The sequence below is a fragment of the Saimiri boliviensis genome, chromosome 6 (assembly GCF_048565385.1).
Source record: "Saimiri boliviensis isolate mSaiBol1 chromosome 6, mSaiBol1.pri, whole genome shotgun sequence".
Lineage (NCBI taxonomy): Eukaryota > Metazoa > Chordata > Mammalia > Primates > Cebidae > Saimiri > Saimiri boliviensis.
In genome coordinates this window covers 26,392,057-26,464,145 of record NC_133454.1, presented here as the reverse complement: position 1 = coordinate 26,464,145, position 72,089 = coordinate 26,392,057, and positions in this window count along the sequence as shown.

Here is a 72,089-nt window from a genome sequence, read left to right as displayed (position 1 = left end):
ACAAGAGACATAGGCAGGCTCCCAGCTGGGCTGTTTACCTGCTGAAAATCCACCTCTTACAATCCCACTTACGGAAATGGCTTCCATTTGTCAGAAAGGGCAACTTTGTAAGGTAAATTACATCGGAATAATCACTTTTTAAAATAAACCTAATAAGGTTCCATTTTTACCTTAAAAATGAGGATCGTGGCCGGGCGCGGTGGCTCAAGCCTGTAATCCCAGCACTTTGGGAGGCCGAGGAGGGTGGATCACGAGGTCAAGAGATCGAGACCATCCTGGCCAACATGGTGAAACCCTGTCTCTACTAAAAATACAAAACATTAGCTGGGCATGGTGGTGCGTGCCTGTAATCCCAGCTACTTAGGAGGCTGAGGCAGGAGAATTGCCTGAACCCAGGAGGCGGAGGTTGCTGTGAGCCGAGATCGTGCCATTGCACTCCAGCCTGGGTGACAAGAGCGAAACTCCGCCTCAAAAAAAAAAAAAAAAAAAAAAAAGAGGATCGTGATGGCTGGTCTGCCTTACAGGAAAATTGTTAAACTCAATAATGATTATGACAGTTATAATAATGATAATGCTGCTGGTGGTGGTAATGTTGGTTATGGTGATAATAGTGAGGATAATGATCTTGCTAAGGATGTATGCTGGTATTGGTTATGATGATGATGTTGGTTAGAAGGATATGTTGGTGATATTGGTGAGGATGATGATGTTGGGAATATGGTGAGGTTGGTACTGGTGATGATGTTGGTAACGGTGATGATGAAATGTTTGTGATGGTGATGAGAGTGATGGTGATAATGCAGGGGACAGTGACAATGTTGGTGAGAAGGATATGCTGGTGATGGTGATGATGTTGGTGAGAAGGATACGCTGGTGATGGCGATATTGGTGAGGATGATGATGTTGGAATGGTGATCATGTTGGTAATGGTCATGATGAAATGTTCGTGATGGTGATGAGTGTGATGGTGATAATGCAGGGGATAGTGACAATGTTGGTGAGGATGATGATGTCGGAATGGTGACAATGTTGGTAATGGTCGTGATGAAATGCTCAGGATGGTGATGAAAGTGATGGTGATAATGCTGGGGAGAGTGGTGATGTTGGTGAGGATGGTGATGTTGAAATGGTGACAGTGTTGGTAATGGTCATGATGAAATGTTCGGGATGGTGATGAAAGTGATGGTGATAATGCTGGGGATAGTGACAATGTTGGTGAGAAGGATATGCTGGTGGTGGTGATATTGGTGAGGATGATGATGTTGATACTGGTGATCATGTTGGTAATGGTCATGATGAAATGTTCAGAATGGTGATGAGAGTGATGGTGATGATGCCGGGGATAGTGATGGTGTTGGAGAGGATGGTGATGTTGCGAATGTGATTATGTTCATGAGGATAATGATCACAGCGACAGTGCATTGGTGACAACACCATTTATGGGGAGATACGCAGCGATAAGGGCTACAAGAAGCTGTCTGAAAGCACTATTTTATTTAGTCCCCACAACAAGACTAAAAAGCAGGTATTAACGTCTCACTATCTCAGACAGTAGGTGCAGAGGATCTGAGCAGTGTGCCCAAAGTCACCTTGCAGCTGGGGTGACGGCAAGTGCAAGGCAAGTATGTTGTGTGAGAACAATCGAAACAGAAAGGTCCCAGTGGATGTGATGTCCTCCAGGTGGGTCATGTGAAGCACATAGGAAGCTCCGACTGCTAGCTGGTCTACCTGCCTCATCCTGCGCTGAATGTCTTCAGAATAACTGGTCCTTCTAGGGACAGAAAGAGAGTAGCCCAGGCCCTGGATAGCTGTGGCTTCCCTCCTACGTCAGCCTCTTGCATTTAGGATGCCTTGGCTCCTGACAGTGAAGACAGTGCAGAAAGTGACAAAGCTCAGCAGAAGCCCCTGGCAGAGTTCAGGAGCCCTCCATGAGTTCTGACTGCACAGTATTGTTGCTATTGGTCAACATGTTGCCTCTGTCCCCAGATGGAGAGCTCTGCAAAGCTGGCAGTGGTTTATTTACCATTGAAGCCCACTGAGTGCATAGCAACTCACTCAGGCTCAGGGTAGCACTCAGAAGAGAGGGGTGGAGTTGTCTTCCAGAGAAGCCCGGCTGCCCTCGACCTTGTCATGTGGTGGAGATGAAGGTTTCGAATAGGCTTCTATGAAAATGGAAGGAATTTTGCTTTGCTAACAGGAGGGGCTGCAGGATCTCAGGCCCTGCACTCTTCTGGATAAGGTGATTCCTAGAAATCCAGCTGACTGGCTGGTGCCCCCTTGACACCTCAAGAAGCTATGCCAGAGTCTTGTGCCTCCTCTGTGCCTCCCCTGGTGAATGGGGCTGATGACTTCCTTTGCCACATGGAAACACTGGGCTAGGCAGTCTGATAAAGGATAAGGGGTGAGACTCAGGGGCTCTAATTTTCGTTTTCAATAATTGCTCCAGCTTCTCACTCACTGCCTTCTCTTTGTTGCCTTCAGAGTGGTTCCCGAGTTGCATGCCATGGTGTCTGCTGGAGCCCAAGCTCCAGCAACAACCTTGTTCACCAAAGGGCCTTCTTCCTTCAGTTCTTTGAACACTCCTGTGGCTGCGTGGACAAGGCCTGAGGCCAGTGGTCACCAGCTATGCTTGTAGGTTCTTCCCCATGGCCCAAGTCCACCATGCCTCCCCATCAAGGCTCAACCCCCTTGGCTTCATTGTGCAAATTGAGTGGGGCCCTTATATGAAGTGAAACAAAAAATAAAATCATAAGCCCCCCCAGTTGACTGAATGGACTCTCTCTAGGCCAAGGGAAACCTGAACAACTGAATTCCCAGCCACGACGTCAAGTGCAGTTGGACACGCCTTGTTATGCCCTTGCAAAGTATAGGCACAACTGACCAGTATTAACATTGAGAGATCCTAAGTCTGACTAAACAGAGGCTTTGTGGCAGTGAGACACCAACTTCCAACCCGATTCTGGTATAGCATCCTATGTCAGCTAGCAGACACTAGAGGAAATGAAATAAAAATATTTTACTCTGAGATGGATTTCTTTTATATGTTTTGAAATGGCCCTGCAAAGCTGTCTTTTGTGGAAGAAATTTGCACCTGTAGAGAATCTCCATTCACGCAGCCAGGCCTCCTTTTCCAGGCATTTCCCAGATCTCAGAGAGATTAACTAGAGCCTCACACCTCTAAAGTCTGAAAGAGACATTTGCCACCTATTCTCTCTGAAGGCTGTCACCTCGCGGTTTCATCTCCATAACAATAACATTGGCCTCCGCTACCCCCTTATTTTAGCTCAAGCATTCCTTCCTACGACTTCAAGTCTTTAGACAGTTTCACTCTTTCAACCAGTTGCCAATCAGAAAATCTTTAAATCCGTCTATTACACGTAGGCACCTCTCTTCAAGATATCCTGCCTTTTTAGGCTGAACCAATGTACACTTTCCACAGATCATAGATTGATTTATAATTTTACCTACAATTTCTGTCACGCTAAAATGTATAACCCCCTTGGGTTACAGTTTGGTGCGCTCTGAGCATACTTTCTCAGGACCTCTTGAGACTATACCTTGGGCCACGGCCACTCACAGTGGCTTGGAATAAGCCTGTTTATATTTTACAAAGTTTGCTTTTTTCCATTAACAAGAGTGAAGGCCCCATCTCTATTTGATCATTTTAGTCTTTTTAGTTTTTTTTTTTTTTTATCTCTACCCACTAAGAGGCAAATAAAAAAATTTCTACATTACTGTATCTATAATTTAGTGTATACTTTAAAAGATGATAATTTATGAAATAAATGCTCTATAAAGCTAAATTTTAATACACTTAAAATGATGGAAAGTGGGCTTATTGGAAAATTCTTATTCCATTTGATTATCTAAATTTTCTTATGTCTCAAGAATAGGGATGTATATTTCCTACAGTAACCACAAAATAAAATGGTTGGGGAGACCATCCAGTGCAAATTAAATAAGTGTGTTAAAAGCTTTCTGGTCTCTTCCAGTTAAATGATCCTCATGGGAGTGACGTGAAAGCCCCAGTCTAACGGCAAAGTATGAAAGATGGGGGGTAGAGTCTGAAAGGACCTTGATTCGTGGTCCATGTCTCCCTCCTTGACCCGCCCTGTCCTCAGCAAACCCTGAACGTGATTTCTGTGCAGCACTGGCATTCCCGGGGCCACCACCTGCCCACCTCCCCTGAGCCACCCTCTGCTCAGCCACAAGAGCTAGGCTCCCTGGCCGCAGAGAGCATCCTGGGCAGGCCGAGTGGGGGACCAGCAAGCCAAGTAGAAGGCTGTGTTCCTTCTGACAGGCAAGGAAAGGGCTTCAGAAAATTGCCTGGTAAGAAACATCAGCCCCAGGGCTGAGGCAGAAGGAAGGTGTCAGCAGCTCTTGCTGCGTCCGGGTCCTGGAGACAGAGAGCCCAGCAGCTCCCAGCATCCCCGTGCAAAGCGTCCACAGAGGCCCCTGCAGAAGAAAGAGGCTGGAGAGCCCCGTGGGGCCTTCCCCATTCTGTCTGCATTTCATCTTCACAAGTGGGCGTCAGCATGTCAGTTTGAACAACCAGAGCAGGGAGAAACGGAAGGAGAGCTCTCGTATGGAGAGAGGCAGGGCACCATTCAACTTGGAGTTCTCACTTTCCTTTGCTGTTTCTGTTTTTGTTTTTGTTTCTATTTATTTATTTATTTTTTCCAAACAGACCAGGCCACTAGGCACAATCGTGCGGCCTGCAGATTGTGGGGAGGTGGGGAGTGGAACGGGCCTCAGCTCAGACCTCCTGGGGGTCATCCACCCCTAGTCTCACGAAAACCTTGGCCTGGGGCTTTGGGCCCACACCCTGCTATCTCAGAAGTCACAGTGAAGCAGTTCAGCAGGACTGGTTTCACGAGATACAGGTCACAAAGACACCGCTGACGAAACCGGAGGCAGTGAAGAAGCTAGCCAAAACAGTATACAGTCTACAAAGAGCTGATAGTTTCTAAATGCCATGGCAATAACTGGAAGCCACCCCATGTGGTCTGAAAGAGACAAGAAGCCTCAGTCCCAGGAATTGCTCACTCCTTTCCCAGAAAATTCATGAAAAACTCACCCTTGTTTAGTACATGATCGAGAAATAATCATGAAAATAGCCAATCAGCAGCCCTCAGGGCTGCCCTGACTATGCAGTCACCACACGTTTATTTCTTTACTTTCTTTCTTTTTTCTTTTTTTTTTTTGAGACGGAGTTTTGCTCTTGTTACCCAGGCTGGAGTGCAATGGCGCGATCTTGGCTCACCGCAACCTCCGCCTCCTGGGTTCAGGCAATTCTCCTGCCTCAGCCTCCTAAGTAGCTGGGATTACAGGCACGTGCCACCATGCCCAGCTAATTTTTTTGTGTGTGTTTTTAGTAGAGACGGGGTTTCACCCTGTTGACAGGGATGGTCTTGATCTCTTGACCTCGTGATCCACCCGCCTCGGCCTCCCAAAGAGCTGGGATTACAGGCTTGAGCCACCGCGTCCGGCCTTATTTCTTTACTTTCTTAATAAACCTGCTTTCACTTTACTCTGTCAGCTCACTCTTGAATTTCTTCCTGTGTGAAGCCAAGAACCCACACAGCCTCTCAGGCCATATCCTGATTACGGGGTTCACACTGTGACAGGAAAACCAAAGGCATGTTCCCGGGACTTCTTCAGGACAGGCCTTCACATGGCCAAAGAGGAGCTACAGAGACAGGAAAACCTCAGAAGATGCTTTTCAAACAGAAAGGCAGAAGGAGAGGAAACACAACAGCGATGTGCAATTGAGTCATTGAATCTCTTTGCAAACTAATGAATAAACCAGCCCTGACAACCTTTCTCAACTGCCTTTGACATAGTTATCACGCTTCATATATTTATTGTCATGTCTTGTCATGTCTGGCTTCTGCAAACTGGATGAGTTGCAGTCTTGAGGATTTGTTTAACTGCAAGTTAGCTAAACTACGATTAGCTGGGAAGTTAGCCTTTTTATTTGTTTACTTTTACTGCTGTATTTTCCCACAGGAAAAAAAATAAACTTAGAAATTTATTCGTATGGGTTGTCTTTATTTTTTTTAATGTTTTTTCTGTCCTCTGCAGAGAAAAAAGGAAAGAGTGTATTTTCTGAGAGATGACGCTCTTAGATAGTGGGAATGAGGGTACAGCTGATAGAGCTTGGGGCTTCTGGAAATCTCCTTTCTTCTGAGACCAGTGTGCTGCCTGCGTCCCTGGTTGGCCAGACCGATCTGAAAGATGCCCATCTCATCACTGAGGGAACATGAGCATGCAGGACTGGGCCAGGGTGTGGTCTGGAGCAGCAGGTGGGGTTCAGACTAAAGTCACATGCAAAGTAACAGCCACTCCACAATAGGGTTGGGGGAGCCCCAAGCAGGGCCTGGGTGGGAGTGGTTTGCTGAGGGTGCCGTGGTGAATGGGGCAGGCCAGCTTCCTGGCTCTAGGTTCCCAGTGAAGAGTAACATCCTGGCACTGGGGAGGGGTGGAGGGGCCAGGATGTGGAGTCGGGAGCAACTGTCCCTGTTCGAAGAGCTCCTGACACTTGTCAGGTACCTCTCTGGGTACTGGCTTTCTGAATCTATAAAATGGTCTCAGAATTCCTGCTCAGGGGGCTGTCAGGTTAATTTATGCACATGAGGTCAGACTATGAAATGTTTCCTCATTTCCACACACAGGAGATAATTCTCACTGACACTGACACCTGAGTGTCTCAATGTGAAAGTGTCCATGTTGAGGACTAAGGCAGCCACGTGGGAGATCTAGAAGTGGGTCCTCAGCTCCTCGGGCAACTGCAACCCTGGACACCAGCCTGACCATGGCACCAGGAACCCCTGAGCCAGAACCTGGATTCTGGCCTGCAGAAGCTGTGGGATAAGAAATGTGTGTTGTTTTTAGCTGCCACATATTTTTACACCGGCGTCAATAATTAATGATGGGAAATGACAATAAAATTTCAGACATTTTGGTTTCTGCCTGCTCCTGACTCAACAGCTCAGATGGCCTAGTCTGCTCAGCAACAGCCCAGCCTGGAATCAGCTGGTTCCTGACCTCAGTCACTGAGTGACCTCTCGAGTAATATGGTTTAGCTCAGTGTCCCCACCCAAATCTCATCTCAAATTGTAATCTCCATGGGTCTGAGGAGGGACCTGAGACCTGTTTGTTTAAAAGTGTGTGGCAGGCAGGGCGTGGTGGCTCACACTTGTAATGCCAGCACTTTGGGAGGCCGAGCGGGTGGATCACGAGGCCAAGAGATCGAGACCACCCTGGTCAACATGGTGAAACCCCGTCTCAACTAAAAATATTAAAAATTAGCTGGGCTTGGTGGCGCATGCCTGTAGTCTCAGCTAATGGGGAGGCTGAGGCACAAGAATTGCTTGAATCCAGGAGGCGGAGGTTGCAGTGAGCCGAGATTGCGCCGCTGCACTCCAACCTGGGTAACAAGAAGGAAACTCCATCAAAAAAAACAAAAGTGTATGGCACTTTCCCGGGCTCTCTCTCCCTCTCTCCCCTACCACAGTGTGAGACGTGCCTTCTTTCCCTTAGCCTTCCACCACGACTGTAAGTTTCCTGAGGCCTCCCCAGTCATGCAGAACTGTGAGCCAATTAAACTTCTGTAAAAATTACCCAGTGTTGGGCAATTCTTTATAGCAATGTGAAAATGGACTAATCCAGGGAGCATGGCCCACGTAGGGTGAAGGAGAGCAGGAGAGGAGTCTAGTTAGCCCCAGAAACTGTCTTGCTCTGTGAATGTGGCTGTGAAATGGTAAGACATGAGCTAGCAGAGGAGGTCTGCACAGGCCTCCCAGCAAGACGGGGGATAGGTGGCTATCTAGTGAGCCCTGTCTCAGACTCAGACACTAGCACTCTCTCCAGCTGCCCTGGGGTTGAGACCTCCAGGAAAGAGGCTCCTCAGGGGCGCCTTCAGATGGGCACCATTCTGGGGACTCAAAGCCTGTACTGGGAGCACAGGGGTAGCTTCTGAGAGCATCTGGCCTCAGCCTGCCCTTCCCAGTGGTCAGGGTGACCTTGCGTCTCAGTTCCAGAGAGGGCCAAGGCTCATCTTTAATGCTAGGAAAACTCCAGCAGGGAGGAGAATATTCTTCCAGACAGAAGGTCCCTTCCTTCAGTGCCACACCTAGCCTTTGACACCTTGGGCCCTGCCCTCAGCAGGGAGACTTCTGTGCTCAGTGATTGCAGGGTCACCTCAGAGGCACCTCTGGCTCATGAGATTCAAGAACTGATTTGATGTGTGCTGCTCCTACTCCAGGAAGACATCCAAAAGATTGTCAGCTTTTCTTTTAAACCTTCAAATTATAACATACTGGATTATGCATCCGTTTTGATAGAAAATAGAGCTACTTGCCCACACATCCTAAGTGATAACCCCCAATGGTTCCAAAATAATCTCTTACACGTGTTTTGCTGTTAAGGCAATACTCAGTCTAAACTGCATGTGAAACTCATCTGGGAGCCCTAAAATATGTGGGTAGTACAGCTCCACCTCTGGAGAATCTGACTTAATTATCTGTCCTGGATAAAAGAGTAAATAGTGTAGTGAGCACTATTAAATTGTTATTATGTGCCCACCTCACACTCATCAAACCTATCAGGAGAGCCCATGACTCGAATACTGGTTACATCTCCAGCCAAGTGATCTTGCTGAAACCCCTGAGAATGGGACTTATGTGGCCAGATGACCAACCACAGGCCTGTAGGGAGAGGTAATAACCCATTAATGACTTTGGAAGGTGTCACCACCTGCCTGGCTAATGAAGGAAGCTATTTTTATTCCTCTTGATTGCAAAGCTTTTGCCTGGTGTCATTATTACATGCATATTGTTTTCTATTATCCACACTAAATTAGTGCAATTATAGGTCTACCAAATGCGTCTGGAAATGAACAGGCATAAATTTCATTAGAATATGGGAAACACTGCTCTCTGTCTATATCTGAATAAATCCTTCATTAAACAAAGAAGGGTAGGGGGATATCAGGGATGTTTTTTATAGATGGAAAAGAAAAGAGAAAAAGAAGGGGCTGCTGGTAATGGTGGAAGAAACCACCGAAAAAAGAAAGAGATGATAAGAGCCTTTCGGGTCCTTTGCCTGTGTTTTAAAAATAGTGCCTTTCTGTAGCTGAATACATGTGTGGTGGTCTGGTTCTGTAGCGAACAGGAGTCTGACAGTCTTCTTTCATTTTGTCTTGTTTTCTATGATGTTACTGGTCACGGTTGGCAATGATTCTGCTGGTGTAATCCCATCTACATTCCTCTCTGTTTTTTGAGATGGTGGATTAAGCTTATGTTTCACATTTATCCTAGTCTTCTTATGAAATAGTCACTTGGTAACACCTTTAGTGTTCTGTTCCAAATATATGTTTTCATTTATTGCATGATGAATAGGCTAAGAATTTTCCAAGTCTTTAACTTCCAGTTTCTTTTAGTTTAACAATTGCACCTTCAATGCATTTGTCCCCTCTCGCATTTCACTCTAAGAAGTCAGAAGGAGCCAAGCTACTCCTTCAACACTTTGCTTAGAAATGTCCTCAGCTAAACATCTAATTTCATTGCTCATGAGTTCCACCTTGCACAGACACAAGTAAGACAAGCACTTCACCACTTGTAATAGGATCATCTTTCTTCACTGTCCAAGGCCATGTTCATTTTCACTGGAGCCCTCATTAGTGTGGCTGCTGTTGTCCACGTCCTACCAGCATCTGGTTCGTGATTACTTTGGTACTCACTAAGAAGACAGATGATTTTTCTATAGCTCTCTTTATTTTTTCCTAACTGAACCTCCACCAGAATTACCTTTAAGAGTGTGTTCACAACAACTTAGACTTTTTTTTTTAGCATGCACCACAGCCCTTCTGGCCTCTGTGCGTTACTCAGCTCCCAAATGCTTCCACATGCTTAGGAATTTTCCGGTATTTGTTATAGCCAATGCCCCACTTTGGTAGCAGTTTCCTGTCTTCCCATCACAGTGAGGGTGGCTGTTCTGGACACAGCCAGCATCAGACACAGGGACAGAGAAATGCGAAGAGCATCCACAGGGCCCACAGCTGGCTGAGAGGCCCAGGCCCCAGAACATGATCTGTGATGAAGCCACAGTGGCTTTGCTGACTCTCACCCTTACCTCCTAGAATCTCTAGGAGCTCAGAATGCTCGGCAGTCAGCATCACAGAGGAGCAGTGCTGGTGTCTCATCTCATCTCATCAACTCTCATTTTACACTTTGGGGAGCTGAGGCCCAGAGAAGCCTAGGGACAGGCCAAAGCCACCAAGGCCCTAGTAGGAGGGCTGCCCTGAGTGGGGATCTCTGTGCATCGGGACTCTTGTCTCACCCCTCTTGCAGTTCAGGAGGCCTGATCTGGGGCTCCTTCCTTGTGCTTCTATCCCACCTTCACCTGAAAAATTGTGCTGAGCCAAAGGTAGAGTTCTGCCTCCTTTGGAGCTGAAGACCCAAAGAAGGACTGACTAAGCTTTACCTCAAAACTATTCAGCAAGCCCTTACAGGAGTCCCCAGGAGGTGCCAGATTCCAATGGGAAGGCTGCGGGCTTAGGAGACAAACACGTGGCTTAAACCCCCAGCTCTGCAACCAACTGGCAGCATGGTCTGGGATGACAGTAAGTTAGCAACTTATCTCAGCCTCAGATTTATCATGTACAGAACTTAGACATGATGCCTACTTGGAGAACGGAGATGATAAACCACATAACCAATCAATCACTCAATCAATTAATCAATCTTTTTTTCATAAAGCAAACTACAAGCAATTGTTTTACATAAAACCTGTCACTGCTCCTTTCCGTTGAGGGGAGACAGAGAATTTGTGGAGAAAATTTAACATCCAAGTCTCATCATTCAAGGATGCATGAGACTCAGGGCCCCAAGACAAGGTGCCGAGCAGAAGGACCAGAGAGGTAACCATCCCTGAGAAGCTGGAAGAAAGGAAGGCTGGGCAGGAAGTGCCCCATCTGGGTTGGGGGAGAGAGAGGAATCCTGCAGACAGGGGAACAGAAGGCAAGTTAGAGAAACCCAAAAGAGGGAGACAATGGGTGTGTGCCCCTCCTACCCCTTTCTCAGGGCACTGCCCCAGCACTGATAAGGCTGTAGGTTGGGTTCATACTTGGGCCTGACATTTGTTGAGCACATGACCTTGGCAAAGCAATTTACCTTCTCTGAGCCCCTGTGTCCTCATAACTGTGAAATATGATACATACACATAGAGTTGGCGAGAGGGCTGCGAGAATGCAGGCAGAGGCCTGGACCCCTGCCCACACCAGGCACCCAGATACCCTGTGCGAGGACCCTGCCCATCACTTCCATCAGCCTCAACTCACTGGCACCACAGGCACCCTGGGAATCCTTGGTGCTTGTGTCTAGTTCACTTTCCTTACTGTACAGCTGGAGACACAGGTGCCAGAAGGTAAGGTGCAGAGTCCAAAGCCAGCCAGGGTGAGGTGCTGTGTCCTAGGGAGGAGCTCTAGGAGGGGGCCCTGGGCTCCCAAGCTCCCAGCAGAGCTGTTTCTCTGCCCTGGCTCACAGAAGCATGAGAACGCTGCTCGTGCTAACCTTTCTTCAGCTGTCTGGTTCTGGGTCACCTTAGCACACTCCCACCCATCCTCACACCACATACTCAGACAGAGATGAGGTGGGCCTCAGCCAGGGAGCACCCTCTAAAAGTGTCCAGAGCAGAGGTGGGTGGTGGGAGCGGTGGTGTTTCTAACAATGGCAGCACCTCTGCAAACGGCTCTTCCTCTGTCAGGCTGCCCAGTGCAGTGCCATCTGCTGCGTGGTGCCAACTCTTTAATTAACTTCTCCAGAAACAGCCCGATGTGACTTTTATTTTTCTACTCAAAGAACAATTCTTGGGAATCTGTGCAATTTGCAATTAGCTTCCATTATGGATAAGAATTACCTATTAAAACTCAATCAGCAACAAGGCAAAGGGGGGCAGTGATACAACCGATCAGCTCCCAGGGCTGCAGGCCACTGCGGGCTGAGCCCCTAGTGGCAGGTGTAACAGGGAGTGGGCGAGAGCAGAAGGGCTCTGGCTGGGTACAAGGCAGAGGAGCGGGGGCCTCTGAGGGAGCCTGAGGGACCTAACAGGGGTACACTTCAGGCTCCAGTTTCTGATACAGACCTGGAAAAGTGCTCTGACCTGCTGGGCTCCTAAGGAGCGAGGCACTGTGAGAAGCAGCCCTGCAGTGGCTGCAGCTGCCCGCTTTTCCAGCTCCCCTCCCCTTGCTGTCTTTATCTTTAGCAGCATGAAATCTGGCTTTCCCTCCATGCACGGGAAGAAAGCTGGCAGATATTTTTTGGGAAATAATGACTGCTCATTAAGGTACAGTCTGCTTTTATCTCAGTCCTCTAATCCTCCCTGTGAGAGTTTCCTGCTTGCCCCTGAGTCCCACAGAGTCCACAAAGAGGCTGAGCAGGATCTTGACTAGCTCAGGTCAGAAGTTTCTGCTAATAATATTAATAGGCACTGCTCTGAGTGTTTACTTCTCCCAGTTAACCAGTCACACAACAATTCTCTAAAGCATGTGTTACAATTAAGCCTGTTTGATAGAGGATCAAAAGGAGGCTCAAAAGGCTGAGTGATTACCTGATGCCACTCACCTAGCAAAAGCCTGAGCTGCGAGCAAACCCAAGCCTGATTTCAAAGCCACAGTGCCATGGTCCTCATCCTGGCATGTGAATATCCTGGGGCACGGGTTAAAAATTGAGCCGACCTGCTTTGTAGACCCTCAACAGAGAGCAGCACTCTGTCAGGATGATGCCTCCCTGGTTTCAAAAAGGCTCCTGCTCACCTGAATCTGGATTAAGGTGGAGATTCCAGACCCCTCGTTTCCATTAGGTTAATTACTGACGGCACATACAGAAAGTGAAACCCCACTTTTTACAGGAAAGACTTTTCTCCACAAATAAAACAAAACAAAATGAAGATCGCAATTGTATCCACCTGTACTTGTCATATATTACCCATTCTAAAATAAGGCAGATGAATGATCTGGAATCCTTTTAGATTCCTTTGTCTTGAATGTATTTTAATTAAGTCATTCACCGAACAATTATTAAGCATCTATTGTATGACAGCTACCTGGTGAGGCCAAGGAACAGAGTGGTTTCTTCTCCTGGATAAAAAAGACAGTCACTTAAGCAACAATGACGTCAGAGATTCAAAGGCTATCATAGGAATACCACTTACTTTTGTATATTGGCCTCGTATGAAACAATTTTGCTAAACTCACTTATTATTTGAAGCTTCCTGTAGGACTTTTAAAGTTTACAAAATAGACAATTGTATTCCCTGTAAACGGACCCTGATTCCTGAATTCCTTCACACTCTGTATGGCTATGTGCCCGCCTGGCCTCTTGCCCTCGCTAGGACTTCTGGTAGAAGGAAGTGGACAGGAGTAATGAGAGGCGACATTCCTGCATTGTTCCTGATATTACAGGGAAAAAAAATCAGACTCTCATCATTCAATCTGATGTAAGTAATGGTAGTTTTCTCATTATTATTATTATTAATAGATTTTATTTTTTAGAGCAGTTTTAGCTCTGGAGAAAAATTGAGTGACAAGTAGACTTCCGATTCGTCACCTGTCCTGTGCAATGTCCTCCATTATGAACATCTAGAATTAGGTGGTATATTTGTTACAATCAAAAAGCCAATATTGTCATATTATTCTGAATTAAAATGTATAGATTACATTAGGATTCAAACTGTGTTGTATATTCTATGGATTTTGGCTAATATAAATGTGTAATGGCCACTTGTCATTAGCAGATCCTACAGAATATTTTCACTGCCCTAAAAGTCCACTGAGTTCTGCCTATTCATCCCATTCTCCCTCCTCCTGAACCTCTGGGAATCACTGACATCCATACTACATTTATATATTTTCCTATTGTAAAATGTCATAGAGTTGAAAAACCGTGTGCATTCTTCTCAGCTTGGATTTTGAAATTTAACAATATGTTTTAAGATGGCTCCATGTAGTTTTATGACTTGATAGCTCGTTTTCAAAAAATCACTGAATAATACTCCATTGTCTGAAGGTACCAGACATCGTTTATGCATTCACCCATTGAAGGGCATCTTGATTTCTGTCATGTTTTGGCAATTATGAAGAAGTTCCTATAAACCTTATTGTGAAGGGTTTTTTTTCAAAAAAAAATAGTTTTTATTTTATTTGGGTAAACACCAAAAAGTGTGACTGTAAGCTGACATAGTAAGAGGATGTTTCATTCTTAAAAGAACTGTCCAACTGTCTTCCAAAGTGGCTGTACCATCTTACACTCCCAACAGCAATGAGTAGACTTCCTGTTGCTTCACAGCCACACCAGGCTGTGGTTCTGTCAGTTGCCTGATTTCACCCAGTCTGACAGGTGTGTTGTGCTATATCACTGCTGTTTTAATTCACAGTTCACTAACGACAAACGATGTTGAGTTTTTTTCACGTGCTGATCTGCCATCTGCGTATCTTTGCTGAGGTATCTTTTCAGATCTTTCGCTTACTCTTTATTTGGGTTGTTGGTTTTCCTGTAGTTAAATTTTAAGAGTTTTCTGGATGTTTCGGACACAAGTCCTTCATCAGACATGTCTTACGCATGCTGTATTTCACTCTGTCGCTTTTTGTTTTTTTTCGTTCTCTTTCGTGGAGCAGAAGTTTTTAAGTTGTTGGTTTTGTTGATTCAATTATTTTCTTGCTGTGAGGATGAGAGTGATGATTTCCAACCTCTTTACCTGCCAGACCAAAAACCAAAGTCTTTAGCTATAAGTTTCTTACGGTTGTCCTTAACTAAATTAAGGAATTTTCCATTTTTAATTTGCTTGCAAGAATTTACCATGACGGGATATTTAATAATGTTGAATGCTTTTCTATATCTATATGGTAACCATACAAGTTTTCAATTTTTTTTTAATTAATGTGTTAACAAGGTAAATTATATTAACTGATTATATAATTACATTAACTGATTTTTAAATGTTAAACCAGCCTTTCTTTCATGGGATGAAATCTACTTGGTTGAATTCTACTTGGTTGAGTCCCTGCATCAGAGTAACAAGATTTTCTTGAAGTATTAACCGATTCCTTAATAAAGGCTATAAAGTTTATAAAAAGCTTATGGAAGTTACATCTTGTGGTCAATATTTAAATTTTATAGGTTGTTTATAAAATTTTAAAAAGCAAATTTTATTGGCTTCATGCTGTTTATATTAGGCCTTGTTGTTTGGAAAATTAAGTCTCCTCTCTCAAAAAATAAATGTTTCTGTCTTTTTGCAAAATCCTTGAGTCATCACTTTGGTCAAATGAATGACTTATTTTACAATGACCTGTGATATCAAGTATTTTAAACCTTTGATATTTGACAAACTTTCCAAAATCAAATTATGTTCCCTGAAGTTCAAAAAATAATATCATTTGGTTTGTCTGTTATAAAAATTATATAAGAAGCATTGTCAAATATGAAATGGTGTTTGATTTTCTTTGGGCTGGATTTATATAAATATGTTATTGGTATGTGTTCCAAAATTATGAAAAACTTCTATAATTCTGATACGATGTACTGTACATCATCAGTAATAATTGCAATCATTATGTTAAATTATTGTGTGCCACAGAGATAACAAATTTCCTCGTCAATCATATCCTCGTATATTGACTATGGCTTTCCTCAAACTTTTTGTGATCCACAGACAATTGCCACCTTATTTTGGTCCTCTTTAGGAGCTGTTTTTATAAACAGCTATAAAACTGTAATAGAGGCTCTTGAACGCAAGTGTCTGATAAGTGTGGAGATTGTGACATTGGAACAGAAGAACAACTTTCAAGACTCATGGAGAGCTGAAATGGTTATGAAGATCAGGCAGAACAGGAATTAACTTCATGGACTAACCTAATAGAAGATTGAGGTAACATTTTTGACTTTTTACTTAAAACATTGCTAATCTTTTGTTTCATTTTTTTCAGTCAACAAAACTTTCCTTTTAAGCTACTGACATCTTTTAACAGTTTAGTGTACTCCTATGAATACAATTTTTGGCACATTTGTTTCTCTCTACCTGATTTCTTCAGAATTTGGAAACTGTTTGAGTATTCTTAACTTACGGCAATACAGTTATTTGCGTAAGTGCAGTAAGAATCTGTTTTCATTTGTTACAGGACACAGTTGGAGAAACTGGTTATTTTACCAAGACTTTGAGTGGAATGGTGTGCTTTCCTTTAAGGAATCCAACTTATGGATCCAGCAAAAGCTCCTTGGGAAAACCGGTTTCATACTTTGTCTATACATTCCCTGTACAGGGTGTGTGACCTGTAGTTAGAAAAGGTGTCACTTCTGGCAGGCCTGGGAGCCCCAAGTCTATCTTGGGACCTTAAGAAAAGAGGATCATCCTACTCATAGGCATTTGATGGTACCAATCCATAGTGGGGCTCAGCTTTTAAAAAGTCTTACCTGAGATTCCTTCTATGGAACAAAGTTACATCAAAGTCAATTTAAAAGCCCGTTTATGAAATATTCTTGCTGTACTGTGGACAAATAATCAAGCCAAGTGTAATAAAGCAAATCAGTCCTACCATGATTTGTTGTCAGTGAAAATGGGAAACTGGAGAAAGAAAAATTACGTTTCAAAAATTATAGTACACCTGTTTTTAGATTCTAGTCTTGCCTACTATTTTTTCATTTTAACTATTTTCTATCATTTGAACCAAATTCTAATTTTTCTTGGTCACAGGTCTTCAGGATAAGGTTTTCAAGTTTGTATTCCTTTGTTCCCCCATTTTTTCTAATTTGGAGTTACTGAAAACCAAGCTGTGCTTTCGTAAAGCCCTGCAAACTGAAACTAGATAACTTAAACTTCAGAAGAACATAACAGCAACCAATTTACACACAGAAGCCACTTTCATCCCTGCCCACTGATGTATGGACTCCAGAGTAACAGGCCTATATTGATTTTTCTAGATTGTTCTTTTGTTTGTTGTTGTTTCTCTCTCTTCTTCTATCTTCTCTTCACAGGACATGAGACTTGCCACCAGCTAAAAATGAGCTTTTGGGCTGGGTGCAGTGGCTCATGCCTCTAATCCCAACATTTGGGAGGCCAAGGCGGGCAGATCACCTGAGGTCAGGAGTTCGAGACCAGCCTGGCCAACATGGCCAAACCCTATTTCTACTAAAAATACAAAAATCAGCCAGGCGTAGTGGTGGGTCCCTGTAATTCCAGCTACTCCGGAGGCTGAGGCAGGAGAATCACTTGAACGTTGGAGGCAGAGGTTGCAGTGAACTGAGATCGCAGCATTGCACTCCAGCCTGGGCAACAAGAATGAAACTCCATCTCAAAAACAAATAAAGAAATACATAATTCTTTTAAAAATGAGCTTTTCTAATAACCTGGGACTACCCATCTAAGAATAAGTCATCCTAGTCGTGAGAGATCAGGCAAAACCTGAGATCAGAGACTCATTTCCTTTGAAAATGCTTTCTCTAAAAATTTTGAAAAGAAAAATGGGGAGAGCAATGTAAAAGGGAAATAAATCTTGGGGCCCAAATCACTAAGCCAGAGGGAAAAACTCAAGCTGGAAACTGCTTTCCCCATTTGAGCTATCCACGTCTCTGCTGGAAAGGGCTCCTGCAATACTTGCAGGAACCTGGGAATACAGGGTTCAGTATGCCGAGAATATGGAGCAGGGGTTAAATTACTTGCTCCAGATCCTTGCAGGTAAGAGGTTTTCTTAATTGGCTGCTCTTTAGTCCTCTCTTCAAGGCAATTTTCCAGTACCTCCCTGCAAAGATGTGATATAATTAGGTCATCAGATATCAACTGTGCATTCACACACAGGCCTTCTGGTCATGACGGTTTTGGATTCTGCCTAGTTCATATGAAGAAGGAGATCCAGGCATTTGATATCAACTTCCCCTTTGACTATCAAACTGCATTTCAATAGAAGAAAAGGCTGACCAACTGGTGCCTCCTGTTTCACCTTCCTGTAGGTGGCCAGCTTGGTCTTCAGGAAAGTCTCCAGAAGGCACTATTTTTACTTAAAACAAGATCAAACCAGAAACCTTTTCACATGTGAGTCCTAAAACTGTAAACCAGAACCTTTTCATATGTGATTCCTGAAACTGTAAATGGAAACCCTTCTCATAGGTGATTTCTAAAGCTATACACCTAAGATACTTCTTCACGGGAAATATCTAAAGTATAAGCCTATATAAAGGCAGACCCTTCCTTTGTTAGACGAGCTGAATTTGGGCAGATCATTTCCTCAGCTCCCGGCTATATAAACCCTTTCCTTTCCCATTCGGTGTTTGGGAGCTCTGTTTCTCGCGGCCAATCCTGCTATACATGGACATCAATCTGGTCCTGGAAACCTCACCAACGACCCTTGCTCTCACTTAAAGTTGGAAGAGCAGACAGGTGCTGAGAGCATCTGGCACACACCCAGGCTCTGAGTGCCACCTGCAGAGCTGGGAGACTCTCCCCAGCGTTTTCAGGCTGACTCGATGGACATCCTATACATACATATTGACTAATGTCTCATATCTCCCTAAAATGTGTAAAATCAACCTGTCCCCCAACCACTGTAGACACACGTCACCAGGACCAACTGAGGCTGTGTCACAGGCACGCATCCTCAACCTTGACAAAACAAACTTTCTAAATTAACCCAGTCCTGTCTCAGAATTTTAGGGTTTACAGACACAATCTGTTGTTTTGCTATATGTGTACATTGTAGAAAGAGTAAATCAAGTTAATTAACATATCCATCACCTGACCTACTTATGTTTTTGTGGTGAGAACATTTAAAATGCACTCTTTCAGCCATTATTAAATGTCTAATACATTATTAACCATGGTCAACATGCAGTGCAATAAATCTCTAAAATTTATACCTCCTGTCTTTCTGGAACTTGATACCCTTTGACCAACATTTCTTCTTCACCCATCCCCTGGCAACCACCATTCCACTCTCTGCCTCCATGAGATCATTTCTTTGATTCACATCTGTGTGAGATCATGCAGCATTTTTCTTTCTGTGCCTGGCTTAATGCATTTCACAAACTCCATGCCATTATAGCCATTCTAACAGGTGTGAAGTGATGCTGTGGTTTTAATTTGCATTTCCCTGATGACTAGCAATGTGGAGCACAGACAAAGACTTTCAGAGGCTTGAAAAGGGAAGGAGTTCCTGCTGTGGCTTACTGGATTTTCATGAAACACCTCCAGGCTAGTTTCTCTGGGATGTAACAAGGTGAGCACATTTGCCTCTCCCTGTCATCATCTCTGTGTGACAACCCTACTCATTCTTGCGGCTGCTTTGAGTTACAGATGCCCTGCAGGGCTCCTCCCTTCATAAAGTTCATTCATAAAAATCAGCTTCAGTCTCAGCAGAATAGCCCCTCTCTTCACTAGCTGGAGGGAAGCTGCCATGGTGAGGTTAGAATTCTGATGCCAGCCAGGTTGGTGTTCCTAGAGACAGAGACAGCTGTCACAGGAGCCAGGCAGGTCCCTCCCAGCCTTACCTGCCAAACCTGCACACCCCAGTGACTCCACCCTCCTGCCCACACCTCACGAGGGCTCCCAGTGCCTGCCCCTCTCCCAGATGAGCTGCCCATGCCTCTGCTGGAAAGGCTTCCTATAAAACTTGGGGAAACCTGGGAATACAGAGTACAGTATGCCCAAAATATGGAGTAGTGGTTAAATTCCTTTCTCTACAGGGGCGTGGGTTTTCTTAATTGACAGCTCCTTTAGTCCTCTCTTCAAGACAATTTTCCAGTACATCCCTGCAAAGATGTGATATAATTAGGCCATCAGATGCTAAGTATGCATTTACACACAGGCCTTCTGGTCATGGTTTTAGATGCTGCCTAGTTCATAGACTTCAATCTGGTTCTAGAGACCTCAACAACAAGCCTTGCCCTCACTTGAGGTTAGAAGAGCAAGTAGGTGCTGAGAGCATCTTGGACACATCCAGGCTCTGAGTGCCAGCTGCAGAGCTGGGGGACTCTCCCCAGTCCCCATGTGGAAAGCAGCAGAAAGGTTCTTCCCAATAAAGCCACAGGCCCCTCTGGGATGAAACTATTGTCTTGGCCTAAGAATTATTGATCACTCTTCCAGTTTGGGCACCAGCAGTGGAGAGACAATGTCAGCTTACCCCATACAGAACTATAACACCTCCTGAGAGAGCAATTAGGAGCAGACGTAGCCTCTAGATTGTACATGAACTTCCCTGAAAAGTATCAAACACCAGGCATAGTGGCTCATGTCTGTAATCCCAGCACTTTAGGAGGCTGAGGTGAGGAGATCTCTTAAGCTCAGCAGTTCAAGGCCAGCCCAGGCAACAGGGTGAAACCCCATCTCTACAAAAAGTATAAAAATTAGGTGAGTGTGCTGGTGCACACCTGCAGTCCCAGCTACTTGGGAGGCTGAAGTGAGATGATCACTTCAGTCTATTATGTTGAGGCTGCAGTGAGCAATGATCCCACCACTGCACTCCAGCCTGGGTGACAGAGTGAGACTGTGTCTCAAAAAAAAAAAAGAAAGAAAGAGACAGAAAGAAAGAAAGAAAGAGGGAGAGAGAAAGAAAGAAAGAAAGAAGAAAGAAAGAAAAGAGAGAGAGAGAAAGAGAAAGAAAAAGAAAGAAAGAAAAGAAGAAAGAAAAAGAGAAAGAAAGAAAGAAAGAAAGAAAGAAAGAAAGAAAAAGAAAGAAAGAAAGAAAGAAAAGTGTCAAAACAGTCTCATTTGGGTAATTTTGCCAAAAGGTTGTGTCTCTCTGGCAAGAAAGAGGAGGCAAAAGCATGTGCCTAGGTGTAATGATGGAAAAAGACAATTTCTGTCAAAATATATTTCAAGCGGTTTCTTCTGAGCCAGAATCAGTGAATGCAGCCTAGGATTACTCAATATCAAGAGGTCCTGAGAGAATGTGCCTGAAGTGGTCAGGTTACAGTTTGCTTTATACATTTCAGGAGACCAGGAATTGCATGTAAAATCATAAATAAATATATGGAAATCATAAATAAATATATGGAAGGTATACATTGGTTCATCCCAAAAAGTCAGGACATCTCCTAGTGGGGTGGAGTGGCTGCACTTACATGTCATAGGTGGGTTTTAGAGATTCCTTAGTGGACAATTGGTTGAGAGAGTTAAGCTTTGTCATATAGGTTTGATGGAGGTAGGAAAGAATATCTGAGTTAAGACAAGGCAGTTGTGGGGCCGAGGTTCTTGCTACATAGATGAAGCCTCATAGGTGGTGTTCCTCAGAGAGAATAGACGGTGAACGGCTCTGCTCAGACCTTAAAAGGTGTCAGGCTCTCTCCTCGATCCAGAAAAGGTATGAAAAGGGAGGCCTGGCTGCAGGAATGGAAATTCTCTACAGATACAAGTTTCCCCCACAAAAGACTGTTTGCAGGGCCATTTCAAAATATATCAAAAATACATTTTGGAATAAAACGTTTTTATGACCTTCATAGTCGGCTGTCATGTGATGCTATACCAGAGTCAGACTGGATATAAGTCATGTTGTACAAGATTAATACAAATCTGCCTACCGAGATTTTATGCACTGTAGGGCATGACTCCCCAGACCCCTTAGATAGGAATTTGAGCCAGAAGAAAAAAAAGTTAGAGTTTAGTTCTGTCCATGAAAAGAGCTGAAATTTGAAATATTTGAAGAGGTTTATTCTGAGCAAAATATGAGTTACCAATGACCTCTGACACAGCCCCGGGAGATCCTAAGAATGTATGCCCAAGAAAGTTGGGCTGCAGCATGGTTTCTACACACTTGAGGGAGACATGAGACATTAGTCAACACATGTAAGATGTACATGGGTCCATCTGGAAAGCTGAGGCAACTGAAAAGGAAGGGAGCAGCTTCCAGATCACAGGCTGATTCAAAGACTTTCCAATTGGTAGTTGGTTATTAACTAGAGACCCAGAATCAATAGAAAGGAATGTCTGTGTTGCCATAAGAAGTTGCAGAGACCAAGGTTTTCTCATGCAGATGAAACCTCCAGGTAGCAGGCTTCAGAGAGACTAGACTGTAAATGTTTCTTATCAGACTTAGAGTCTGTTCTATTAGTCTTAAGGTCTTGCATTGATATTGATACTGGTCAGCTGGGCCTGAATTCCAAAAGGGAGGAGGTTATAACAAGGCGTGTCTGACACCCAATTCCCACCATGGCCTGAACTAATTTTTCAGGTTAACTTTGGAGTGCCCTTGGCTGAAGGGACGATCCATTAGTTGATTTGGGGGTTTATAATTTTTGTTTGTTTGTTTTTTGGTTTACAGTCTTTGGGCTGTAACCAGAACCACCTAAGATGGGGCTCTCTGAGTCCTTTAAAAAACTACCTTGTCTATGTGGGCAGTAAACCCAATGGTGTTGAGGAAGAATCCCTTGTGCTCCTTGGGCTCGGTGGGCTGGGGAGGGAACAGCTGAGGATAAGTGAGAATTTGACAGAGGCGCTGGAACCAGAGAGACTCCATCTTGAAAAGGGGTGGGAAAAATCAGGCTGAGACCTGCTGGGCTGCACTCCCAGGAGGTTAGGCATTATTAGTTACAAAATGGTTGTAGCCAAGGGAACAAGTTAATGTTTACTGAAGAGATCCAGGGCTTCACAGACCCAGGAAATGTCCTGATTTCCTGAGAGCTTAAGAGCGGAAGTACTCTTAGCTTACAAATAAGTTTCTCTTTAAAGATAATAATATATTTTCCTTTGGAAGACAGTATGTACACAAGATAAACAATGCTTTGTCACAAGCTCTCATAGTGGAGCACATTGTCCCTGATCCATGATTTCTGCTTTACTCTCTTATGAATAAACAGGCATTGCACCTGAGGCAGACGTGTTCCTCCTCTTGCCTTTGGGAACAACCTTCTCTGCCTACAGAGTAGCCATTTTTTAATTCACTTACTTTCTTAGTAAATTTACTTGACCACTACTCTGTGGACTCACCCTGAATTCTTCCTCTCTTAGGGTCTGGATTGGGACTCCTTTCCAGTAACAAACTGATGGGTGGACAGATGGTGTCTGCCATGCAGCCTGTGCTGAGCCAGGCTTAGGGGAAAGGGGCAGAATCCCACAGTGGACCCCCACTGAACTCTTAGTCTGGAAGAGTCGTAGCCACACAGGGGGGTATGGCCATGTGGTTGGGGGGGTACTTTGGGACAGGAGTGGGCTGAAGGGAGAGGTTCCAGAGGTGTGGCCTGCAGGAGAAATGCAAGACCTCCCATAGAATTAGCAAGTGGCCTGGTGTGCCTCAAGGGGTGGGATTCTAGTCCTCAGAATGGGGATGTGTGCCCTACAGCAGCCTTGGGACAGAGCTCAAGAAGGAGGCTCACCTGAGCAGCTGTGGCTCCTGAAGACGCTCATTGTTTCTTCCCAAATGAGACACACAGAAGTTTTATTTTCATTGAATTTTAATGGATTCTTGACTATGTTAATCTGGGGCAAAGGGTGAGAGACAAAACAAGAACACACTTTTTAAGGGGCCTATGGACCTCAAGCATGGAAATAAAGGAAGCTCCTGAGTTTCTTCAAAGGAAATTCCAGGCAACCAGCTAGCCCCAAGAAGTAAATAGGTGACTTGTTAAACAAGAAGGTAATGGTAGGCTAAAACGAGAGCTAAAGAAGTTAGAGTCCCAGAGATGTTATCCTTCACTATAGAAACCAAAGGTAATCTCCTAGCATATGTTCCTGATTGTGATTCAGAGGCCTGGACCCCCACGGAAGAACCCCACAGAATGGATCCACCCGCACACCCCAGGTAAAGGGGAAATGAAGTCTAAACTACCACCCTTGGTTCTAAGTTTCTTCCTGACGGACTTAAAGAAAGTCACTCCCCATAACCAGTTAACATTCTTCTACTGACCCCAAATGTTTAAACAAAGCTTCTCTACCTTAACCAACTGCAAATCAGAAGATCCTTGAATCTACCGATGACCTGTGTGCCCCCACTTCAAAATATCTTATCCTTTTAGGGCAAAACCAATGTGTAACTTCAGTGTATTGATTTGTGATTTTGCCTGTAGCTTCTGCTTTCCTGAAATGTACTCCTGGTTTTAAAATCCCTTACCTACAAGCCACTGGAGAGTTTGGGTCTTACGCAGTAGCTGCCCAGATTCTCCCTGCTCGGTGCCCTGCAATAAACGCCTTTCTTTCTATCCCTGCAAAGACCTCGGTGTAGGTATCTGGTTTTACTGTACTGGGTGAGGGGACCCGAGTTTAATTCTATAGCAGAAGCCCTAGGCATTCTCAGGCAGCCAGGGAAGGAGGCAGCTGCTGATTCTTCCCCAGTCTCTGAGGAGCATCAATCTTGTAGGAAGGGTATCCAGCAGTAGCAGCAGCACCTTCTGACCGACTCCGTAGGGTCAGCCCCAGGGCCCCCCAGGACCTGCCCAGCCCAGAGACCAGCCTGCAAGCCACAGTCTTTCTTCTTGCAGTGGAGTGTGTGTGCATGTGCACACGTGTGCAAGTGTGTGCGTGCGTGCAGCAAGCCTGTGTGTATGTGCATGCCTGTACCTGTGTGCACAAATTCATTCTGGACCACTTCTTCTTTCCATCTCTTCTGCCCATCCCCAGGCACTGGCCTGTATGGCATGGGGAAAGCGGCCATGAAATGTAGTAGGTAACTACCCCTTCCCATCCCCACTCTTTCACATCCACTGTCCTGTTATCTCAGGACTGGCATTTGAGCCTGGGGATACACAAATCCAATGCTTTAAAAGTCAGCTTCAGAAGGTGAGGAGGCGATTCCCTTCCTCCTGGGTGTGGCTGCTAGAAATCTCTGGAAACAGATGTGCTCAGAGTCCTGAAGAAGACAGGGCAGGGCCTGGAGCCCCAGACACAGAGGGGTCCTGGATCACTGTTTCATGCTGGAGGTGCTGGTCTCAAGATGGCCTCACCTTCAACTCAGTGAAAGGGTCACACACGTGGCCCCAACCTTCTTCCTCTCCTTTCCCTTAGTCTGTAGCCTTGAGAGCTAAGCGCTCTCCCAGCCTTTCATCAGCCACTGCTGTGTGCACACGCGACAGTGTGAGGGGTAGAAGGCGTGTGAGTTACTGGTGGTGAATCCGGACGAGATTGTAGCAACCTCAAGTCTTGCCTCCTCAGAAGAAAGAATTCAGCTCAGGCGCGTAAGGCAGAAGAGACTGAGGTAAGTTTTAGAACAGAAGTGGAAGTTCATTAAAAATCTTTAGAGCAGGAAAGAAAGGAGAGTACACTTGGAAGAGACCCACGTGGGCACTGAGAAGGCCAAGGGAAGCCTTCAGCCTTCATCCTCGGACTCCACATGCTGGCCATCCAGTGCCTGGCATGCGTTTCCCATGATCCTCCTTACGCCGGGGAAGTGAGCGTGCGCAGAGTGTTCAGGCAGTTGTGCGCAGGCGCGTCCAGGACCTTCTTCCCTTTTCCGGCGGAGTGCTCCTGGAAGGTCGTGCGCCACCATGTTGTCTCTTAATGCCTGGCCTCGCTTGCCCAGTATCTGAGATTTTATTACCAAATGCAGATGTTTTTATCTGTTTGGGAAGTTGCTTTTCCCTGGTGCTTGCGTTCAGTCAACACTTTAGTGTGACAGCTGTGGACCATCAAGAGATTGTCTCTCCCTGACACCAGCTGCCAAATTATCAGTTTTAGAGAGGCATTGTGATAATCGCTGAACCACCGCCTGATGATCACCTGACATTTCTGGCGGGTGGGGGGAGAGCCCTCTCCTGCCCAACTTATGCCTGTCTAAACTACCTATAATAATGGTGTTTATAGATTTTTCCACCACGTTTGTTCTCTCATGTCTATTCTACAGGAAAAAAAAAATATAGCCATTATCTAAACTATAAGACAATAAAAAATACATAAAGTCAGCTCTTCATCATTCATTCAGTGAATACTATTGAGCACTATGCTTTACCAGACACCAGGAATGCAGCAGCCACAATGCCTGCCCTTAGGAAGCTGACATTCTAGTGAGAGACGCAGACACTAAACAGGTTAGTGTGACATTACCAAACATGGCACATGCCTATAAAGAAACAAATAAGGTTCTGGAAGACAGAAGATGTCAGGGTATCTCCTAAATCCTTTTCCATACCCATAGCCTTGAAATCAAGTGTTTTTCAATGGGCTATTTTAGTGATTTATAAATCTTGGCTGAACAACAGAACCGTCTATGACCGTCTATGGAGTTTTTATTTTTCGGTACTGCAGAAATCTATACCTCATCTGATCTCCCGAATCAGAACTCTCACCAAGGATCTATATATTTCCAAGCTCTGCAGATCTTGAGACACGCAAGGTTGGGGACCACTGGCCCATGTTGGAGGCCAGGCACACATGCCTTCTGTTTTTCTGTGGTGAAAATAGAGATGAGCTCAACACTTCTGACCTTGCGTGCCTTTCAGATGGCTCCATGTTATCACCTCCTCGGCCTGTTCAGCCTTGAACTGTGGGGTTCTTGCATGCATGGCCATGGCTCTTGCATCCTACAGTGCTTTGGTGGACTGAGAGGGAGCAGCAAAGGCGCTTCCTAACTGACCCTGCTGTGCAGGAGGGAGGCACCGTGCGAGGAAGCTTTGAGTGGACACATGCAGTATATTGTTCTATTTTGGAATCGTGTGTGAAGATGTGTGTGTGAATGTGCACCTGTGTATGTGTGCATGTGGATCTTTGCTCGTGTACACATGTGTATGTATGATGGTGCTATCAGTCTCTGTGTGTGTACATGCCTGTGTGTGTCTGAGCATGTGTGTATGTGTGTCTCTGCATGTACATGTGAACAACTGTGTGTCTGTGTGTGCATATTAACGAATTTAATATATTTTTAAGGCAAAAATTAATTTTTTAAAGCAAAACGATTTATTAAAGCAAAATTTAATTGACTTTGACTACAAATATTGTCAAAGAAAGACCATTTTATTTCATGGTAAATTTTATAAGTAGTAGAAACGTGAACACTTACTTTTTTAAATTAATAGACTAGTTTTAGAGCAGTTTTAAGCTTACAAAAAATTGAGAAGGGAGTACACAGAGTTGCTAAGCATGCCTCTCCTCCAGTTTCTCTATTGTCAATGTCTTGCATTAGTGTGGCACATTTGCTAAAATTAGCAAAAATTAACAATACATTATGTGAACTAAAATCTATAATCTACATTGTTAGGGTTCAGTCTTTGCGTTGTGCACTCTAAGAGTTCTGAGAAATTCATAATGCCACATATCCACCACCGTGTCCCACAGCATAGTTCTACTGCCATCTAAATCCCTTACTTCACCGATGTATCCCTTCTCTCCAAACACTCTTAGTTTTAAGAAAGGAAACTCTGTTGATTGAAGAACTGCTCTAGGATTGGTTGCATCTGTCTTTGTTCAAGCACAGCTGCAGTGAAATGTGAATGTTGACTATTCAATTGCCTTTCTGCCTGAAACTTCACGGAGTTGGAAGATAGTTTCACTTTATGCAAATGAAAGTCAAATAGAGAAAGGGAGAGTGGTCAGAGTGGTAATTGGAGGCACTGAGGAGGCAGCTAGATGTGTCATCCCTGATACACTAAAAGAATGCCCATCGATGATAGACTGGACAGGGAAAATGTGGTACATATACACCATGGAATATTACGCAGCCATCAAAAACGATGAGTTCACGTCCTTTGTAGGGACATGGATGAACCTGGAAACCATCATTCTCAGCAAACTGACACAAGAGCAGAAAATTAAACACCACATGTTATCACTCATAGGCGGGTGTTGAACAATGAGAACACATGGACACAGGGAGGGGAGCACTACACACTGGGGTCCGTTGGGGGGAAATGGGGGAGGGACGGGGAGGTGGGGAGGTGGGAAGAGATAGCGTGGGGAGAAATGACAGATACAGGTGAGGGGAAGGAAGGCAGCAAACCACACTGCCATGTGTGTACCTATGCAACAATCTTGCACGTTCATCACATATACCCCAAAACCTAAAATGCAATTTAAAAAAAAGAAAAAAAAAGAATATAGTTCGAGGTCTTTTGGGACTGAGGGAAATTGCTTATAAAAGAATTTCGCATCAAAAGCACTTTACATCAGTCTACCCTTGGGCTCTATCTAGGCTCCCGAGAGGTTGTTACTCCCCAGATAACCTTCCAGGTTAATTTGCACTTTCCGTTACTTTCCCTAGTTCCCTTACTCTGCAACCCAGATCCAAGTTCAAGATTGTTAGAAACCATTGTACTGGAGTTCGGATTTTGTATTTATTGTTATCATGATCTAAGTTTCCCGAACAATTAGTAACTAGAGAAAAACTGTCCAATTATTTTTTGAAAATTAGTGATCACTGCATAGCATCAACTGTATGATCCTATTCTCTGTTTTCCACACCCAACAATAACTTAGCTTTAGAGACTACTGTTAACTCCTCCTGCAGTTAACTTCACCTGCGAGGAAGTCCTTAGGTGCTGCTTCCCAATTCCCAGCCCAGGGTGGACGGCAGGCTCCAGTGTCCTGATGTAGAAGTGTGCATGTGGGTTTTCACTGCAGGCCCTCCCTGCACACCACAATGAGGCCATGTCCCTGGGGCTGTCCCTGCACAATTCTCACAGCTATGGGCATGTGCAGAGGGTCTGGGACCTCCCAGGAGGTGGCAGGAAGCAGCGAGGACCAGGGCCCACTCAGGAGACAGGGCATTGACTGAGAAGAGACTTCCAAAGAGGCGGGTTTAGGTCTTGGGAATCAGGGTGTCTGGAGAAAAATGGATCTGGGAGCAGAAATCCTGTTGAAATCTCCTAGGGTGTGTCTCTGGCTTCAGAGAATAAAAGCTGCAGCCCTGGGTAGCCTCTTCTCCCACTGTCCCCACCCAGGACAGCAGCCAGGGCAGGTTTTGTCAAGAAAGAGATGGGCACAGGAAAGTCCTGGCCATGGACTGGATCCAGGTGCAGGGCAGCCTTCAAGCTGTCCCTGTGGAGTCTGGGATGTGAGAAGGAGGGAGAGGAGCAGGCCAGCAGACCTGGACCAGGGAACGGGAACAAGCTTCAGTGCAGACTCTGCACAACCAAGGTTCAGAGAGGCTGGTGCTCAGAGGGGCCTGGAATTCAGGCTTCTGACCCTCCCTATACTCTTCCCTCCATTGCTCCATTCCAGGGACTTCTCACAGGCCATAGACTATGGCTTTTGCATGGCAGGCACCTTCTGGTGTAGGGGAAGGTGAGGTGCCTGCCTGAAGAATATCCCTCTCTGATACGCTTTTCCTCATCCTCCCACCTGCACCTTCCGAGCTTCTGAAAGTGTAGGGCAGATGCCAAAATGACTATGTGGAGTCAAAAAGACTAATACAAGTTTTCCATTAATTTGTATGTGACTTTGGACAAAGAGCCAGTTTCTTTATCTAGCAAATGGGACATTTCCCCCTCTCCCAACTACCCTACACAGGATCTCTAGATATCTTATAAGAAAACAAAACTAGGTTTTAAACTGTAGTGTGCCATTTGTATGCATATTATTATTACTCTGATTGTTAGAAGGTGAGCTGAGGTTAACTGTGTAGAAGAGAAAACACTAGTCTAAAAATGCACATTCACAGATTTTAGTCAAAGTGCTGTCACTTACCAGCTTTTCTAAGTCTTAATTCCGTAATTTTAAAAATTGGCTTGTCAGGAGTGAAGGCAGTGAAACAGTAGACTGGAAACTTCTAACCTTTGTTCCCCATGGAAATATTAGGAAAACAACTAGAGATGATAAAATCTTTATAGGAGCCCTGAAACAAATCCAGCATCTACAGCAACTAAGAAAACATCAAGTCAAGAGAAAGTTACATTTAAGCCAACAGAAAATGCTGTGAAATTTATATTCACCCTCGCTCTACCCCTCCTCGGCATCTTGCAGCACAATTCCCAGTTTCCTCCCTCGGGCTGGAAGAAAAAGAGTAGCACTAATCTATAATATTCTACTCTGTATGTGACTGCCCAAAGGACTGGTTTCTCTTTTGCCTTGCTGGGAGTTCAGGTGGAGAATGGTGCCATGGCTTGGATCTCAGGCTGCTGGAAGCCTTGTAAAGCAATGGCAGACACCAAGGCACGGGAGAGCTAAAGGGGAAGTTGCAGACTATGGACACCTAGGCCAAAGGAACATAAGCAGAGAAATACAATAGGACATCTCAGGCCTGAGCCTGAGAGAAGCTGAGTGAGGGTCATTAAGACATGTAAAAGAAGCTGTTTATATGGGAGCAATTGAGGAAAGAAAAAGAGGAAAAGCATACACACACATACAGGCCCAGGCAAGACACATGCCCAGAAAATACCTAAAAAGAACTTAAGGCTTTATCCCAGGCTGATCCAGATTATGATATGTTTTACTAATTAGCAAAAGTCTGCCACACCAGTCTTCAAAGACTGAGAGAGGCATCTGTTTCTTTAAATGCCTAGTTTTAAACAAAAGATTACAAGGCATACAAAGAAACAGGGAAACATCACCTATTTGCAAAAACAAAATAAGTTTTCAGAAACTCTCTTGGAAGAAACACACACATCAGACTTACTAGATAAAAAAATTAATAACACTTAAATATGCTTAAAAGAGTTAAAGGAGAACACAAATGAAGAATTAAAGAAAATTAGAAGAGCAATATATAAAGATACATAAAAATGATAAGAAAATAACCAAAATTATTTTTAAAAAAGCAAACAGAAATTCTAGAGCTGAAAAATACAGTAATCAAATTGGAAAATATACTAGAACTGTTCAAGAGCAGATTCAAAAAGTCAAAAGAAGGAATCGGTGAACTTGAAGGCAGGTCATTTAAGTTATGAGTCTGAGGAACAACAGCAACAAAAAATAAAGCAAAAGGAGCTCGCTCAGGGACTTAAAAGGCACTGACAAGTGAACCAATATATGCATTACAGAAGTCTCAGAAGAGATATTGAGAGAGAAAGACAGAGATTTTTTTTTTTAATAAAAATGGTTGAAAATTTCCCGAGAAATACTTGAATCTACCAATTCATGAAGCTCAATGAGTCCAAATAGAATGACCACAAGAGACCCACACTGAGTCATATTATAGTTAAATTGCCTAAAATCAAGTAAAATAAACAGTCTTGAAAGGAGCAAGAGGAAAGTGACTGGCCGTGTAAAAGGGACGCCCTAGAAGATGATCAGTGAATTTCTCAGTGGGAACTTTATAGGCCAGAAGACAGTCAGAGGACATATTTAGAATGCTGAGAATACAAATGAGGAAACTCTCAACTAAGAATTGTATATCTAAAAAAAAAACAAAAACAAAAACAAAAAACAAAAATACTCCTTCAAAAATGGTGGCACAATAAAGACATTCCCAAAAACACAAATTCTGGAACGTGTATTACCACAAGACCTACCGTACAGCAAATTTTAAAGTGAGTCCTTCAAATCTAAGCAAAAGTGCCCCAAAGAGTAACCGGAAGCCCTGGCATATAAAAATAATGGTTTCTGATCAATCGCATGTGTGAGCAAATATACACACATACACATATACCATATTTTGGTTTGTGATTCCATATTTATGTTGTGATAAACCAATCACAAAAGTTCAAATAACATATAAGTTTACCTATATGAGGTACCTAGAGTGGTCATGCTTATAGAGGCCAAAAGTAGAATGGTAGTTGTCAGGGTCTGGATTAGGGCAATAAAGAGTGTTTAATGAGGGCAAGGTTTCAGTTAATGGAAAAGTTTTGGAGATGGAAGATGGTGATATTTGGACAACTGTGTGGATGTACTTAATGCCACTGAACATTGCACTTAAAAATGGTTAAAATCATAAATGTTATGTTATGCATATGTTACATATACACAAAATACATACATGCAATATATACAATAAAATAATAATTTTATAATAATTTTCCAATGCATGCAATACATATTTTTTGAGATGGGACCTTGTTATATTGGTCAAGCTGATCTCAAACTCCTGGGCTCGAGTTACTCTCCCACCTCAGGATCCTAAGTAGCTGCAATTACAGGCATATATACAATTTTTTAGTGGGCATACTTCAGAGAACATGTTCCTATGGTTTACTGCCAGCAAGAAAGATGATAAATAAGTAAATAATGAAAACGTTGGGCCAGTTTCAAATAGTAATATGTGCTGTGAAAATATCTAAATAGGAGCCAGGTACCATGGCTTGTGTCCATAGGTTCACCTACTTGGGGGGCTGAAGCAGGAGGATCCCCTGAGCACAGGAGTTCAAGGATATCATGAGCTATTCACACCTGTGAATAGCCAATGCACTCTAGCCTATGCAACATAGCAAGACCCCAACTCAAAAGAAAAGAAGAAAAGAGAAAGATAATATAGATCTAAGAGTATAAAGAGAGAGAGACCGGGGTGGGCAGAAACGCTGGGTTCTGACTCGTGTTGTTGGAGGCCTTTCTGAGAGGGTGATTTTCCAGCCTGAGTGATAGGAAGCAGCCCTGTGGGGAGACTCCAGGCAGAGAAACATCCCTGAGACGTTGAAAGAGGCCAAGGATGTGTGTGCTGAGGCACGGTGAGGTGTGGAGGTGAACCGGGTGACTCAGGAGACTGGCTCTCTCGGGCCCTGTAGAACGTGTTCAGTGTGCACTGGAGTCATGCAATCTGATGCACACTTCGGAAAGCTGCTCTGCTCTCTGAGAGAATAATAAATCTTTATTTCAGAGGGAAGAAAGGAAGCTAGACAAGAGGTTGCCTCCTTGTCCGGGCAAGAGATGATGGTGTGCTGAAGGGCACTGGTCACAATGGAGACAGACTGGGACGATGGTTGGAATAGGAAAAGACTTAGAAGGTAGAATTCAGGAGAATCTCTTATGGGCCAGACCAGTGTCTCCAGGGAAAGAGAAGAACCATGGATGACTCCTAGGATGTTAGTGTCGGGAATAAGCATGGAATGATGCCATTTACAAAAATAAGGAAGATGGGCGAAACAGTTTTGGATGTGTAAATTCAACATTTTTTTTTTTTATCTTCTCAATTTGAGATGCTTGCAGAGGTGGTAGAGGCAGATAGACAAATGAACCTAGAGTCCAGGAGTGAAGTCAGGGCTGAAGCTACAGATGTGGCCATTATTGTGCAAAAGGAACACTTCCCAGAGAGAAGGGGCAGAGAAGGGGAAGTTTGTAAGAAACTGAAAGAACTACAGTTGGAGAGTGTGGGATTCCAGAATCCTGGAGAGAAAGTCATTTCAAGCAGGAAAGAGATGAACAGTGCTGAGGTGTGAAATAATGCTGACTCCTGTGAGGTAGTATTCAAATGTCAACCACAAGGGGCTCCTTGAAATGGAAACTGAGTGGCTGGCACAGGCAGGAAGGAGCTCCAGAGAGCGAGAAGCTCTTCAGAACTCCAGGAGAAGATGCTCAGCTAAGTTCAGGTATTATCAGGGTCAGAAGTCCAGGACAGTGTCTATAATCCAGTGGCTGAACCATGAACCTGCTCTTCTCTTCTTACAAAATGATGGGACTCTTCCCGCTTCTACCCAGGATTCAGAGGCCTGGGGAGATAACTCTAGGGAGAGAGTGCTTCCTCTCTCCCCAGGGCTTTGAGGATGGGATGTCTTAGCTGAGCCAGGGAGGCCAAGGTCTGGAAGCCCCTGGGAGACCGCTTATTCTTCCTCCAGGATGGCCATTTCTCCATAACAGCCCAGAAGAGAAAACTCTGGGCCCGTGCGAGAAGCATCTCCAGGCCCGTGTGCACTGTGGCAAGTGGCAAGATTAGCCAGTGGGGCTCAGGTTTCTCTGTTACTCTGACTTCCAAGGCAAGCTCATACTGCCTTTCTCCTCAATTCCGGGTAAAGCAATCATTGTCTGTTGGTGGGAAGGAACTGCCTCTTTTCAAACAAGTTAAAGTGGGGCAGGGAGAACAGAAAAGACGATTTTGGCCCTGGTAGGATCTGAAACATGAATTGATCAATATAATGAAAAAACAGAGAGCAAAGGTGGAAGACGATTGAGTGATGTTTGGACATGTCAGCTTTCTCTGCATTCCCAGCAGGGGCCGTGTGTCCTGGTAGGTGCAGCCTTGAAGCCATCTTGTAAATGATGTTGAGGGCACAAGGGTCCCTGCTCCAGTAATCAGAGAAGGCCATGGGCTAGGAGAGACCCTTCACTTCCACTACACTGGCAAGACTTTTATACTCCTGCGGCAAGAGTCACCCACTGTCTTAGTCTGCTCTGGTTGCTATAACAAAATACCATAGGCTGAGTGGTTTATAAACAACAGAAATTTATTGCTCACAGTTACAGAGGCTGTAAATCTATGACCAAGTCACCAGCAAGTTTGGTGTCTGGGGAGGACTCACTTCCTAGTTCACAGACAGTACCTCCTTACTCTGTCCTCACATACTAGAAAGGATGAAGGGTCTCTCTTGAGCTTCTTTGAAGAGGACACTCATCCCATCCATGAAATTTCCACCTTCATGATCTAATCAATTCCAAAAAGCCACAACTCTTAAACTCGTCACTTTGGGGGTGGATTAGGTTTCAAAATGAATTTGGGGGGAACATGACGGTGGTATCCATCTTTTACAGCTACAGAAAACCTAGATTGAACTTCCCTACCACCTTGACCTCCACTGTTTCAATCTCTGCACTCAAGATACGAAGAATCCATAATTATGACGGGTAAGTTTTGAGTTTTAAGGGGAAAAGAAAAAGGGGAAGAAAATTCATGCTGTTGATCACTTCAGTGTGGCAGGTACTTTAAACAAGTACTCATTTTGATACCTCAAATTGTATTTTTTTATAGAGGAGGGTTTGAAGGCTTAGAGAATCAAAGTAACTCTCCAAGATAACCCAGTTATTAGGAGAAAGCAGAGCTGGAGTGCACACTCAAGTCTTCACAGCCAAGCCAGTGCTCTGCGTGCCACCCCACTGCCCAGGCTGCAGGAGGTTCGAGGCAGCAGAGGGGTGAGGGTTTAAGTGATTTCCTCCCAGATGTCATCCCTGAGTCAGCCTTCTGGGCCTTGATGTTGTCACCTCAAGGGCTGTCATTCCCCCAGGCGCTAGGATTCAAAGACTTTCCCCCAGGAGACTTCATGCAGGAAAAATATCCACTTCAAGCCCTGGAGTCTGTCTGACGGCTGGGGTGCTTTCAGTCCACTCTGAGGAGGGCATCCCAACTCAGCTGTCAACTCCAGAGCCTGGATCTCAGACCTCAGCACCTTGCCCACTGTCCACGCTTCCTTTCTACAAAAGGCCAAAAACACTGGCCACTTTTGTGTCCAGTTTGATCTGAGGGTCAAAGGAATATAAGTATTGCTATGTCACATGTTTAACATGTTTAAGTTGTAATGACCACTTTCTAAGTGTAACTCACAGGGCTCGACACTGGAAATGACACAGAGGTGGCTCAGATATTGATATGGTTTAGCTCTGTGTCCCCACCCAAATCTCACCTTGAATTGCCATAATCCCCACATGTCAAGGGCAGGACCAGGCAGAGATAATTGAATCATGGGGATGGTTTCCGCCATGCTGTTCTCATGACAGTGAGTGAGCTCTCATGAGATCTGATGGCGTTAGGTCCAGCATTTCCCCTGCTGGCACTTCGTTCTCCTGCCGCCTTGAGAAGAAGGGCATGTTTACTTCCGCTTCCACCATGGCTGTAAGTCTTCCGAGGGCCCCCCCAGTGACTCACATGCAAAACTGTGAGTCAATTAAACCTCTTTCCTTAATAAACTACCCAGTCTTGGGCAGTTCTTTATAGCAGTGTGAGAATGGACTCATACAGATGTGATCCCTGCTTTCAGGAAGATTTACGGTCTAGAAAAGGTGGCAGAAGCTGAGGAGAGTAAAGTGCTCTGGTGACCATTGAACAGAGAATGGAGTAAAAAACTCCTTATTTGAGGAATTTAAATGGGAGCAAACACCCCCTGGCGACCATCAAACAGGCCATCTGGAGGCAAAACTCCTTATCTGGGAATATAGAAGTAATTCAACTTGTCTAGTATCTAAAGTCGGCATCTGGTTCCAGGCCTCTTTCAACTTTTATAAGTAACTTAAATGCCTATACATCTCTGAACTGCCATGTGGAAATTCATTTTGCAGTGCTTGCTGATATTAAGGCACCAAAATATCTAGAAATGTAATCACTTATTATGACCTACGTGGCTAACGTGACCGAAATTACCCTCAAGCTCCCCTCTTAAGGTCCATAAATTCTCCTAAGGACAAGTCACTGAGGCACACTCAGTCCTCTCACAACGAGGCACCCCACTGCACCCTTTTGCAGCCCGACTTCTTTATAATAAACTTTCCTTTTTTAAAACCTATACTGTTGTCAGTACATTCTTTTTACCAGCCCGCAAGTTGACCACTTCCCAGTACCAGGGTTCTGACACCTTGCAAGGCAGATGCAAGTTAAACAGTCAAGCAATAAAACAAGAGGGGCAGACTGAATAGAAGAAAGGCAGCCGGCCCGGTGGCTCACCCCTGTAATCCCAGCACTTTGGGAGGCCAAGGCAGGTGAATCACCTGAGGTCAGGAGTTTGAGACCAGCCTGGCCAACATGGCGAAAACCTGTCTCTACTAAAAATACAAAAATCAGCTGGGCATGGTGGTGGCCACCTATAATTCCAGCTACTCAGAGGGCTGAGGCAGGAGAATTGCTTGAACCCTAGAGGCAGAGTTTGCAATGAGCTCAGATTGTGCCACTGTACTCAGCCTGGGCAACAGAGCAAGAGTTTGTCTCATAAATAAATAAATAAATAAATGAATAAATAAATAAAATGTGTCCAGTGCCTGGGACTCAGACAACCAGGGTCACAAAGAACAGAGGGTGACCTCAGGCAGAACTGTGGGCGGTCCTGCTGCTTCAACTCCTGGTGAGGGAGATAAGCGGTTCAGAGAGTCTGGGCAGGTCAGGATGTCGGAGGGCAAAATTCCAGATCTGGACTTCATCCACCTCCCCCAGGGCCTCCATCAGCCCCGCACACACCCCCAGGGGGACTCTGAGCTCATTTTGCCCATCGCGGATGAGGCTAACTCTCACTGTCCGTCATCTTCAAATGGAGAGTAGCTTCAGGCCAAAGCAGGAGGCAGGTTGCCACTGTGGAACGCACGTTGGCTTTGCAGCCTCAAGATTGGGGTAGAAATCCAGCCTCCCTGCTGGATTCGGTCTTCAACCAAGATCTGGTCACCCAAGTGTGTGTGTTTATTGATGCTCCTGGGTGGCTTTGAGTGTACTCTGGGAGCCCCACGCCCCGACGTGGGACTTGGTTCACAGGTTATGTCTCAGTGGGTGTAGGCGCAGGGCTCTTGCGGCTTTCGTCTGCTTCCGTGCAGGCCCATGGGACAATGGGAGCCACCAGGCTGGGAGTTCCTATGGTCAGCTGTGCGTGGCCTTGACCCCACGTGCATGTCTCTCACTGGGTCTGTGCCATGCTGCCACTGTTCATGTGTGGCCAGGCATGTAATTTAATCTTGCATGTCACTTGCTTCTGTGTTATGGACTCCCTGTGGTAGTTTGAATTTCAGAACAATGAGGGAGCCAGAAATTGAAAAAGTAATCTTTGGGACTTCTCTGCAAATGGAGCTGAGCAGGAGCAGAGGATACATATATCTGACTTTGCAAACCCTTTCACCTGGAGATAGTTACTCAGATCCAAACCTTTGAAATCTTCTCCTCTGACGTTTCATTGCAGCATGATTAAAGAAGTGTGTGTGTGTGTGTGTGTGTGTGTGTGTGTGTGTGTGTGTGTGTTTGTGTTGAAGAGTTTGTTTTCTGGCTTAGTAATCACAAGACTTTCTAATAAAGCTCTTCAGAGAACTTCCACATGGGGTTGTCTTCTTGAGTTGAGTGGTATTTCTTCCTGCGGAGCCTCCAGGCACTGGGGAAGCATTTGCGGGATGGGCTCCAGGAGGGTGAGATGCAGCCTCCTTTCCCACAGTTCCTGAAGGCTCCGCTCCATGTCAGGCCACACAGCTGTCCTCCAGGCTGATACCTCTGAATGGTTTAGAAACCCACGAGATGCTCACAGGTTTTGTACTTTTTAGTGGAGATTAAGGCTAAAGATTTTACCGTGAGAAGAGAAGGAGTTAGAGAAAGAAAGACGGTGGCTCAAAAAAATTATTTTTCAGTAATCTTCCCAGGTCCAAACCCAAAGCCTGCTTATCATCGCCTCCTCAGGAAGCAACACAGGACGTGGTACTCAGAGATGAATTTTGTTCTCTCTTCCTGGGGCAGAAATGCAGATTGTCCCCATCCCCCTACCCCCACAGCTCTAGGAGCTGTCCTGCCCCTTGATCACCTCCCCCAGTCCAGACGTCCCTCACCTCCTCTGTGCCCTGGCCCTGCCCCCATCTGTGCTTGTTTCCAGCTGCCTCTGGCTCTACCTTGAGAAAAATAGCAGCGTGACAATGACAGCAATGCTGTGAACACTCACTATGCCACACATTGCAATCCAGGCTGTGCATAGAATATCTCACTAATCAACGCTCTAAGTAAAAACAATGTACTGTTCTTTATAGAGAAGGAATGGAGACTCAGAGAGGTTGAGTGATTTACCCTGTGTCACACAGCTGGTAAATCTAACCAGGACCTGACTGACTCTTAAACCCAGTGTGTCAATCTCTGTGCTGGGCTGTACTTTACCTGCCATCCTCTTCCCCTCCCTCCTTCCGAACCAGAAGGCAGAGAGCAGATGTCAGCGTCTCTCTGTTGCAACCCAACTGTCTCTGCGATGTGGCCCTTGGGGAGCTGACACAGCTGGAGGCTGGCCTGGAAGGTCAAAGTGAAGCTAAGGTGAGGGTCAGTGTTGGTCAAAGCCACCAGGCTGGTCACCTTGTCACCTTTTCATGGATAGACTTCAATAGGTACCCACAGAATAGAACAGAGCTCCTCTATGCCTGGGTGGAGAAAAAGGGTAAGTATGCTATCTTCCCATCTCCATCAACCTGTAAAGAAAGAGGCAAGCCAGGTGCCCCTTCACCGAAGCAAGGTGCCTAGGGCCTCATTAGCATGTGCTTTTCGAGACGTCTGTGAGCAGCAGGTGCTCAGAGCTAGCCCAAGCGAGAGGACAAAGCTGCCTCCATTCAGAGTGCAGGGAAAGCATCAATTTTTTATCTTGTCCAGATGGATCTGCAGCTTCTTTAAGAAAAAGAAAAAAAGCCCAGTAAAGTCAGTCTGCGTTGGAGACCAGGAACAGTATCGATCATCTGCTTCTTACTTCTTGATAATAGTTTATCTGTGACCCCACTTTTCAGAGCACTGATGGCACTGTAAAGCCATTAGTTCAAAGGGTGAGATCAAGTGGAATTGGAAAAGAGATGCTCCAGGCTTTCCCAAATCCCAGCAGGCCCCAGAGCTTTGGATGTGACAAGTCAGGCGCAGTGCCCTCTGGCCAAAACAGTAGCCCTGAAGATGCGGGCTCCTGGCATGGTAATCAGCCCCTTCAAGTGTGGGCTTCAGCTCTCTGGACTGATGGTGAGCTCAGTCAACACAGGAGTGTTTCCAGGGCAGTAGAGTGGAAGGTGACCTTTACACAGCTCAGGCCATTTCTTCATTTGCAGGTTTGCATGTGGAGATCCCAAAAAGTGAGTTCACCTGTGAAGGTTGCGGCTCGACTCCCTTCAATGAGTGTTTGTGGTTAATTTTGAACAAAAGTCCCGGGACCCCCCAGTTCCTAAGTCTTTTCCACTTCCTAATTTTCATTTTCTATCCACATCTCTCTTAATCCCAAGTTGTTAGACCCTTATTTGGTACTCAAAAAGGCATGCTAATTAAATGGCAGGGAGAAAAAGATTTAAAGTCAGCTGCTGCCTTTGGGAAGGTGCCAGGTCTCTTCTGTTACAGACTGAGTCCTTCTCAGGTTCATTCCCTGGGAATCTCTGTGCATAGCGCTAACAGCCTGGACCCTGTATGGCAACCTGCATATGCAACTTCCAGCAGCCAGTGGCCCTTGCTGGCCACAAGCCCATCTTCTCCTTCCTAAGTAGCCAGACGCTCCTTGTCCTCCCCTCCTGATTCTGCTGCAGCCTCTGCACCTGCCGGGGGACCACTACCTACCTGGATGTCCACATCTCATAGGTCACAGGGTCAGGTAGGGACTGAGCTCCAGGAAGTGGGAAGGTCCTCTTGGCCCAGGTGTGGGAATTAAGAGAGGATTCTGTACACAAGGGCTGAGGGAGGGGCGATGGCAGCTCTCCCGAAAAATAAAAGCGATGCCCAGAGGGAGGAAAGACCAGGGAGGGGACTCTCCCTTCCAGGTCTGTGAACAACAGAGACAGCGCTTCCTGTGAGCCTTTGTGGCTTTCCTTGCTTCGAATGCTCTGATTTTTCTCGTGGCTGAGCATATTGAACAGGAAACAACAACAGACTCAGAGAATATGAACATTCATCGAAGCAAGGAGGGAGATTGTAAGCCAGAGGCATTACATTTTGGTAGCCGAAGTCAGAAGCCACTGGCAGTGGCGGCAGAGGAAAGAAGACAGGCGAGTTTTCGGAGGGATCTCGGGCGTGAGGAGTCTGATGACCTAGGATCTAGAAGCATCCACAGAGCTCTGTGGCAGAGTTCTGCTGGCTGTGATGGTCACCTCCCACCTGCCCAGGCCTGGTAGGGAGACTCAGGGGGCAGTGTGGACTCAGTGTGGACTGCTTAGTGTAGGAGCCAGGTGACCCAGGTTTCTGCTTACCCACCTACTAAATGCTATTGTGGTGCCTGCAAAATTTATTCAAACATCCCATGTAACAAAAACAGTGTATTCTACTGAGAATGTTTTTTAATCTCTTCCTTTTTGGAAAAACACTGATTGTTCTGTGTCCATAGTCACAAGTGACTCTGCCAGTCCCGCTTAAGAGATTGAGGGCAACTGACCCTCTCCCTGGCTCAGCAGCAGCAGAGCCGTTTCAGATGCCGGTAGAGGAAGGTGCTCCCTTGCAAAGCAAGCCACTTGTTCTCTCCTTGCTGCCATCCAGGGCTGGGGTGAGCATGGGGTTGGGGGAGAAGTTCAGGGCTGTCGCATGGGGAAAGACTTCTGGCAGAGGCAAAGGAGCCACAGTGCGTGCTCAGGAAGGAGTTCCCGTACCTGCAGTGTGGCCAGATTTCTCAAATACAAACAGAGGACCCCAAATTCAATTTGAATTTTAGATAATGCATTAGCTTTTGTACATATTGTTTCAATCCTTGCCTGAGACGTACACTCAAAAATCAAATCTGCCATCCTGTTCTTTCTGTGGAAACCCCGTACTCCTGCCACTCAGCCACCCTGGTAAGGTCAGCTGGACTCTAAGTGGACTGGTAAGTTTGCAGGGTCACTGTGGGCTTGGGACAGTGGGCCCTTGCTGGAGGTCTGGGGGTCTGGTGGATATGCCCAGGGTCATGTGAGAAAGAGGGACTGGTGGTCTTGAGATCCTCTGGTGCCCAGCAGTGTCCTGGAGGGGCCCTGCCTCTGCAGAGCTGGACTCAGTGACACTGAGAGCCACAGGCCCTGGGTCAGGCTTGGCTAAGGTGAGTTGAGCGTCTGGGGCTTTGAGATGGGCCATGAGGACACGGGTTGAATGATCCACATGCAATACCTCATTTTCATGAAATGCTTAATTCAGGCACCCTTTCTGCTCAGTTCTTTTTTATTTATTTATTTATTTTCCAATCTCACAGCAGTGAACTAACTTTCCTTGTCATGATCCTTAAGTCCCTTTGGGTCTGGGAGACCTGCATTCTGCAATGCGAGCTGTCAGGACCAGAAGCAGCTGATGAGAAAAGGAAGCAGAGCAAGGCTTGGCGACGCACCTGGTAAGGGGAAGTGCCGGCTTAGGTACTTTTCTTTTCTTAGCTCTACCTGGCCTGCTTTGGACACTTCCACAAGGGCAAAACATGGTAAGGGACCCTGGACACCAGACGGGTTTGGGTCAGAAGACAGAGAAGCATTTTCTGTATCTCAGCTGAGCACCAGATCCTCCATAAGGGTATTCAGAGCCACAACCTCCTCCCTGCTTCAGGCCCTAGACCTCCACACTGCAGCCCTGGGGATGAAGGCTGGATGCCCCAACGTGGCCCACCAGACCCCTGTGTCTGCCTCCATTCCCAGCTCCTCCTGGGCTTCGTATGTGGAGGGAAGGGTGTACAAGGGGCCTGAGAAGTCATTTTCTGCCAGATCCAAGCCCACTACATTCTTCCTGAGGAAGAGGCTGGCAGAAGGCACAGCCAGGCAGCTTCATCACCCCCTCTCTTGTCTGGGACATAAGCCTGGGGTGGGAGCTGGTGGGAGACTCCCGTCCTATGGCCCAAACCTCCTGGGCACTCCTCCAGCAGCCCTGCGTTCTTATGCCTGGGCTCAAGGGCAGCTGGGAAGACTCGAGCGGTTTTTGGCAAGAACTTCTCTCCCACAGCTGCCTCCCCAGGCACTTGAGATGCTTTTCTTGGGACTAAGCTCTCAGTAAAAGCTAAAGCCCGTGACAAAGGCCTCTTGGACAGAAACGCAGTGAGTGACCTTTGTGGAGGTGAAGCTGGGTCCCAGGGGAACCTGGAAGGCAGGTGAACCAATCCTAAAAAATATCTCCTTTCCCTTCTTTTTTTCCCAACCCTAGATGCCAGCATCTCATCTGACTCCGCACAACAAGCAGCCTGTAAGGCTTCCTAAAGTTTACCGTGGTCTGAAGGCCTCGAGCAATTCTGACGCCATCATTGGCCCTTCCAGGATCCTCCTAGAGAATCACAGAGCACTGGGTGGGACTCAGCAGATCTCGGGCTTAACCAGACTCAATGCCTGCGTCAGCTGTCCCCCCGTGCATCAGCGAGGCTGCCCTGGCCCTGCCTGCCTTCAGCACAGCAGACAGAAAGGTTTGGAGGCTTGGAGACATTTGTCCTGGTGGCCCATGAGGAGCTGGGGTGGACGTTGCCCTGGCTCTGTGACATCGTCCAGTCTCACGGCCTAGGAAGGGCCTGATGAATGAAGCTATCCCTGTCCTCAGCTCAAGACCCTGGTTAGGACCTGGCTTCCTGGCCTGGCTGAGTGGCCAGAGAAACACTTTTTTTAGCGACCAATTCTTGGAAAATTGGGTGAGCACCCAGAAAGATGCTCCATATTTGCACACAGCCTTTTACATGCACTTCAGAAGAAAGATCAACCATGTGCTCTCACCCCTGTCACCCTGCGGCACAGTGCCCTGGGGTCAGCCATGGGGAGATCGTGGCTGTGAGCAGTGGAGGGGGTGCCAGGGAAAGCACTTGGCTGGGCCTTGGGAAGGGGTAGGACACAGAGCAGGGCTCCCCTTTGCTCAGGCTTGGAGGGGGCCACGTGTCAGGGTGTGTCTGCCGAATACTCATAGAATCTGTCATCTAAGTTGGACATTTTTGTGAATGACAGGGATGCTATGAACAATTATCTGAGAATCATCTAGGAAAGATTGCACATTATGGTTACCTAAGAATCTGAAATGGAGAGCTTGAGGGTCTGACAGTGATGATGAGGAAGTACTAAATAAAGTTGTGGGGACAACACAGAGTAGACCAAAGTACATGGCCCCTCTTCAGCCTGGCAGTGGGTATGCATTCCCATCAGGTACTGGGAAGATAAGGCCTGGGCCCTGGCTGTGGTGTGGGGAAAGAAGGAATGAGGTTGGAACAGACTGGGAAGGCCTGAGTGCCCTTGGACAGTGGAGGACACAGAGGGTCCTGGGCACAGTGGCAAGGCTGGTGCCAGGCTTTAGGATGTTCACTCTGTCATCAGCAAGGTGAGTGAAGAGAGACACTGTATCCAAGATGGAGAAGCCAAGCCCGGCCTCCAGTCCAGGGGTAGGGGGCCCTAAGCGGGGCACGAGCCAGGAAGTAGGGCATATTCTGGAGGTTTGTTCTCTGGGCTCCTCAGGCCCAGAGCAGAGGACCCTTCTTGAATGGGGAGCTAAAGCTACACTATGCCCCCTCTAAGACCCAGGCTGTGCTGTGGGAGCAGCTTCTTGGAGTAAAGCAGCCCAGCCAGGTTCTGCTAAGGTGTTGCTGGGGTCACATAAAGCAACAGTCCCCAATCCAGCTCACCCACACCCCTTAACAAAGCCAGCCACTGGCTGTTCCAAAATTCTTCTCAATGGATACCCCACTGGTCTGCTATTGCAAAGTACAACAGATGCTCACTGAAGCCTGACAACGCTAGTCTCTTGTGCCTCCGTTTCCATAGCTGAAGGGGATGGCTCTTTCCCCTGCCACCCTCAATATGAACACTTGCCAGATGGCTGCAAGCAGGTGACTCCACTTCACACTCCTGAGACCCAGCTATGGAAGTCCAGGCGCAGCCCCTGCAGGGTGGGGAGCGGGTCCTGCAGGCACACAGCAGAGCCCGTCTGAGGCTGTGGGATCCTCACCCGGGAGGGAGTGTAATCCGGGGGACAGGAGGAGGGCTGCAGGGGCATTCCAATCGTGCTCAGTGTTCCCTGATCAGATGTGTTTTTCCAGGCCCTTGGGCTCTCACTCATCCAAGAATGGGGAGGAGACCCAGGCGGCGCAGTGATATTGTTCAAGTACACATCGGAAACAAAGAGCTTTGCAGAAAAGCAATTTATTAGGCAGAGAGAGAGAGAAAGAAAAAGAGGAAGAGAGAGAAAGTGAGCTCTCATGCTGTCCTGGGAGGAGATCCAGTGATGGAGTCTGCACAGGTAAGGGGCAGGGGGACTTTTAATCTGGGAGTGACTCCCGCCCCATTCAGGTTCCTGTCCCATGAGAGGAGTTCCTTCAAACTTCCGCTGGAGTGGTTGATCTTTGACTCTGTTATTGGATTGGCCTCCAGGCCCACAGTCCTCCCAGAGCTTTTCACGGGCTTTCTAAACAAAGGAAGTTCACCTGGGCAGTCTACCTTCCTGTGGGCAGGAAAGTTAGACAAAGAATTCTAGGCTCCCAGACTGGGTGCGGGGGTGGATAGACATGGTGCTGGGAAGTTCTTGCCTTTGAAACCATGCCCCTTGTGGACCCAGGACAAGAAGTTAACGCAGTCCCTCAGGAGGACTCTGAGAGGCGGCTTCCATGAGTCGAGGTCTGCTCTGCAAGGCAAGTGAGGTCGGAGACTCTCATTACCCAGTGAGACAATAACTCTTTGAGGGGATTATTGGGGACAGATAAGAGGTGTCATGTAAACTGCACAGAGCACATCTAATACCCTTTCCATCTCTGGAAAAGGCAGCGGGGATATTTATTGCCTGGTGCACCCTGGCCCATGGCCCCAGATGATACCAAACCCACAGGCAGGATTAAGGTGTGAGGTTTGCAGCCAGAACGAACCAGTCAGCGGCTGGCTCTTTTTTGCTCCCCCAACGCATCTCTGTCTCTGTACCCCTGGAGCTCAGAATACCTGACTGTGACACTGGGTGGAGCCTTCCAAGCTGTTTGCTGAGTGTCGGCCCCTTGTCAGATCTGCACTGTAGCAGGGTCCTGACTCCCGAGGTCCATATGGCGCCCACCGCTGCAGGTCTCACAGCCTTCACATGCTTCCCGGGCTTCCACGCCACTGCCAGTTCCTGCTCTAAAAGACATCTGATGCTGGATGCTGTGGCTCTTGCCTGTAATCCCAGCACTTTGTGAGGCCAAGGCAGGTGGATCGCTTGAGTTCAGGAGTTCAAGACCAGCCTGGGAAACATGGCGAAATCCCATCTCCACAAAAAATACCAAAATTAGCCAGGCATGGAAGATTTTGCTACCACAATGGGTGACAGAGAGAGATCCTATCTGAAAATAAATAAATAAGTAAAATTTAAAATAAACAAAAGACATTTAAGTCGCTCATCCGTAAGTTCATTCAGCATGTGTGCATGTGTGCATGTGTACAGATTAGGGCCATGTTCTTCATGGTCCTCCTCCAACGCCGTCAGCGAGCCCCTCCTGCTTCCCACGCCATGCCCAGCCCCGGCTTCTGCAGACTCCCAGGCTCCACCTTTGCCTTTCTCCCCAGCTTTGTCCCCAGCACACCCTCTATGCTCTCAGTACTTCAGTTACACCGACAATTTGGTTTGCCAAGTGGCTTCCTGTGGGTCCTTGCCTGGCTCGTGCTATTCTCACTGCTGGAAATGCACCTTCCCGCTTCCATTCCTGCCACCTGATTTCTGCGCATTTCCACAGGAGTCAGCGCCGTGAAGCTACCTAAAGTACTAACTTCAGAGACAGACAGACGGGGGTTCACTTTGCCAAACAGGCAAGTCCCTCAGCCTGGTGAACCCCATTGTCTCAGGTTTTCTGAGACAGCAATTAGGACATTTCCTTGGAGGCTGCAATGACCCAGTGGAGATAAGACACACAGCAGTTAGCTCAGTGCCTGGTAACCACCCACATGGTTATTATGTACGAGAGAGCACGTGGCACAGGGCTGGATGTATCCTAGATGCTCAGGGCTGATGGGCTACTTTACAAACTTCCTGAAAGGAGTCCTTCCAGTTATAGGTGCTGCTCTAAGGGTTCTGGGCTTGATTCAGCCCAGCTCTGGCTCAGCCACCCAGACAGACCATCTCCTGTTTCCCAGGGTTGCCTGTGATTGGTCACAGCCCTTCCTCCACCTGTGCCTTGTATTGTGACGGAAACCTCACTAGTCATCCTATGCTGTCTTTAAACAGTCAATCCTGTCATTCGTTATCCACCCTTCTGACCTGGACAGCCCTGGGCTTCAGTGTTGCATTGGGAATAAGGATATTAAAAAAATAAAAAGAGTAAAAGGCTATATCACAACCCTGCTGTTGATACAAAAATTTTATTTTTCTTCTTGTCTTCCTTTTAATCCTTCTGTATGCCTTTCTCTCTGAAGTTACACGTTTTTCCTTATTTTTTTCTTGTATGTTCAATGTTTCTGCATGATAGGAAACCTCTGTCAGACTCTTAGAATAAACTATTATAATGCTTAACTTCCTTCATAGTCAGCTTGATTTAAACAAACAAGCAAGATGGGGTCAAACAAAGAACAGAACGGAAAGCAGAACTGTTCTTCTCAGGAGAAGACACCCAAGCAAAGGTAACCGTGCCCATAGGGCCTGTGGAGAAATAGATGGAAAACTCGGAGCTTCTTCAAGGAGTAGGCGGGGCTTTCTGGGTGACTGGCTGCCAAGAGATGATGGCTGGATTTTCTGTTTCAGTTCCACTGTCACTATAGCAGAAGGGTGGGGTGGTCTGTGCTGATGGGTGTGAGATGCTTGGTTCTGTGTCCCAGAAACAGCCATGGACAGCACACAGAGTCTTGTCCTAACTGAGTCTCCACCCTGAGCTCTGGAAGGACACATGCTTTGTGCTCTATCCCAGGAGAACCTGCCCCAGGGCAAGTAAGCTCAAGGCCACCTGCTCATTTCTGGTTTTAGAACATATCCACACACACTGGTTACCGTGGATAGCCAGCTTCACATGCTGGCTCCTCAGTTCACTTCTTGTGAATGCAGGCAAACAGCCAGATGTGAGCCACATGGGGATGCTTGAAGAGCATTTGAAAAAATGTCAGGTGACACCTACCACCCGGGGCTGGGCGTAGCCTGGGAAACTGGAGGGGCTCGCTGATGGCGTTGGAGGAGGACCACAAAGAACATGGCCTTAATCTGTAAGCAGCTGCACATGTGCTGAATGAACTTACGGATGAGTGACTCAAATTAATTCATGAGAGAAGCGGCTTTGTCTGCCACGTTCATTATCATATCTATTATATTATGTCACATTCATATCATATTACATATTGGAGATATAATAGTCAGGTCAGTGTTGCATAGTAGGAGCTTCAAAAGTGTTTGTTGAATGAATGAATAAGTGAATTCAATACTAAATGGATAAGCTTTATGCCCAATACTTTCTGTAAGGCAGTGCTTTACAGAAATGCCCATACACATTAGCGGTACAGGGGCTGCATACCGTGATGTCCAGCTGAGGAATGGTTGGAGCAAACTCAGCAATGCCTGCTGGAAAAAAGGATGCAGCATCTTGATTCAGGCTGACCCCACTGAGGGTCCTTTCCCCCAGGCATCTCTGATAGGGTCTGCCCATCCCCATTGGTGTCGATGTGTCTCTGAGTCTCCGAGGTGGCTCCTGAGTCTAAGGAGGCCCTCCCTGGCTGGAGACCGCTGTGCGGGCTGTGCCCTCTCTTCCTCCAGGGCAGCTGACCAAGGGAAGATGAGTGTCTCGGCTGGGGGCTGTGACTCCAGGGACAGAAGACCAAGGACCGGAGACTTCTGGTCTGGGAAGCTCAGAAACAAAGCATTAAGGAAAGGCCTTGACATCCCACCCTTCCAGGGAGAAGGTGCACCCTGTAACTCCTTGGTGATGGCCAGGAACAGTATGGGCAACATTTTCTCCATGACTGTGTATCATCGCAGGGCCATTAGGATAATACCATGATGCTTTCCACATCAGCTGCACCTCTGCCTCATTTGTGTGATCTGTCAGCTCCTCTGCTCTGGTGCTGAGAAATGGCTGGGTGGGTATAGTAGGTGGTGGTTTGAAAGGAATTAGCATAAAGTCATTTGGCAAAGTCTTGCCTGGACCTGCTGGGCCCTCCTCTCCGTTCATCTTTGCCCTCCCTCCGGGCTGGAGGTGGCTGGAAGCAGACATTCTTTCAGGTAAACCTCAGCAGACATTCCTGCACGTCCACTTCTGCTCCTGCCCTACTGTATCTCTGGCCATGACCAGACCGAGACATTACACTGAGTGAACATGGACACTCATTTGACGTAAAGCAATGGTTCTCAGAGTGTAGTCCCTGCACCACCAGTATCAAAATCGTCTGGGGACTCGTTAGAAAGGCAAACTTTTCAGCTCCACCCCAGGCCTGCTGAGTGAGAAGCTATGGAGAGGAGGCCCCACGATCTTACCTTAACAGGTACTCCAGGTGATTCTTAGACATGTGGAGGTTTAAGCCATTGTTGGGGAACAAGTTCAGTCATTCAGAGGGGCTCCTGACTGGGACCTCGGGAATGCTTTCATGACTTCATGGAGAAAGTTTTGCTATAAAGGTTTGCTATGATGATGATGATGATGACTAGTTATTACTGTTGTTTTTGAAATCTGTGTTCTGATTAGGACAATTCACACATGTTCCTGTCTTCTGGTAACTGCCAGTCCCAATGACCATTAGAAGTACAGGGTTCTGTGCCTTCCTGGTATATCAACAGAAGCATAAGATGCGGCACCTGAAGGCTGGGCTGCTTCTCCCTTGCACGTGGATACTCTTCACTGAGCACCCACTCCATGCCAAGCTCTGCCATGACAGGCCTTTGGCCCCATTCCAAACCTCAGAGTGACCCCAACAAGATAGGCACTGTTATTTCCACTTTACAGATGAGAAACCTGAGGCTCATGGATTTGAAGATACTTGCCTGCTTCCAAATTCTAGCAGGAGGTAGAGTTGGGATATGATCCCAGACCTGTCTGACCCCAAGTCCTACTCCACACACATGCAGACTTCTTATGTACAAATGTAGAAACCAATCGCTGGAGAAGAGAGGTGACTGCCCAAAGAGGAGAACTTATGTTCCTAACTCACTCCCACACAGATGTTTCTTCTGGGGTCTGGGTTTTCCAAACGCTTAACTAGAAATAAATGCCACGTCAACATTTACTTCTGTCTTCAGTGCAGGCCCTTTTGTGCTATTGTGTGTTCCCATTGGTCATGAAAAGTGGCTTGCCATGTGAGTGGGAGGTGGGCTGGGACTATCTTCATCATCATCTCTGGAGCTTCAGGACCAAGTGAGGTGAATGCTTCTTTCAAGCCTTGATCCTTTTGGACTTGGAGAAGCATATTGGAAATACTAGAAAAGTGTGGCTATCAGGACTTTGACATTTAGATTGCTGGTTCTCCAGACAGTGAAAACTGTGAAACTTACAAAAATGAGAAGACTTGCCTTGTCCAAGGTTCTCTTTGTAGCATGGTCCAGCATTCCACAATCCCAGAGAGCACCTGAGTGCAGAACCAGCCCATCTAGGGTGTGGATACACAAACAGTATGATTCCTCTCTTTTTAACAATTTTTCTGTCTCTCCAATTCCTCATCCATGCATCCATCTATGCATCCATTCATGTATACATTTATACATGAATCCATTCATCCATGTATCCATCCATTCATCTATCCAGTCATCCATCCATCCATTCAATCATTCACTCATCCATGTATTCACCCCAGAATCTATTTGTGCATGCATCCATGCATCCATCCATTCATCTGTCTATCCATCCATTCATTTATGCATCAGTCCACACATTTATCCATCCATGCATCTATCCATGCATCCATGCATCCATCCATCCATCCATCCATCCATCCATCCATCCATCCATCCACACATCCATCCATCCATCCTCACATCCATCCATGCCTCCATTTATCCATGTATCCATTCATGCATCCATCCACACATCCATCCATCCATTTATTCATGTATCCATCTATGCATCCATCCATCATCCATCCATGCATCAATCTATCCTTCTATTTAGCCATTCATCTATCCATCCATTCATGCACCATCCATGCATCCATCCATCCATGCATCTATTCATCCATGCATCCATCTATGCATCAGTCCACACATCTGTCCATGCATCCATCTATGCATCCATCCATCCATCCATCCATCCATTCATCTGTCCATCCATCCAACCATTCATCCATTCATGCATCCATCCATCTATCTTTGCATCTATCCATGGATCCTTCCATTCATGCATCCACACATGCATCCATCTATCCATCCACTCATTTATCCATTCATCCACCCATCCAATTATGCATCCATTCATCTATCCATCCATCCATCCATCCATGTATTCATCCATCTATCCACCCATCAATCTAACTATGCATCTATGCATGCATCATCTATGCATCCATCCATGCATCCATGCATTCATCCATCCATCCATCTATCCATCCATTCATCTATGCATCCATCCATCCATGCATCATACATTTATCCATGCAGTCATGCATTCATCCATTTATGTATCCATGCATCCATCCACCCATCCATGCATTGATCCATCCATGCATTGATCCATCCATCCATTCATCCATCTGTCCATCCATGCATCCTTCTACTCATGCATCCATTTATCCATCCATCCATCCGTTTGTTACAACACAACGTATTCAAAGTTTTTGCCCCTGTTCTTTCCTTAACCTGAAATCCTCTTCTTCAAGAGGGCCACATGGTTCATCTCTGCTTGTTCCCTGAATGTGTTCATGTTTTCCTGCCTAGTGAGGCCTTCCCTCACCACCCTATATAAAAAATCACCTCTCCCACTGTTCCTCTTAATCCTCCTTATTCCATTTTTAGTTTTTTATATCATTTTGTTGATACTCCATTTCATATTATTTTATTTATAGGAGGACAGAGGATTTGGTAGTTTCATTTTAATTTTACCTAAAACAGTACTAGGTCTGAATTAAGAACTCAGCGTACATTTGTTGAAAAATTTAGTTGATGAATGAATGAATGTTGTAATTAAGTACATGCTGTCTTTAAGAATTGCCCTTTTGGAAAATTATATACTTATTCTAATGGTGTCACTCATAACTTTTTAAAGTTAATAATTACTTGTGTTTAGCACCAACACATGTTACACATGTATGCACGTTTATTTCTAACTCATGATGCAATGCTGCAGGAGGGTGATGTTATCTCCACTGTTAAGATGGAGAAATGGGGCTTCCTGAAGTCCTATAGCTCATGGATGGCAGGCTCAAGCTTCTGACTCAGCCCATCTGCAGTCAGTCTCCTTCCCTGCTCAACACTGACTCTCAACCAGTCATCCAAGACTTTCTTTCACACAAGCCTCCCATATCTGTTTTAAGAGCTTCACACAGAGACCAGATCCACCACTCTGAAGCCACATCCAGTCTTTCATCATGTCTGTCTGGGATCCTGGTTCCCCACCAGATAATTTTGGCTATTTCCCAAAATCAAACACCCCATAAAAAGGTAAAACTGTGCCTGAAGACAAGACCTAATGTGCTCCTGAGAGCAGTGCCAAAGGGGCTGGTCCCCACATGATTGTAAGAGTGGCCTTCAAAGGGAGAAGGCTTTTGAAGGAAAATACATTTCGATATAAATATTATGTTGTGTTCATTTAAAAAAAAAAGAAAAGAAAAGGATAGTTCCAGACTTTACACTGATTCTGTGTGGTAGTTTTCCAAAAATCACTAAAACAATTGGGGAATTTTCAAGTAAATGCTAAAAGCATTTGTGTGTTTTACATACGATTTATCAGTACAATCATGGTCTACTCATTGGCATCAGTTCTTGCAGAAGGAACACAAACTTGCATCTCAGGAATTATCACATCTGTTAGCCATGCACAGCAATATTTAAATCAGATGATCTCTTTTTTCAATTCCAGTATTAAAATTATGTGATATTAGTGTGTGATGTGTGATGAATAAATAGATAAACTCTGCCATCAAAAAAAAAAAAAAGAATTAATAGAAGCCTGTCCGTTCCTGAGCCTTACACCAAACGACTTTCTGGGTTGTTGTTTGCTGGCTTGCTTGTGTTAAGGTCTTGAAGCAAAGAAACAGTAGCATCACTAAGATTTTTTTTTTCCTGACATTTCTAATATGAAGGGCCTCACTTGATCAGAAGACTTAATGAAACTACTCTTGCTAGAGAAATTCCTTTTGGTTCAGCAGAACACTTACTTTATGAGCACAGGATTGGCCAAATGCACCAGGATAGAAGACTCAGGGTCTCTGGCCTGGGGGTATTCAGGGTCTCACTCCGATAAGAGAGAGGAACGTACAGCCCATTTACATTGGAATGTGACAAGGGCTGCACTAGAGGGCTCTCCCAGCACAGGTGAAGGGAAGCAATCATAGCAGAGAGAGAGATGGTCCCGAAAAAGGTGTCTGACTGAAGTCCTCCGTGGCATCAATATGAAAGGGACAGGTAAGGCATATTGAGCCCTTGCTGTGAGCCAGGCACTGTGCTGAGTGCTTAAACACATGTTTTCGTTTTATTCCCACTGCCACCCCATGAGATGGGAATGATCATTATTCACATTTTATGGCCGATGACGCTGATGCTCAAGATCACTTTATAGGTGCCAGGTGCTCCTGGGATTCACGTCCGGGCCCTGCTGAGCCCAGCTGCACTCTTCAGCCCTGCTCTCTGAGCAAGAGTTGGCCAAGGCTGAGAGGGCTGCATGGGCCAGGGCCTGCAGTGTAGAAATATGCCGGCCACCAGACGTGCTTGCCAACGAAGACTTGTCATGCTTTCTCTAAGTGCCTTAGGTCGGGATCCCCAACCCTGGGCTGCAGACTGGTACTCATTGGTGGCCTGTTAGGAACTGGGCCACACAGCAAAAAGTGAGCGTCAGGTAAGTGAGGTCTGCTGCCTGTCAAATCTGCCAGGGCATTAGATTCTAATAGGAGTGGCTGCACATGCACGGGATCTAGGTATGATCATTACAGAATCGAATGTCTGATTATCTGAGGTGGAACAGCTCCATCCAGAAACACCCTCCTGTCCATGGAAAGATTATCTTCCATGAAACCAATCCCTAGTGCCAGAAAGGTTGGGGACTGCTGCCTTGGGTCACTGAACACATTTAATCCTTAAAACGGCCTACAGAGAACACATCGTCTCCAGGTCACAGATGCAAAGCCTACAGCACAGAGAGGTGGGATACTTGCCCTCAGTCATCTTTCTGGTAAGGCAGGACCAGGTTTCAAACCCGGCTGGGCCAACATCAGATCCTGGCTCTCAGCGTGGACATCCCTGCATGAGTGTTTGGGAAACAACATGCAGATCTGTGACATGAAGGAAGCATGTTCCCTGGTGAGTGCCAAGACTGGAGGGAAAGTGGGTGTGGGGGAGACCTTGTCCAGCGGGCCTGTGCACTGTGCCCATGAGCTTAGACTTTACCTTCCAGGAGATCAGAGTGGGGCGCTGAGGGATTTGAAGCACCAGGGTAACACAGTCCAGTTTGCATTTCAGTGAGATCCAGTTGGATACTGTGTAGTGCAGGCATCCCCAAACTATGGCCCGCGGGCCGCATGAGGCCCCCTGAGGCCATTTATCTGGCCCCCCACTGCACTTCAGGAAGGGGCACCTCTTTCATTGGTGGTCAGTGAGAGGAGCACAGTATGTGGCGGCCCTCCAACGGTCTGAGGGACAGTGAACTGGCCCCCTGTGTAAAAAGTCTGGGGACACATGGTGTAGAAGGCAGGCTCATGTAGACAAGTCTAGACATAAGACCAGCTAGAGGGGTGAGGCAGAGCCCTGCCTGCCAGTGAAGGCAATCTGAGCATGGGTGTATCAATGAGTAGGAGGAAGTGAGGGAGGCAGGGACGAGTTGTCCCTTTTCGTGCCTTGGAAGGGTTCACCCTTAAAGAAAATGAGAACTGGCTTTTTGGCAAGAGCCCAAAGTCTCTGTTACAGAAGGGAGGTAAATAAGGTCACATTCATGTCTAATTTGAGATGATTCAACTTTCCCCTCCTACCCTCCCTTAGCTAACGGGAGCTCAGCACTTTGTATAATTATTTTCCTGGCACTTTCCTGAAGGTGTCTAGGTTTCCTAGCTGACCGATCAGTGTCCGTTCTCAGCCTCCTTTCCCCCAGGTGACTTTCTATTACAAAGCCTAGGAAGTCACCCACTCAGCCTCACAGCTCAGGTTCACCATGAGACCCAGCCCTTAGCTATGAGATGCCAGGGAACGTTTGCCTTTTTGCTAAAGAAAAACCCTCCTCCTCCCTCAACTTCTCTCTGCCTTGAATGAGGATGTAATGTCCAGGACCATGGCAACCATATGACAAGCAAAGAGGAAGAAATCATAGGAATTGCAGAGATTTGGGTCTGACACCACCGAGCCGCCACTTACCCTCTGAGTTTTCATTACGTGAAAAATAGAAAGTGCTATTTGTTTAAGCTACTGTTGGCCAGTGGTTATTTCATCAGCTGCTGAAAACAGCTCCAACTGATGCCTGTGCTCCACTCCTCCACCCTTGACTGTCAACAGTCACTCCTGCTGCCTGGGCTGGAGACACTGGCCTCACCTCCTGCTGGTCCCTGAATGTCTCACCAAAGGACAAAGGATGTTCTTGCAGAACGAGAAGTCTACCTTTTTCTCTTTGCAGGGGAGAGAGGTCGCTATGCAGGGCCATTTGGTAGTCATTTTCAGTTCACCCGCAGACTTTATCTTCTGTCCAAGTCATACATCCAGTAGGGGATCACTGGGTCCGGGGAAAGATAAGTAGCAACTGTCACCTGGGCTTGAAAGCCACCCCTTCTGTCCTGCCCACTCCTACTTAGAGAATTTCCTGGCAAATCACAAGGGCCCTTTGAATGTGAACAATTAATCTGCCTGTGTGTATGATTGTGCAGCCTTGTGGAATCATCTCTGAGGTTCTCACCTGCATTATCTCTCAGGGTTTTTGACAGATACAGGCGAGCAATCTCACATAAATCACCTTGCATGGGTCAAGGTGCACCTGCCATATGCTGTGTGGGAGCTTCATTCCTGGTCTTTTCCAACAAGACTTTTTATAAGATCAAGTGTGACAAACTCTGGAGGCACCAAGCAGAAGGTGCTGCCTCTTCCTGAAAAAGGCTTTCCCTGTCTACCCACATCAGAAAGACTTCATTTGGTTAATCCAAATCTTCCACGCTGACTTTGAAGGCTATTTTCTGTGGCTCCTTTTCTGGCAAATGGAACACAGCCAGTCTCCTGCACAGACAGTGGCTGATTTTGTGTAGCGTGAGAGATAACTTCCAGCTATTATAAGCATCTGTCAAACTCCACTCCAGTGATCTTTCTCAGTAGTATTTTAAACAGAATTCAGGCTGAGCCCATTGCTCCAAATGCAGGAAACGAGTCCTCTTCCCATTTCCTGAGCCACTTCACAGGCTGGCCTTGGCACCTTCTGAGACAATTGTTGGCCAAAGCTCTGAATTAAGCCAGCTCCCCATGATAAGCAGACAAGCAGGAAGGACTGCATATGCCAACCCACATGGAGAGATGGGAAAGCAAGATGCCATTTGAACCCCTGCCTGGGGGCCAACCCAACACCAGCAGCACCCAGAAAGGAAGTACTCTTGGCCTCCCGAGAGACTGAGCTTAACCCCAGTTGTTTCTCCTTTTCAAGATAAAGCTGCTCCAGGAGGCACATCTGCTTCTCAGTTTGGACCAAATTCAAACCTGGCAGCCATGTGACCTTTTTATTTAAATCCAGACTCTAAGCTGGTTTAATCCCACAGTCCCAAGGAGAGGTATCTCCCTTATCTCCCTTTTCCTCTTGCAGCCCTCCTGGCCCTTTCTGATACAAAGCCTCAGGCCTTGTTGTGGTAGTAGAGGCCAGACGCAGAGACGATGCCTCTTTGGGAGCCACTGAACACAGTGCATTAGGGAGGTTTGAAACACTGGCTCACTTAGAGCTCCACAGGGCTCCATGCTCCATTTGGGAAATCAGATGCTCCTCTACCCTCACAAATATGCTTCCTGTCCCTCATCATATTTAGTAACTTCCTGTAACAGTCAGGGCTCTCTAGAGAATCCGGAGAGTATGTCTATCTCTCCCTCAACATACTTAAGGTAGATGATAGTCAGATGATAGGTGACAGGTAGATGATAGAGAGATGACTGACAGATAAATGATAGATAGATAGATAGATAGATAGATAGATAGATAGATAGATAGATGATAGGTAGATAGGTAGATCACAGATACATGGATAGATTTAGATGTAGATACAGATGTATAGACACACAAATATAAATATAGATGGGGGAGTTGGAAAGTCTTAAACCTGTGAAATCACCTGATTCTTGCATGATTCTGACATGATGGTAAAGAGTAAGAAGAAGAAGAATCAGAGGAACTCAGTAATATTACCCAGCTTCCTAGAAAATGGAACAGCTAAGCTGTCCTTACATGGGCTTCAGATTCCTTGGACACGACAGATTCCCAGGCTTGCTGCTCTTCTTTTACAAGACCTCTGCTTGAACTGACTTTCCCTTACATAGTCCCCCTTTTGACTATGAGGCCTTGAAGTTACAGGGGTTGGATCTCGATGTAATATTCCAGATGCCTGTGCCGTAATCAGCAGTCAGACTATGCCCCATTGTTAGGGCACGCAGAATGCTATGTAGTTAAATAAATAAAGCCATAGGAATTTAATTGGACCTGAGTTCAAATCCTGGTTCTGTTTCTCACTACTTGTATGACCTTCGCCAAGTGCTTTACCTTTATAAAGGCTCAGTTTTCTTCAGTCTACCATTGCACTGGAATTTCTTAAGGCTTGTCATGAAGAGTTGATATCATGTGATGCCTGATGAAGAGGTAACAGGTAAGGAGTGTTCAGTGAAGCACTATTCTCCCTCCTGTCACCACTCACAACAAAGTGACAATGTATTTTTAGTCTAAAATCACTCGAATCTGAAACTGTAACTATTCATGTTCATCCCTGCTTTTTTTTTTTTTCTCTAGAAAACAGTTGAACTTCAGGCAAATGTGTTGGGTTCTTTGACCATGCTATTCGGTTCTGCTCTCTACAGTGTGCTGTAAGCACATTCTGGTGGAGGAAGGAGCAGCTCTCCATGGTGAAGGGCCCAAATCCTCCACACAGACCGTGACCTCAAGCCCCTCACAGAGGCGTGGTGAGAAGAGCCTCTGGCACTTGCTTCTACTGAGGAAGCTCAGAGACTAGTTTGATGTTTGATTACAGCAAGGATGTATTCCTCAGCTGAGCTGATGCGTGACACTACCTCTTTGTTTCTTTGGTTCTGATATTCATTATATTCATTTCCTTTTTTAGTATCAACCTTCATGTAAATGATTTCATTTGTGAAAATGGAAGAAAGTAAGATATGAATAAACTTAGTAAATCAAAATAATCCTGATTATATACATCAATCACTAGCCAATCCCTAAATTACTTCCCCTCTAGATGCCGTGGCATCTAATGTAACAATATACACGTACCTACTGTGCTCATAGAAATAATTTCATATCAGAATAAATACACCTAGAGAAAAGCATTCACACAGGCTGAGCAATAACTTAGGGTTTGATCAGCAGTGCAAGAATTTCAACACTGAAGAAAATGGTGAGATGCAGCACTCACCACCCCTTCCTGGGGCTCCACTTTTCTTCGCTGGGGTGAGATTTCCTGCCTGAGACCAGTGCTTTCATTGCACTGGGCAGGAGAAGAGAGAAAGTGAGTTAGCTTTAATTTTATAAAAATCCACAGAAAGAATCGAGAAAAATCTGAGGTTATGAGATCTGTGTACACTAGCTTTGATTTTTTGGTGGTGACATAGCTGAAAATAATTGATTTATATTAAAACAAAAAAGCCTATTCAATTGTTAAAGAAAAAAAGTCAATGATATTTATATTTAAAAAATGCATTTTTGTTTTGATCTTGTTTTCTCTTTTCTTCAACCTGAGTAAACTCAGTTTTTCTCTCCAGACATGGACCACTTTTCACTAAGGTGCTACCTAGTTACCCTGCTTGTCTCTGTCCAGTGCTGAAAACAGCTCCCTTCCTGACCCTGATTTGTAAGCAAGAGATGTAAGATTAGCCTTGAAAAATCAGCAAATGAGTCTTGGCTCTTTGAAGCAATTTTTTTTTTTCTGCTTCAGAGAGTCTGAACTCTTTGTAACCTATAAATAATCAAGACAAAAATTATAAAAGTTTAGGCCTTCACAATCAAGGCTGTCAATGAATCACTAGACCTGCATTAAAGATAAGAGTGTCCAAGCTGGTTTTTATTTAAACAATTCTTCTTATTAGTTCAAGCATATAGAAAATGCAGAGTAGCTGCCATTCTTTTACTTTCTGCATCACAAATAGCATCGTTTAATATCCATCAGAGTACTGGAAAACATGTCTACAACGTATTTGCTCTGTCACATTTTAGAGGTCTTCTAGCTTCAGGAATCTCCTATTCAAATGTCAATAGTTCCAGAAAAAGAGAAAACTAAGTTTTAGTCAGCATATACATATTTTCACGTGTACACACACCTGGAGGATGGTGGCACCCAGCTGAACTTTAAAGTATTCTTGAGTTAAGTGGTCAGGTGACGGACCTAAGCAGGGTGCCCGCATAATTAAGGTGAAGGAAAGGTCTAGAAAAATATGATGGATACGTTCCACAGACAAATGTTATCCAATTCACTTTTCTTATTTAGAGCTTGAAAGTCTATTTGTCTTTCACTCATTCATCCAGCCCAAGTGTGAGTCTATGCCTAACCCTGAGATCTGCCCAAGAAAGAGTTTTTTGCTGCATTTAGCAGTGCCATGGGTATAAAAGTCTCCAAGAAGGAGGAGGTGGTCGTGATGGAGAAGAAGGTAGAGAAAGCTCTCCTCTAGATCAGCCTCTGCCACCACCTCGTGCATGTTTCTTAGCTAATTGTCCTGACAACTCTACTGGGCTCTCTAAAATGGGCTCTTTCCCGTTTTAACACCAGATCTGAGAGATTTAGTTGCAAGCCCAATTTGCACATTACATAATTGGGTCTAGAATTTCAATATACATTCAGCTGTAAATTAGGAAGTATTATTTTCTCAAAATGCATAACCTAGAGATGGCAGCTGATGGTGCTATTTTAGAGCTAGCTGGTGTGAAGGATGGCCTCTCTTTGTTCTCTTGGTCTTTATTATATGCTCGTGACTTTGCCATGACAACATGGTACCTCCAACTCAAAGTTATATCTGCAATTAAAGCAAAAAAATACAAAAGTACTAGTTTTAACTATTGTATTTGGAAAAAAACCAAATGTTCTAGACCCCCCAATAATCACATGTAATTCATTTGTCTGAAAAACGACATGATACTACTCCTACTGTCAAAGAGGCTTAGGAAGATAAGTATTGAGTTTTCCAGCCCCTATAGTGAAGTAAAAGTAATAGTAAAATGTGTCTGTGATTGCCTAATTAGTGAGCTAAGTGCATCGTCTGCCACATGATAGACAAGGAATAAAATCTGGGTCATTAAATACAGAGTCTATTCTCCCCTACCTCCTCCTCCACCACATGCACACACATACTTTCCACCATAAGATTGCTGGCTTGTTTTCTGAATCCATATCTGCTGTTCCATGAAGTACATATATTTTCAAAGAAAGGTCATTTTCCATTCCAAGTTGCTGCTATTTTTAAAAACAGGCTATGTTACCTATCTAGGCAGAGCAATGCATAATAGAAACTCACCATGTCAAGAATCAGGACCCCTTGTTTTTTAGTCTGATTTGGTAAGAAATGGAAGATTTTTGCCCACTCTATACTTCAGATTTACCTGTAAATGTGAAGAAGCATTACCTTCTACCTCCTTAGATAAGATGTATTTTGTGTGATGTATTTACAAATGGACTGAAAACACTGTGTATAAGCTCTATAGATTGGAGCGATACCAATAATATCACTGTCCACTCCTACATACAATATCTGCTCATAGCTCCATAGCTTAAAATCATTTTAACATGGATAATCATATTAGAGCCTTTCTTCATCCATTTGCATGTTTAGTCTGAGTAGGAAAACATCTCACAGTTTCACATCAGGCAACACCACCTCTCACAAAACACACATTTTTCATTAATTTCAATTGAAATCAAAATAGCTTTATACGTCTCGTTTTGTACAGTCTCATTGAGAGTCTCTTAAAGTAATAACTGGCACTATGCTCCCTTCTCTCTTCCATTATCTGCCCCCTGCCAATAAACCCAAAGAGAGGAACAGATCTGTCACCTGAGTGGAAAAGCTCTGGTGACCTGAAGATAGTGGTGCACATTTCTGGGAGAAGTGGTCGTGGTTGAGGGATGATTTCATGAGCATGTCAGTAAACAGTTCAAAATAACTGATTCTGAACAAGATTCATTGTTTTCTCTGGCTGAGAAGCAAAGTGTTCCTTTGCCCACCTAACCATGCCCAGGCTGCTACCTTCTTTGGTTAGAGTGCAGTTTCAGTAAAAACTGGAGATTCCATATGGTCTGACCTCCCCCTCTTGCTGTAGTAAGGTGCCTTCTGTGTCTTCTGCCATTTAAAAATGCTACTTACAAGGTTCAATTAAAATGCATGAATTGGGCTGGGCACAGTGACTCACACCTGTAATCCCAGATCTCTGGGAAGGCGAGGCAGGAGGGTTGCTTGAGACTAGGTGTTTGACACCAGCGTGGAAAACACAGCAAAACCTCATCTCTACAGATTCTTTTTTTGAATTAGCTGAGCATGGTGGCACACACCCATAGTCCCAGCTATTCAGGAGCCTGAGATGAGAGATGAGAGACTGCTAGAGCCCAGGAGTTCAAGGCTCCAGAGGGCTATGTTGTGCCAGTGCACTCCAGCCCAGGTAACAGAGAGAGATTTCAATAAAATAAAACAAAATAAAATGTATGAACGGATAAACAAATCTGGTTTATTCATATAATGGATTATTAGGCCACAAAACGTAATAAAGTATTTGATACATGCTACAACTTTTCACTTAGTGTAATTTTTATCATGTGTTCATTATTTGAGCATAATGTGCACAAAATTAGACCAGAAAAATTGAATACTGTATTATCTCATTTACCTAAAATATCTGGAATAGTTAAATCCATACGAAGAGAACTCACTAGTGGTGGCTAGTGTCTGGGAAGAAAGAAGCAAAAATGGAAGCGATTATTTAAGGGTAAAGAGCTTTTCTTTTCAAAGATCATAAAAATATTTTGGAACTGGACAGAGGTATGATTGCACAACCTTGCAAATGTGCTAAACATCGTTGTCTTTTACACTTTAAAATTATTCTTTATGTCATATGAGTTTTACTTCTGTAAACAAGCAAACAAACAACAAAAACGTTAGTATAATTTACCTCAACAAGAAAACGCTGTGGGGCTCTAATCCGATATATAGCTAATCTGGCATCGTGGGCAACTTCTGCTGTGAATTCGCTGTGCCTGCCACTGTCTTCTCGGGATCCGGTCTGATGATCTGTTCTGGGAGACTTTCCAACTGGAGGGCTGTGAGATATGCAGTGGGAGAATAGCATAATGTGCTAGGTCGGTACAAAAGGTCTTGTGGCTTTGTCACTACTTCACTACTTTCCATGGCAGAAACCACACTTACTAACTGTATCAACCCAATACCATTTCCCCTCCAGCTCCCTCTGTCAGTATTTAAGCATGTGTGGTGTAAGACCTGAAACTAAAGCCTTGACATCCGCTTTGACGTCTGGTGAAACCACCACAGCTTCGAAGACTGTAATGCACTCCCCACCCCACTCTGACTCTGTGTCAAACAAGCGTCCTTATCCAGGGACTAGACACCGTTCTTTTTCATCCCTGAGATGAGCCCTTATGCTCCCTGCCAGCCTGCACAGTTACACAGACAAGACAAGTGGTCCTTCCCTGGAAACCAGGGACATTCCACCCTCTTGAGACCGAGAAGCCTGTCTCCCACAGTCTTTGGCTATTCTCTCTGTTCCTGAGTTATAAACTTCTGACCCATTGCTCAGGAGTGGCCTCCTTTGGGATAAAGAACACTGGGATCTCTCGTATTGCTGATACCCACAGTATAAATGAAGGTAGTGTGTGCCTCTATGGATGCTAAGGGTGGAAGAACAAGGCCTTATCCCCACGGACTTCTGCATGTTATTGGCAGTGACCAAGGCCTACATCTTACTCCTCAGACTGCCTGATGCTGAGCTCTTGAAAAAGCCATTGCTGGATTTTTCACCTCTCTCGCAGGCCCTGAACAGTTGGCTTAATTGAGACGTAAGGGACTCTTCAAAGACCTCCTATTAAGGTATGAAGTAGCAAATGGGTCTACTGCTGGGTGTCACTGTTGTCAAGGGCACCGACTAGTCTCATTCACACTTCCTGGGGACAAGCATTCACTCGCCAGGGCCACACAGATCCCTCAATTGCCCTTATCGGCCATAACCCCTCAAAGGTTCATGCTTTTGACAGCTGCCCCACATGTGGCCCTCTCCCTACTGTTCTAGTCCCCACTTCACTCCCTAGGGAGATTCTTCTACTTTCCAGAAGTCTGAATGAGGCAGAAGTTCAGCAGAACTGGTTTTGCAGGGTCACCAGAGCCTGCTGGGAAAAGGAGACATGGTAAAGAAGTTCATCCAAAGCCACCAAAACCAACATGGCAAGGAAAGCGACCTCTGGTTGTGCTTATCACAGACTAATAATAATACACGAGTATAATACAGGAAACTCCCAACAGCGCACGACAGTTTACAAACGCCGTGGCTGGCTGCACAGGAACCTTATCCTATATGGTCGAAAAGGGGGAAGAACCCTTAGTCCTGGAAAGTGCCCACCTCTTTCCTAGAAAATTCATGAATAATTCACCACTTCTTTAGCATATGATCAAGAAATAACCGTAAAAATAACCAACTAGCTGTCCTCAGGGCTGCTCTACCCACGGAGCAGCCACCCTTTTATTTATTTATTTTTTACTTTCTTAATAAGCCTGCTTTCACTTTACTGTTGGTTCACTCTTTAACTCCCTGTGCGAAGCCGAGAACTCCACTTCGGGGTTTGCCCTGTGATATCAGCAAACACCATAGTCTAAACTGATGCCAGGGCATCAAAGGGCCAATGGCAGTGTAAGGCCTGACATTAGGTTTCAGTAAGTAGTATGTGCTGCCTTGACATCTGGAACTAGGAAGGCTTGCACAGCCTGAGCCCATGTCACCCACCCAGGTCTCCCAATTAAACAACCCACCTTATCGGGAAGACTAACTAGCAGTCCTTGCCTCTTCCTGAGTAGCAACATTTAATTACTCACCAGCCCACAGCATTATTTAAACAAGCCAATCACATCTTCCTACAGAAACCAGGGGCATCCCACCCTCTAGCTACTACAAATCCTCCCTCCCTCCTTGTTCACTCTGTACAACCCCCAAGTTGTAGATTACTGATTTTATCCAAGAATATGCATCAGAATCATCTATGGAAATGTGTAAAACCAGCAGAGAGAGCAATTACCCCAAGACCAGCGATTCTGTGAGGGCTCTGGATAGTTAGGTCTTGGGTGATTCTTGTGTTCAATCAGGTTGATAACCTTTAGTCCACTTCTATGCTCTCAACATATCCTGTGCATATGAATCACCTGGCAATCTTCTTTAAATGCATATTCTGATTCAGCAGGCGGGGGGCGGGGTTTACATCCGAAATTCACAACGAGCTCCCAGTGACTGTTGCTGCTGCTGGTCCATAGCAAAAATATAGACCAGTGGTTCTCAGCCTGGGATGGTTTCAGAATCGCTGGCAATGCTTAAAAATAATTGATACCCAGGCCATACTTTAGATTAATTCATCAGAATTTGTAGACATAAAGTCGTGTATCTGCATTTTATTAATGTCTCTAGGAAATTCTGATTGTGTATAACATTTGGAGGTAGTGATCTCGATGGCTGTTTCTTTACCTCTTTTATTTTTCTTTTATAAGCACTGCCCTAAAGAGCCTTTTTGGGTATATATTTTCCTAATTGCTTCTACTGCACTCCTCATAAAATTTAAACCACTGATAGATATTATGTATTTGTCTGTGTCCTGTGGCCCTTTAGAGGGACACGATCCATTGTAATGTATAAATGTTTTCATCTCCTCCAACAGCCAATCTCTCTCATTGTGGAGAATATTGACCCTATTGAGAACGCATGGCCTAAAATGACAATCTTTGAGCACCATTCAACTCTCTGGTCCTTTGACTATGATCACAACTATCGAAATCCCAAGGAAATAAGCCAAACAACCTAGAGAGACTCTATGTGGTATAGGAAGCAGAAACTCTGTTTTCAGCGTTGGGATGTCTAACGAGGAGGGGCTCTGGGATGCCCCTATAATGTATTATTAACATACCTTCTTTGTACCTGCCTGGCATGGAAAGCCCTGTCCTCTGTTAATGCCTCTCTTGTGTGTATGTGTGTCAGGGGGCGGGGTGTCTTCCCTCATGGAGTGAAGTTTTGATGGTGCCATCACACAAAGATGCCCTGCTCTGACCAGTTAATGAGTCTGTAGCTCATGACAGCTAATCAGATAGTGCTTTTTTGAGTTTTGAGTTTTGAGTTCGGGGACAGAAAGAATGGCCAGGGTGAAGCTGTGTTCACCCTGTGACACCCCAACGTAACTATCATCGGTGTCTAAATTTCAGCTCCAGCAGTCCTTTCTGAGATGAGTCATCCATATTTCCCCGTCCTCAGCTCCTCTTTACTTTCCAAAGGTTTATTTTTTACTTATTAGTGAAAGTGGCTCTGGTCACCTACAACCAAGCAACCTTAATGATATTCTCTATATGCAACATATAACCCCACAAGATTATGTTCAAACTACATTTCAGTCTTTTAAAAATAGTAAGAAAGGAATAGAGCTCATCCCAATGGGCACTCCAGGCCCAGGGAGGTATCCTCTCCTCACCAATCTTTGCCTCATACGTGGCCTGACTCTGGGCACTCAGACAGCTGATATCTGATTGAAGGACTAAGTGACTCATATATAAGAGAAAATAACTTCTGCCCCATGCTGAGTCAGACACGCTATCAAAACTTGCTAAGGCCAAAAAATGAAATAGACAGAATATTTAAACAGCATCTTCCTCCTTCCCTCTTTTCTAGTTCTCTGGTAACTTTTTCTGCCCACTGTTTCCAGCTTCCTCAAGCTCTTCCCATAAAGTCACACATATGCTAGACTAGTCCCAACATCATCGCTAAGAGACATTTATCCATCTTCTTTCCTCGTCCTTCTCTCTGTAAGGCAGCAAATAGGCAACCTGAGACTGGACCAAGCTTAGGACTCAAAGGTCAGCCCACACCTTAGCCTTACTGCCCTCAGACTCCAGGCTGTGTTTCAGAGCAGGGATCCCAGGGCTGAGACACAGACTGGGCCAGTACCAGCCATCTCTGGGAAAACTCAAGGCTCCTTGCACCTCTTCACCTTCCTGTCTTTCTGCCATGACCGGTCCAACCCCTTTCCCCAAAATATACACTTATTATAATTCTCCAAGGATGAGACTAAAAACTGAAAACTGAAAGTCAATGCTTGACCAAAAAGACCAGGTCTAGACCTCTCAGAGCATGCAAAGGGTACAGCATAGGTAGGAATGTCTTATTTTTCTGTAGTGTCAAATCATAAAGTTAAACTGGAAAGCTTCTTCTCAAAGAGCGAAAAAGGTCAATCATCTTTTTCTTTCTTTCTTTTGCAGCCAGACCTGTGTCTACTTTTGGCTTAGCTGGCTTGGTGCCAGGCATTGAGGTCAGTTTTTCTTTCCATAGGTTTCATTTCTTCTGCCTGACGGGCCCTCTCTGGTTTGGCCACTGGAGGTAAGATCTGAGGTTGTGTTACAGGACAGAGAAATATGTTACAGGAAAGGGGTCTTTATCCGGACCCCAAGAGAGGGTTCTTGGATCTCACTCAAGAAAGAATTCAGGGCAAATCATCAGCACAAAGCAAAACCAAGTTTATTAGGAAAGTGAAGAAATAAAAGAATGGCTACTCCATAGACAGAGCAGCCCTCAGGACGGCTGGTTGCCCATTTTTGTGGTTATTTCTTCGTTATAGGCAAAACAAGGGGTGAATTATTCATGCCTCCCATTTTTAGACTATATAGGGTAACTTCCTGACATTGCCATGGCATGTGTAAACTGTCATGGTACTGATGGGAATGTAGATCTCTGAGGAGGACTAAAGATCACTCTTGTGGCCATGTTGGTTTGGATGGATTTGGGCTGGCTTCTTTACTGTAAACCTGTCAACAAGGCCTTTATGACTTGTATCTTGTGTCGACCTCCTGTCTCATCCTGTGACTCAGAATGCCTTAACCATCTGGGAATGCAGTCCCGGAGGTTTCAGCTTCATTTTTCCCAGTGCCTATTCAGGATGGGGTTGTTCTGGTTCACGTGTCTCTGACATTTGCCCCCTCCCTTTAATAAGAGAACCCTTAATCCTAACGGTTGCAGAGAGATGAAGATCCATCTTCTGCAACTTCTTCAGGCTGAATAGTGGCAGTGACATTGCTACCTAACTATGTGGACTCTTGTGTTCAGGGTAGAGACAAGCTGACTCAGAAGGCATCAGTATGGTGAGGGCTGTCCACAACCCTTGAGTTTTAACTAGAAGTGGTATCTGGAAGATTAATAAGTGTTTTGTATCAGAAAACATTCTGTAAACTTGCTCTGTATTTCTACACAGAGTATAACAGCCACATATCCCACAAGAGTAAGCTAAGTTATTCCAAGTAAACTAAATTGGAGGGCTTTTCATGAACTGGTGAACTGGCAGAACTAACCTGGTATTGGAACATGTACCAATAGCACATTTATATAAACACAGACCAAAGAAAACCAAACACCATTTTATAACAACCAATTTGATAATCCTTTCTATATTATTTTTGTACCAAATAAGCCAAATTTCACCTTTACATTAATGTACTATTAATGTTAAAATCAATTCTTAATAAAACTTTATAGACATATTTACCCAATTTTAATGTTTAACCATGAGGTAATGTACTTTTTTTTTTTTGAGACAGAGTCTCACTCTGTCACCCAGGCTGCAGTGCAATGGTGCGATCTCAGGTCACTGCAACCTCCACCTTCTAGGTGCAAGTGATTCTCCTGCCTCAGCCTCCTGAGTAGCTAAGATTACAGGTGCTCACCACCACATCCATCTAATTTTGTATTTTTAGTAGAGACAGGGTTTCGCCAATGTTGGCCAAGCTGGTCTCGAACACCTGACCTCAGGTGATCCACCCTCCTCAGCATCACAAAATGCTGGGATTACTGGAGTGAGCCACCACACCTGGCCACCATAAGGTAATATTCTTATAAATCTTCTATAACTGTTTATATATTTTTTTTTGTGAAAGAGCAGATCAGTGCTCTAAGAAACCTGTTGTGCTTCTATTCCAATGTTTAATTTACAGAAAAACTGAATTAATATCCTTTTAACTTTAGCCAATATATTTACACACAAAATCTCCGACAATTAATTTCTATACATCTTCCACAACTTGTTTAAACCTTTAGATTTTCTTTCTCACTTAAAACAATCCTTTAACACTTTAGGTAGAAAAAAATTCACATTTCCATGACTTCTTACAGTCATTGACCAAAAACACATTTTACTTTCTTTACATACCTTGCATGTAAAAATGTTTCTTTGGTAGTTTTAAGTACATGTTATAATGTTAACTTTTAGCGACTTCTATTGCTGGTGAAAACCTTGGCAAATCTGAGACTTTAATTCTGTAGGAGGTGTGGCACCTAGCCCAGGACACGCGAGGCAAAAATATGGGTAAGGGCTGACCCTCTCGCATGCCTCTGACAGTTTGACTTTGAGTGAGGAGAAATGAACGGCTTTTTAGCCTTTAGTTCTAAGCTGTAAGCTGCCCCTGATGCAGTCACAAATAATTTCTTAGAGCTTAATCTAGATTAGTAAATTCACTATTGGGGAATGAAACCAAAAGCCACAGTGAATAGTAACATATTATAAGACTTTGCTGTTGTTACTTGAGCGTATATCTTCCTCTGAAGAACTCATGCAAATGAGAAGTCTGTAAAACAAGAAGGAATTTGTTTATTTTTGTACCTACTGACTGATCCCACGTAACACACTATGACCATATGCTTTTATCATGGAAATTCCTGAAATTAGCAATAGATACTGTTTTGAGGGAAGAAACTTTTGAACGGGTATGGACTTCTTTCTTTCAGGTGGGTGAGGACACGGGGTGGGGGGACGAGGGAGAAGACACACTGAGAAATCAACTTGAAACCGCTGGGCACTGTGGCTCACCCCTGTAATCCCAGCACTTTGGGAGACCGAGGTGGGTGGATCACCTGAGGTCAGGAGTTCAAGACCGGCCTGGCCATGATGGTGAAACCCCACCTTAAAAAAAAAAAAAAAGAAAGAAAAAGAAAAAGAAAAGAAAAAAGAAGAAATCAACTTGAAACCATAAGGAAGGCAACCTGGAAAGTAATATTCTACAGCCACCCAGGTCTGGGTTTGGGGGATATTTTTATTTTCCTCTTAGGGACTGATTTTTCTCTAATAAAAACATACCAAGATGCTGTCAGGGACATTGATGTCATGAAGACAAGAGGCAGCTGAGGTTAACCACTGTTTTAAAACTTTGTCCTACTTGGAGACCTCACGAAATTCTGTTGCGCAAATGCAGGACCATTGAATAGATGGAGAGCCCCGCTCCCACTGGTCTCCAGCCCCTAGCTCCTCTGCAAAAGGCAGCTGCTCCCTGATCCCCCCTCCCACAGGGAGGCCTCTTCTTCTGCATTTGTATCTCCTGCATCCCTGTTGGTCAAAGCGGCCTCCTTAGGTGGGGGCCCTGAAGGTGTCAGACAGGCCCTGATCCAGAGCCTGGGGAGGAGAGGGACGGTGGAGAGGAGGAACCAGGAGGACTTCCCTTCCCCACAGGGCCCTGCAGCCTCTCTTGCAGATCTGCCAAGAACTCAGCTGGGGCTGAAGGCAACATCAGCGCAGAGGTTGAAGGAGGAGTAGGGGGCGGGGGAGGGGAGGGCAAGGAATTGCACAGGAGGAAGGGAAGGGACTTTGTCTTCAGAGGCTGGTTTTTTGGCCAGTTTATTGTGGTGCCTTATTAGTCCATGGAGTTTTTTTGTGCATCTATGGGGTTTCTTGAGATGTTAAAGGTCTGTTTTGACAGAAGATCTATATTTCATCAGGGCTTTCAAGGATCATTTGCATGAGGCTCTGATAAACAAGAAGGGACAATCTTGGGAATGCTGGGAAGATGGCCGCCTAAGAACAGCTTAGGACTTCAGCTCCCAGTGAAAGTGCAGAGGAGACAGACAACAGGTGGATAAACCCACAAAAATGGAAAGAAATCAGCGCAAAAAGGATGAAAACTCCCGAAACCAGAACACCTCTCCTCCTAAAAGGGACCACAACTCCTCACCAGCAAGGGAACCAGACCGGATGGAGAAGGAGGGTGATGAAATGACAGAATCAGACTTCAGAAGGTGGGTAGTAAGAAACTACAGTGAGCTAAAAGAACATGTTCTAACCCATCGCAAAGAAAATAGGAACCTTGAGAAAAGATTGGACAAACTGCTGACGAGAATGGACAGCATAGAGAGGAGTATAAATGAATTGATGGAGCTGAAAAACGCAACACGAGAACTTTGTGAAGCATGCACAAGCTTCAACATCTGAATTGACCAAGCAGAAGAAAGGATATCAGAGGTCGAAGATCAACTCAATGAAATAAAAAGAGAAGGCAAGAACAGAGAAAAAAAGCACAAAAAGGAATGAACAAAATCTTCAAGGAATGTGGGACTATATGAAAAGACCCAATCTACGTCTGATAGGTGTACCTGAATGTGATGAAGAGAATGAATCCAAGCTGGAAAATACTCTTCAGGATATTATCCAGGAAAACTTCCCTAACCTAGCAAGGCAGACCAATATTCAAATCCAGGAAATACAGAGAACACCACAGAGATATTCCTCAAGAAGAGCAACCCCAAGGCACATAATCTTCAGATTCACCAGGGTTGAAATGAAAGAGAAAATGCTAAGGGCAGCCAGAGAGAAAGGTCGGGTTACCCACAAAGGGAAGCCCATTAGACTCACAGCAGATCTCTCAGCAGAAACCCTACAAGCCAGAAGAGATTGGGGGCCAATATTCAACATCCTCAAAGAAAAGAACTTTCAACCCAGAATCTCCTATCCAGCCAAACTAAGCTTCCTAAGTGAAGGAAAAATAAAATCCTTTGTGAACAAGCAAGCACTCAGAGATTTCATCACCACAAAACCTGCTCTACAAGAACTCCTGAAAGAGGCTCTACACATGTAAAGGAACAACCAGTACCAGCCACTCCAAAAACACACCAAATGGTAAAAAAGCATCAACACAATCAAGAATCTGCATCAACTAACCAACAAAACAGCCAGGTAGCATCAAAATGACAGCATCAAATTCACACATAACAATACTATCCCTAAATGTCAATGGACTAAATGCCCCAATCAAAAGACACAGACTGGCAAATTGGATAAAAAGCCAAAACGCATCAGTGTGCTGTATCCAGGAAACCCATCTTACATGCAAGGATACACAAAGGCTCAAAATAAAGGGATGGAGGAAGATCTACCAAGCAAATGGAGAGCAAAAAAAGGCAGGAGTAGCAATTCTCATCTCTGATAAAATAGACTTTAAAGCAACAAAGATCAAAAGAGACAAAGAAGAACATTACATAATGGTAAAAGGATCACTGCAACAAGAAGAGCTAACGATCCTAAATATATATGCACCCAATACAGGAGCACCCAGATACATAAGGCAAGTTCTTAATGACTTACAAAGAGACTTAGACTCCCACACAATAATAGTGGGAGACTTTAACACCCCATTGTCAATATTAGACAGATCAACCAGACAGAAAATCAACAAGGATATCCAGGACCTGAATACAGACCTGGAACAAGCACACCTAATAAACATTTACAGAACTCTCCACCCCAAATCCACAGAATATACATTCTTCTCAGCACCACATCACACCTACTCTAAAATTGACCACATTATTGGCAACAAATCACTCCTCAGCAAATGCAAAAGAACAGAAATCATAACAAACAGTCTCTCAGACCACAGTGCAATTGAGTTAGAACTCAGAATGCAGAAACTAACTCAGAACCGCACAGCTTCATGGAAACTGAACAACTTGCTCTTGAATGTTGACTGGATAAACAATGAAATGAAGGCAGAAATAAAGATGTTCTTCGAAACCAATGAGAATAAAGACACAATATACCAGAATCTCTGGGACACATTTAAAGCAGTCTCTAGAGGAAAATATATAGCAATGAGTGCCCACATGAGAAGAAAGGAGAGATCTAAAATTGACACCTTATCATCAAAATTGAAAGAGCTAGAGGAGCAAGATCAAAAAAACTCAAAACCTAGCAGAAGACAGGAAATAACTAAGATGAGAGCAGAACTGAAGGAAATAGAGACACAAAAAACTCTTCAAAAAATCAATAAATCCAGGAGCTGGTTTTTTGAAAAGATCAACAAAATAGACAGACCACTAGCCAGATTAATAAAAAAGAAAAGAGAGAATAACCAAATTGATGCAATAAAAAACGATAAAGGGGATATCACCACAGATTCCACAGAAATCCAAACCATCATCAGAGATTATTACAAACAACTCTATGCACATAAACTAGTAAACCTGGAAAAAATGGAT